At 31.1% G+C, this 72,089-nt stretch overlaps 6 protein-coding genes and 2 long non-coding RNA genes across 12 annotated transcripts; 4 read left to right on the top strand and 4 right to left on the bottom strand.

Annotated features, from left to right (window-relative positions):
• Positions 1 to 13,078: 13,078 nt before the first annotated feature.
• On the top strand, positions 13,079 to 32,667 carry LOC121117116 (uncharacterized). Of its 2 annotated transcripts, XR_005864050.2 has the most exons (4): positions 13,079 to 13,183; positions 31,620 to 31,786; positions 31,854 to 31,989; positions 32,278 to 32,667. It is a non-coding gene; the product is annotated as an uncharacterized lncRNA (long non-coding RNA). The 2 variants fall into 2 exon arrangements; XR_005864046.2 differs by lacking the exon at positions 13,079 to 13,183 and having other exon boundaries at positions 31,517 to 31,786.
• A 9,130-nt stretch (positions 32,668 to 41,797) lies between these two features.
• On the bottom strand, positions 41,798 to 44,630 carry LOC121117093 (SET and MYND domain-containing protein 4). The gene is made up of 3 exons (XM_071889001.1): positions 43,623 to 44,630; positions 43,517 to 43,527; positions 41,798 to 43,471 (listed from the first exon to the last, which is right to left on the bottom strand). Exons 1-3 carry the CDS (start codon positions 44,305 to 44,307, stop codon positions 42,239 to 42,241), a joined length of 1,929 nt encoding a protein of 642 aa, XP_071745102.1. The 5' UTR covers positions 44,308 to 44,630; the 3' UTR covers positions 41,798 to 42,238.
• Positions 44,631 to 44,865: 235 nt separating this feature from the next.
• On the bottom strand, positions 44,866 to 49,088 carry LOC121117110 (uncharacterized). The gene is made up of 2 exons (XM_040711411.2): positions 48,707 to 49,088; positions 44,866 to 46,645 (listed from the first exon to the last, which is right to left on the bottom strand). Exons 1-2 carry the CDS (start codon positions 48,859 to 48,861, stop codon positions 45,043 to 45,045), a joined length of 1,758 nt encoding a protein of 585 aa, XP_040567345.1. The 5' UTR covers positions 48,862 to 49,088; the 3' UTR covers positions 44,866 to 45,042.
• Positions 49,089 to 50,703: 1,615 nt separating this feature from the next.
• LOC121117057 (rab-like protein 6) lies at positions 50,704 to 54,019 on the top strand. 2 transcript variants are annotated; one of them, XM_040711357.2, is made up of 4 exons: positions 50,704 to 51,237; positions 52,599 to 52,792; positions 52,854 to 53,588; positions 53,660 to 54,019. In XM_040711357.2, the coding sequence occupies exons 1-4, from the start codon at positions 50,928 to 50,930 to the stop codon at positions 54,017 to 54,019; spliced, it is 1,599 nt and encodes a 532-aa protein (XP_040567291.1). In that variant the 5' UTR covers positions 50,704 to 50,927. The 2 variants fall into 2 exon arrangements, with proteins under 2 accessions (XP_040567291.1, XP_071744111.1); XM_071888010.1 differs by lacking the exon at positions 50,704 to 51,237 and adding an exon at positions 52,176 to 52,333.
• A 72-nt stretch (positions 54,020 to 54,091) lies between these two features.
• On the bottom strand, positions 54,092 to 56,341 carry PIG-X (Phosphatidylinositol glycan anchor biosynthesis class X). Of its 2 annotated transcripts, none has more exons than XM_040711368.2 (5): positions 55,369 to 56,341; positions 55,064 to 55,309; positions 54,839 to 54,996; positions 54,410 to 54,771; positions 54,092 to 54,349 (listed from the first exon to the last, which is right to left on the bottom strand). In XM_040711368.2, exons 1-5 carry the CDS (start codon positions 55,392 to 55,394, stop codon positions 54,209 to 54,211), a joined length of 933 nt encoding a protein of 310 aa, XP_040567302.1. In that variant the 5' UTR covers positions 55,395 to 56,341; the 3' UTR covers positions 54,092 to 54,208. The 2 variants fall into 2 exon arrangements, with proteins under 2 accessions (XP_040567302.1, XP_040567308.1); XM_040711374.2 differs by having other exon boundaries at positions 55,496 to 55,629.
• A 317-nt stretch (positions 56,342 to 56,658) lies between these two features.
• LOC121117033 (acetyl-coenzyme A transporter 1) lies at positions 56,659 to 62,942 on the top strand. Of its 2 annotated transcripts, XM_040711353.2 has the most exons (3): positions 56,659 to 57,667; positions 61,002 to 62,355; positions 62,436 to 62,942. In XM_040711353.2, the coding sequence occupies exons 1-2, from the start codon at positions 57,377 to 57,379 to the stop codon at positions 62,319 to 62,321; spliced, it is 1,611 nt and encodes a 536-aa protein (XP_040567287.1). In that variant the 5' UTR covers positions 56,659 to 57,376; the 3' UTR covers positions 62,322 to 62,355; positions 62,436 to 62,942. The 2 variants fall into 2 exon arrangements, with proteins under 2 accessions (XP_040567287.1, XP_040567286.1); XM_040711352.2 differs by having other exon boundaries at positions 61,002 to 62,942.
• LOC139905243 (uncharacterized) lies at positions 57,669 to 59,291 on the top strand. The gene is made up of 2 exons (XR_011779889.1): positions 57,669 to 57,799; positions 59,078 to 59,291. It is a non-coding gene; the product is annotated as an uncharacterized lncRNA (long non-coding RNA).
• Positions 62,825 to 64,641, bottom strand: LOC121117082 (uncharacterized). The gene is made up of 2 exons (XM_040711382.2): positions 64,508 to 64,641; positions 62,825 to 63,540 (listed from the first exon to the last, which is right to left on the bottom strand). Exons 1-2 carry the CDS (start codon positions 64,558 to 64,560, stop codon positions 63,066 to 63,068), a joined length of 528 nt encoding a protein of 175 aa, XP_040567316.1. The 5' UTR covers positions 64,561 to 64,641; the 3' UTR covers positions 62,825 to 63,065.
• Positions 64,642 to 72,089: the final 7,448 nt, after the last annotated feature.

The raw sequence follows: 72,089 nt of genomic DNA, 5'->3' as shown, positions 1-72,089 counted from the left end.
CCCACCCCCCTCCCCCAAGTAAAAAAATATTATATTGGGACTATGATAAAAATGTTATACCTATAATAAAAGCGCACGGTATGAAATATTTTTAGATTAAAATAAATTCTACCAGGGCATCATTAAGCATTTTGAAATGAGAATATTATAGTATATGATTATATTACTATGGCAAGCAACGCCAAACATTTATTTTTGTTTTCTTCAAGAATTATGTGTTTAATATTAGTATTGTTAACATGCATTTCCCCGAAAATAATGTTATTTAGTAAGAAATTCATGTTTACTAATCCAGAAATATTGCTATAATGGCTTAAGAGAGCCAAGTGAAAGAAATTTTATCACTTCATTGGGAACCAAATCTTATGTGTAGTATATAACCATGTTCGAAGGGCCGTTTTTAGATAAATGTGAGGGGGGAAATATTGTGCTCCAAATATATATATTTAAGAATAAAATAATAGCAAATTTTGATTCCTGTTTTTTTTTTAGATAAATATTATTTTTTTTTATGTTAAAAGAGGATATCACTGGGGTATGATGAAGAGGACAGTTGGTTACTCTAACATATATGTAAGACATTGCATGATTGGTCATAAAGTTATAAATTATACATATAATTCACTTATGACGTAAATTAGAACATGCAGTTGATTAAGCAACATTGAGAGGAGATTGGTTACATTACTGTTTAGTAAGCTAAAATATTACAGCCACCTAAGCCTTATAGTGGGTTTCCAGATCTACCATGCGTGTACATATATATGGTGTCTGGTAAAATGGACAATTCGTGAAGTGCGAGGAGAAAGGGGATACAGCGTTATGGTACGTCTGAATTAAGAATTATTATTCTCTGTTATATGATTTTGGAGGTAGTAAATTTACTATGTACTATTGGTAGTTATTATTATGCTATTTTCTATCTGTCTCCGTTTTTGAAATAAATATCCACTGTGTTTTTATTAGGGAGGGGGGGCATACACTGGCAAGAAAAAGTTCTGGAAAAATGGAATTTTGTTAATTTTTTTAACTAAATTTAACTTTATCATCAGCAAACATAGTAATTAGGCTATTAAAATTAAGAAAAATTGAAGTTCAATATGGGTATAAACATTTATTTGCCAAAAAAAAAAAATATTTCACAACTCATTCTTACTTGTGGGATACTTACCCTGAACTTTGCTAATTAATCCCACAATATCTTTATTGTGCTCAAATCAGAGATTAAGTTTGTCCATTGCATAATAAATAAGATATGAGAGGATGCTTTCTTCTCCAAGAAGTTATTGCAGAGCTTAGATGTACGTTTTGGGCCATTGTCTTGTTGAAAAACTAGCTATGGAACATTATGAAGAATGCTTGGAATGATATCACACTTGCCTATCTTGAAAAACTAACAACAAGAACGCCAAAAGTCTGAAGGGGAGTTATAACTGCAATTGGAGGATTTTTTGAGGAAGTTAAAATTTAAATGAATTTACTTTGATTTTACGTTAGTTTATTTAAAATTACAGTAATTTTAACATGCATCATTTAATATGAATTTAAGTGAATAAACTATGTTTTAAAAAAAAAAATACCAAACACATACATTCATTTTTAAGAAATTCAAAAAGTAATTAAAGTCCTTTATTTTTTTTATGAAGTCCTTAAATGTATTTTGAGCTAATTTTAGTCATTACATATTATTTCCTCTCAAAATGTCGACACTTATTAAGCTAAAGAAGAACATTGCATAAATCTTGACAAACTATTCCTGTTTTCATTATAATAAGAACACATTATTACTTAATTATATTATTCATTCTATTGAATATAACTTAATAATTAAAAAGAAAAAAAAACTATCACTGCAGTAACGTTTTCATTTTTTATGGACAGACTAGATATGATTGAACTGGACCGTTATCCTAGGTCCTAAATAATATCCGCCACAAAACTAAATATCAGTTTCCCAGTATAACCCATTAATGGCTATTTTTTTCATAATATGAGGAAAAAAATCTATTATATCTCGAATATTTTGATCAAAAAATATACTTATGAAACTGCTATCTACAAGTTCTTATACAGAAAATAAAAATATTTTTTTAAATAAAATTAAATTAAAAAATAATCATATCTTCCCCAGCAACTATGCTTGCTTTCCGTCATGAATGGGCTATGGTGTTTTAGAAATATGATTTATGCAACTCATTAAACTTTATGTGACGGTATTGTACCAATTTTCACAATTTTGAAGAAGTCATCAATAATTTATCTACTGAGTACTTCTGAAGAGGGTCAAATAGAGACAGGCCAGAAGTCAGCCATATTGTTACTGCAAAAGTGTTGGTTCTTTTTGGCTGCATGGGGCTATAATGTACTTCTTGATGTTACAAGCAGTCCAGATAGAGATGTTAACGATATTTGCAGCCTATCCGTCATTAAGACCGGTGCGAAGGAAATCTCACACACGTTGCCTTTTTTATTGTTACTTCAACATTTTTACACTTAGAGACACAGATCAAAACATAAATTGTTTATTTTTGCGTCAGCGGTTGTTTGGTTGCACAATGAATCCTCGTTATAAAAAAAAAGTAATGGGAATACCCCCAATTTTAAATGAAATCGATATAGAGAGGGTTTTTTTAACTGGTCCAGACCGACCTTATTTTAATGAACGAATTAGTTCGGTCCAGTAAAAAGTATAACAACTTCAGTACCGCGTCCAAGATTTTCAGACCGAAACTCAACACTAGTGTCTATCTATTAATAACTCTACTCACAAGTAAATTGCACACACAAATAAATGCATATTTCAATGTATGCACCTATACATATATTATTTGAATAAATACAAAAATGACTAATATTGTCTCTTTATTAGTAGCAATTGTGAGCCATTCCGTTGTTCTCTAGTTGAGTAAATGTTGAAGGATAATGCATAGGACTTTGAAATGTTTGTTCAATATCTCATATGAAATAAAGTGGTGTGCACTGAGAAGACCTCTTATTGAGATTTTAAAAATATGCTTATTGACCCTCGCAGAAAATTTCGGATCTATTTATTCAGTAATAGACAAGTCGCTAAGAAACCTTGATACTCTAAACTTTCTTAAAACATCAAAAATAATACTAGTAAATTAAAGACCAAATTAGTCAAGCAAAAGCCTCCCCCAAAAAAAAAAATATATATATATATATATGAAACCTTAAAAACATTATATAAATGGGGAAAAACTATTAACCCAATTAAAACACAATCAGAAACCAAAAAACAATCCTATTAAAAAAGCTATGCTTGAGATGGTTTCTATTGGCAGGCACTAGTAACAGAGAATTTATATCTATTATTTATTGTATGAATATTACTTTAAACTTAACGTTTTTGTATACAGGGTTAAAAAAATCCCTACCAGGGCCCCATCAGGGGGTTGTTTATACCCACCACTTTTCAAACATTGAAATAATTTAAAAAAAGTTCCCATTTATAAAAAAAGGCACGGCCATTTTTTATAAAAAATAGTTTATCGGCCTTAAATATTTTCCAAAATATTATTTTTGATGATGTCGAAAGACACATTTGTGTATGATGTATTTACGCAGTTCCATGTACGTACAATAAAAAACAAGATCATATTCGCAGTGTCGTCCTGGCCATCGTACTGGAAGATGTCACGCAAACACTCGCTCAAGGACCATTTAGTAATTGATTATTTACAATTGATTTCACCGTTTGTTTCTGAAGACGAAGAATATTCAAGTAACTATGAAAGACCTCATTCCTCAGACCAATGACTCCTCATCGGACAGTGACGTGGAAATTTTACAAAATGAATCAACTGACGAAGTGAACGAATTAGAAACGTTACTGACAACAGGATCATTCCCGCCCAAATAACCAGCTATTGCTGGTACACGGTGTTCTCCTCTTGTTGAACCTTACACAGGGAAATGACAGAATGCAACGACTGACAATTTTTTCACGTCAGTGAAATTTGCCCATAAGCTAAAGGCCAAAATACAAGCCTTGTAGGCACCATTGATAGGATTCGTAGAGAAATACCACAATGTGTCAAACAATCCCGCGAAGATTGCTACACGACATGCATACTAAAAATCAATTAATTCACAGTCTATCAGTGCAAGCCCTCTAAAAACGTCCTGTTGTTGAGCACACTGCAGAGAAATGTGGCTATTGATAATGGCCCAAAGAGACTTCCTGAAACTGTACAGTATAATTCAACAAAGTAGGGGCCGATATCGTATACCAAATGGCTAGCTTATATTCTACAAAAGCTGGATCACGTCGATGGCCTATTCATGTTTTTTACAATGTGTTGGATCTAACTGGCATAAATACAACAAATTACACACCGTGATTTTCTTTTTCAATTAGCAAAGGAGCTTCAGCAGTTACATACATGTAAAACAAGAGATAGCTATGACCCTTCTAGAGATGATGATGAAGCTGAAACAAAATCAAGAAGGAGAAGGCAGTGCCAGATCGGGAAATGTAAAGGTAACGAAACTACAAAAGAATATTGCAAATACAAACTGGCTGTTTGTCGCAAATGCACTAGTAAAATAAATAAGAAAGTGTTATGCAGTAAATTTATGTAATTAATAAAAATGCACTATAACTGAAAATATTATGACTAAACTTTTTGTTAGAAAATTAATTTAACAATTTTTATGAGGAATAATATTCTGATTTTTTCTGATAATTTTATATATTAAACTAAATATATAACAATGGGAATAATCATTCAATAATAATAGTGTCAACTATAAAATATTTTGAAAGATTATCAATAGTTTGTATCAGAGGTCATTTTGACCGCTCGGTCTTTCTAGGAGGGTGGAAGACAGTGGTCGTTCTAGTGTTAAGTTAAAATATGATTATTTTTGGGAAACTACTTTTCTAAGATATACCATTTATATTATGTTATATATTATTCTTTACAACACTAGGGCAATTGTAAATCAACTGATGTTACAGCACTACTAGGTTGTAAATCCTAAGCATTTTTTAACCTGCCCGCTTTTGTTGTTGTTGGCAAACTGTACAGTGTTTATTTATTTTCTAAAGCTGTTATCATTATTATTTCATTCTTGAGGAGAGAATATCTGAGTATTAAAAATAGTTTGGCAAATTTTAGTAAGTTGTTGAACTCACGGTTGAGCTCAGATTCACCATGGCACTAATTCTTGTTTCCTTCCATGGGAAATACGTAATCGTATTTGTGTTTATTTTGTTTGCATCTAATCCAATGACAGCTAAACTGATCTCCTTCAAAAAATTATTTAAATGGTCAACATTACCAAATTGATTTTCAGTTGTTTTTTTACATACTGGAAGGTCATTTTATTTACAACTCTAAGTATATCCATTATACAATATGTATATTCACATACCTATTTTTAAGTATTATGTACATTGTAAATAATAGATGGAGCTCCTCGTATCATTTATTAATAGGACTGATAAATCAACGGAATTATATACATATTCATTTTTATGTTTCCATTTCAAAATGTGTAGAATAAAATTCTTGTCATTTCTAATACGTTAAAAACCATTCAATATGATATATATCATTTGCTTTGAAAGGTAGAAATGACAAATGAAGGAGATGCTTAAATAACTTTTTACAATAAAGGATTATAATATGGTCTCATCATTCTGGAAGTAGGCCATCTTAGGATTAATCATAATTTGTCAGCATAAACTGTGAAAGATGTAAAAATAAACCCCTCGCTCTTTCTTATAGATAAAAAAAATTAGTTTTATCCTTATGAAGCCATTAGTTAAACATTTTTACATATATTTTTAGAAATTTGTTCATTTGTTTTAATAATTACCAAAGATTGGGACTCAAATCACAGTAACTTTGATACGAGTCGCTGTTTATAATCTATAACTTGATTGGAGCTAAATTTGATTTTCTTCAGACTTAAATACTCCTATTTGTCATGAAACTAGAGATGATAATCAAACAAAAAACAATACCTTCTTCTAAAAATAATGAAAGGTCAATAAAATATTATGTTTCCTTAAAAATAATCTTGTAACTTGAAGGTTATAACTTGAGACTTACATATTTGTAAGATAATGGTTATTACTTGTGATTTCCAAGTAATCACTTAGTCTTATAATTAATAGTCATAATTGCACAAACCAACATTAAACAGGTATGTCTTTTTTTATTCTAGTACACTTTTCCTTAAAAGATAATAAATATATTGTATGATCAACCATGTTGCAATACTATTATTTAATTACGATTTCCATTCATATATTACTGTGACAAAAAAAAATATTATATCTAATTATTTGATGCCAATTTCAATCATTAAGTATTTATTACTTAATAAATGATACATTTCATTAAGAAGAAGCATCAATAGCTGGCTCGAACCCCTATTACCACCGTTGTAACAAAAATTATAACAACCCCCCAATACATGTTTACATTAGAAAGAGATTTTAAAAAAAGAGTTTGAAATAAATCAATTATTACTTCATGATTACAATTTAATAGCAAATAATAGAATAATTCATTTTTTTAAATTGGAATTAGATGAAAGAAAATCAGAATTACTTAGTATTTTTTTCCAGGAAAGTGCCCCCCACACTTTAATTCATTTTTTTTTGATAATTATGCTGTGTATAGGGTTTTAAAAAATGGGACATTTTTTAGACCGACAATAGGGACAGACCTGGGACGTAAAGGGTTTTAAATCCCATATTTCTAGTTGATATAACCCTACTTATGAAATTCTAGACTGATATATAATAATCACTCATGCAATTTAGACTTTTTTCACTCTTGAAGGGATGATATAGACTATTTTCTTCTTCTTTTCTTCTCCTTTTATCACTCCTTTAATATTCCCCTCATGTGGGAATAAAAATTATGCGTGATTATTCAAGGTATCTAGAGTTCCATGCCCTAATATAAAGACATACATCCAAGGTATAAAAACAGACTATGACCTTGTACTATTACATCCATTAGAAAAGTCGAAACCTTGAGGAATAATTCCAGAATTTGTTAAAAACTCGAAAACTAATAAAGTACGATTTTGAAAGAAATTGATAAAGTATGTATGGGATCAATGAATAATTCCCATAGAATATGGAGGGGGAAAATGATATACACATGATGTTACAAGGATATTTTAGTCTATGAAGTAGGTAAACATCCCCATGTAAGTAACGGAGAGTTAAATGTTACAGTGAAAAACTTAAGTTTGTTTAGATGTTCCACTCTAAGTGGAATTTCCTGCAGTAGTATATTTAACACATTACTACAACACTAATATATTAATGATATATATATGTATTTGCAACCCATTGCTCTGTTCTCGATATCAATATTTGTTCCTATTTAGAAACATTGTAATGTTGTAGTTTTTTGTATGATTATGCTAAATTATTATTAGCTTCAGGTTTTAGCAAAAATATGTAATGTACTGTACTTACAAAATAAAAAGTGTTAATTTATTCAAATTACCTGAGTATTCCTATTTCTTCCCCCCTTCCTCCTCAAAAAAAATTTACTATTATTATTTTTTTTCCAGTAATGCTAAACATTTTTGCAAATATGTACTCATTTACTTATTATTTTGCAGAATAGTATGTATTAAATATGTTGATACTTTTTTTTTTCTTTTAATTTATGAACCAAAAAGGTCATATTTTTTTTAATTGTTTATTTCTTTGTTCTAAAAACCTAGACTTTGTTACCACCAATTTTAAATGTAACACCGAAAAAAATCCAATTACCCACATACAGTGGAGGAAAAACTGGGTGGTCCATTGAAATTTGAATACTTACTAATTCAATAATTAATTAAGGTTGAGTGATTGAAATTTATATATAAATATATTGAAGCATAAACAATTAGTTATGAAAAAAAAACTGAGCTCTTTAGCTTACGTACAAATCGAGAAAATGCCACTCGAGTCTCCAAGACCACCGTTTACGCCGTTAGCAAGTACGTAACGTTGGAGAGGAATAAGGGCCCTGTCAAGAAAAGCCGAAAACTGGCATGCTACTCCATGACATGAATCTATTTCTTCTTGAGTGACTCCTTTGTTGGTATCACCGTGGGATTTGTGTTATTATCGTGCTGGAAGACACATCCACGACCTATTTTCAGTGTAATACCCTTCTTGGAAGGAGTTTGACATCCAAAATTTTCCGGTACATAACCTCGACCGTCCTCCCTTCGATGTTGTAAAGTCGTCGTTTTCCTTTAGCAGAGAAAACTTCCTAAACATAATGTTTTCATTACATGATTGACGGTAGGAATGGTTTTCTTGGGGTTATGCTCATCATTTTTCTTTCTCCAAACATTTTTTTTGTTCATATAATGTCTCATTTTAAAATATATACCTTCTTTTTTTTCTTTTTTCAGTGGGCAAGCTTTCAAAATCAGAAACGAATCCAATACTTATTTTCTCTACGGTATATACCTATATGAAACACTTTGCTTAGTTCAATCATATTATTTGACTCAGGGTTCTTTTATATAGGAGTAAACTCGATTTTGTGCTTTTTTTTGGTCATAAAATTTGGATTTTGGGATCATTTGTCGATGTTTCTGTATATTTTCCCCTTACAAATGTTCTGGAAGTTGATTTGTTGAATTCGAATGAGCTTTTGTTAAGCTGCTGGGAGTTCCATTGTTGTGAAAAACTTACTTATTTCCAAAGGTGAAAATCAAGTGCAGAATGGGCATTAAAAAAAAAAAAAACCAAAAATCCACATGGTAACCTTAACAATTTGAAGAATGTTTTGGAGGAGAGAAAGAATAAAGGCTCATGACGTTTCATTAGATCACCTACAATCAGTTGTGACAGGAGAGGAAGGAAAAAAGGATATAAAGAAGGACATTTGTTACAAATTACTCCGATGTCGATCCCCAATTCCACTTTGAGTCCAACAAGGACTTACAATTATAACTAAACAACAAATCCTCAGGGTTACATTCCATCTTTTATGAGCCCACACGAACGTTTAAACAGGTTTTGAATGTAATTGAATCTATTTAGGATAGAATGTTTACTACTCAGGAGTTAAATAATAATGGCAATTACTAAGGAAAATATTCTTTATACTACTAATTACAAATTAACGGGCCAGCTAAAAAACACACCGGATTTACAATTATGGTCATTACAAATCTAATTTTGTTTCATTTTTTCCGGGTTTTTTTATGGGAAGGTTGTCAGATCTACTAAATATAACGACGGCCGGTCCTTCAAAAATGTTAAGTTATTATTCATCGACCATCATGGGGGAGGCTATAGCCCCCTCCCCTCCCCAAATGAAGGAATTATTACTAAACAATAACCTTGTTAAGAGCAATTCACTTCCATTTACAAGGGTGTCCTCAAAAATGTTTGCTTGGATGGAAGCTATTTCACAAATTTGAGGACTATTTTATTATTAACAATTTTAATTTTTGTTTATTTTATAAGTACAGTTTTGTATGGCATAAGGTAATAATACATAAATTAGAAAGGTTACGTTATAAACGTCTCATTACTCAGGAACCACTATAGTACCGGTATACAAAAGAACACTAATACTTATTATTTGATTTATGTAATTCAAATATAACTATTTTCTTTGTTATCAAGTTTTTCTATATTTAAAGTAATTTCTTCAAGATTTTTTTTTTCATAAATACATCAACTCTTCCCCCTTTCTCAACGTGGCGTCATTTCGTTTACGATGGAATCTGTGCTATGAGTGAAAACCTTCTAATTAAAGTAGAACTCTCGACTATTCCTTCGATCTATGTTTACATATTAGCAACATATGTAAATATTGACTACGGAAATATGAAATAATGGACTCTAGCTTGTTTTATACCTAAATTAAAAGGATTATGTTACAATGTACATAATTAAAAATGCTGTTCATTACTGCTCTTTTGTAGTTAGTTTATTTATTCAATTTTTATTAATCACATGAATACATTCTTGTTGATGTAATTTCATATCTATTGTTGGATTTCAGTCTGAAAATCCTAGACCGGTCTGAGATTGATTTTAACAATGAAATGTTGATGACGCCATATATGTTCTCAACTTTTGAACATGGATATAATGACGTCATTTATAGTGTACATAAAATTCGTATTTATGTCGCGCTTTTTTATCCATTCTGAACCTCGATTGTCAAGAGGGAAAGGAAAAATTTGAAAAAAAACTATGGTAAATCCGATATAATACCCATTTTGAATCTATAAGACATAGAGTTAATTTTTTTAAATCTTACAAGAGTCAACTAAAGGAAAACAGCTCCACTTTTTCTTTTTTTTTTCAAAATTTGATCATGATAACTAGCATGAAGAAAAAATTGATCCATATATTGAGAATGTAAAAAAGTCAGTCCACCAAAACGATTACATTTGGATTTACGGTATTTTCGTCTAGAAAAAGTCATTTAAGACCAAATAGAAAAAAATGTTCTCGGACAGAGGTCCAACTCTAGTATAAGTACCTAGCCAGTTTAAAATATGAACTGTAGATAGTTATGATTACTGGGAGAAAGGTTAATTAAACAATGAATCGTCTAATTCCATATTTGAACATCAAAAACATAGAATCACCACCTCCACAATATTAATTAAATTTCTTAATAATGTATTGAGTGTATAAAGCTGGCAACTCGTACTCGGATTTCAGGCTGATGTTGCAATTAAGTGAAATTAAATTGCGACTTCAGACTCGATTTAAATCAAAGTTAAAAGTTTCAATTATATTTTATTATTCTAATAGGATATTAAAATTTGTTATCATGACTGGATCGGAGCTGAAGACTCGTATTCACAATTTGGACTCGATTCACATTTAAGTATTGAAATGTGTTGATTTGTGGAAATAAACAAATTCCATTTTAGCCCAAATTTTCTAATGCGCACATATCTTAATGAAAAAAAAGTAAAATTCGCTGTAAAACCTTACGCCAAACATTACTTTTTTCTACCCTGAATGTGTGTTCATTAGCTTATTTTCACATTAATAAGAAAAATTGGTGTTCTGATGATAAACGCTATTTTATACATAAAGCAATAGGTTTATAAAAATAAAAATATATTGATTACAATGATGATTACGGATATATTGATTTGGCTACTCTTATAAATAATTAGACATGGAAAGTGATGTGAGATGCATTTTTAAGAAGGAAGTTTGAATTAGTTTTTGATTAAGAACACTAAATTGAGATAGATTATTCTCTTAATCCAATGTAATATTATAGTATTTAAATACCTTGGAATAGAACGTTTCACTTTACATTGCAAATGAACGAATTGCGCCACCAAACTGGAAGGACTTACTAAATGCTTTAACTAAGATTATTCAAGCTGTTAGCTCACTACCACAAAAAATGTACTCCGTACTTTGTTTTCATTTGTCAATTTGCCTCATTCTTTTACGCTTATCTGTATTTTGAACGTAGATTGGCTGAATTTAAATTAGCTTTTTTTTTGATAAGCTGTGAATAATTTTCAACAATTATTGAACAATAATTACCTATATATTTGAAAGAATTGGATAATTTTTACTGATGTCGAGTCTTTTTTTAAAGAAAGGTTGCGAGGTACATTATAGGTAACTACGCGAATGTGGCTTTCTCAAGTCTTGTGGCATTGTTTGTTCATTGTTACGTCATTTGTAATTGTTTTATACGAATTAGAACATTTTAAATTGGGCATCAGCAAATTAAAAATATAACATCTGCAAGATGATGCAGTTGTACTAAGTTGTCTTAATAAACAAATAAGAATATAAACAAGGAGTTATAATAGAGCATGAAATAAAAAAATATATTAATATCTGCAAGATATGCTCCAAGTTTTTGTAATATACAAATAATTATAAAAACTACAAATATTAAATTATAAATGCAATATGACACCACTACCGGGTGGTACATTTAAATCTAAACACTTACTAGTTCAAAAACTAATGAAAGTTGTGTGATTTAAATTGATTCATATTTCGATATATTAAAGCATAAACAATTAGGTACAAAACAAAACAAACTTAAGCTGTCTATCTTATGTACAAGTCGTGAAAATGACACTTGAACGTGATTGAGGAATTTCCATGTACACACTCCAAGTAGTTGGGTGTATCCAGTACCACAGCTTATGTCGTCAACAAGTTCGAAACGTCGGAAAGGAAGAAGGGTTCTGTCAAAAAGGAAAAACTGAATCCAGAAGAGTTAAAGGAAACAGCTGGATCCTCCCTTCAAGTCCTTAAGGGTCCATGCAAGAGATATTGGGGTTTCCCATGAGGCTGTCCAGAGAGCTATCGAAAAAGTGGGTGGAACGAGTTTGTGAGGCTGGAGAGACTACTTTTGACACCAGCAATGAAATAAACATATCCCTTCCGTTGTAAGACTCTTTTGAATTAGTAGTTTGAATTCTTTTGAACTCTTTTTTGACACTTCCGCCCCCCCATCCCTTATGCCAAACCCCCTCGACTACACTGTTTGGGTGTATGTAAAGGGGAATCCATGCAGTTTACGTCATCCAAGTACCGAGGCCCTCAAAGCCACGGTCAGCTAGCACTGGGGCGCAATGACAGAGGGCCAAATCTGCAGTGGGTGCCATGCCTTCCACCGCCGCCTAGAAGCCATCATTGCTCTAAGGGCGGGTACTAATGATTAAGAGAGCTCAAATACACAACTATTTATAGTATTAATTTTCTTGAAATTCCATTGTTAATGAATAAATTATATCTTCTTGAAGTTTAAAATTCAAAGTGTTCAGAATTTAATGAACCTCATGGTATCATTTGGTATAAAAACTAACTAATAATAATTAAACAGCGTTCCTGCTTAATTAAAAGTCAGTAATACAAACCTGTAATAAACTATAGTAAACGCAAAGTGGCGCCTCTATCCTCGAGTATGTAAGCCAATGACTAATATTTTGTGTTAGTCCCTATTTAGTCCAGTTCATTCCTCCGAATCAGTCCTAAAAGTTTTAATGTTCGCTCCTTGATGACTTCACTGAACATTATTTCTTCTTTTTTAAATCAGTTCTTGGTCTGCAAATCTGAAAGATCAACGCATTTAAAGACCAATCCCAAAGTCTGATAGGACTGCTTCTAAGCCTGGAATGGACTGTACCAAATAAATAAGGGCTGGCATAGCACTGCAAATATGTAAGTAAAAAACACTCATGCTTTATTCTTCATGTACATCATTTTTATGAAAATTACGGATAAAAAAATCTACTCTTTATAAGTTTTAGTTTGTATGAATAACCTTCTCAAAATATTTCAAATGAAAAATTTTCAAACAATGCTGAACAATTTCCTTTACATTGTTATTTGTGTATTAGAAAAGTCATTATTGTCTGTTTTTCAAAGGCATTATGAATTGTTTATATAACTCAATTTTATAAGTTTGTACAATGTACATATCCACCCACATGCTCAAAAGGAAATGAGATTTCCAAGTCATGGGCAAGTCCAGCATTAAAACACTGTGTACATAAATAAGAAAGTATTATGATTTATAAACATATTTCTAATACTTAATAGGATCTGATATATAATAAAGATAAAGAAGTAGATTTTTGATAGACGGCAATAGTTTATATGTGTTTTATTCAAATACTCCGCAATAGTTCACCATTTTTCTAAGTATTAACGAAATAAGTGTTTTTATTCTTATAAAACTTGATTGTTTGGACATTCAAAAATTGCATTTCTTCGGTTTATGATGCAGTCTGTGACGGCAGTAATTGTGATGTGGACCATTGTAGGGCCTTTGTCATTTTGACAGTTTGTGTGTTTTAGAAAAGCCGAGTTTTACAAATAAAATTTAAAAAAAGGGATTTTCTTAAATTATAAATTTGACAAAAACTTTTATATTAAAGCAAAATTGCAAAATTTGATCATATCTATCTCCTGACGCTTTGTTAAAACTATATATCATATTCTAATATGGATTCAAAATATGTTATAATATCGTTGTACAATCTTATTTCTATAGTGTTGACAATAACATTATTTATATATTTGCAAAGGACATATATTTTTCTCCAATCATTCCACATTTCAAATTCCTTATCAATCCAAAAGAAAATTATTCGTACAAGTCCAGCCATTTCATGGAGATTTAATTCAAATATGAGTGTTTTTCATTGGCATAAAGTATTATTTAATACAGGTGTTAAGTTTATTTTTATTTTAAAACCATTTGATCTTGTTTTATTTGTAATTATTGGAAATTTGTTCATTTTATTTAGTAAAAGTATTAATAATAAACCCTCAAAATGGCATCACCTTCAATTATTGTAATTATGTAATGTTTGTTACAACTGAAACCGACCTTGTGGCTAAAATTGAATACTATTTTATGCCAATGAAAAACACTTATATTTGAATTAAATCAAAGTAATTTGAACTGAAAATCCCATGAAATATATACATTTCTACAATTCCATATATTAGTAGGATATTTAGAAAAAAATAATATCCTATTATTTTTCATAGTTTATTTTTATCTAAAATATGGAAATAAAATTGTATAAGGATGTAATAACATATTTTCAATACATTTTAGGGTATTTTATATATATTATAAAATTTGGTAATTTTTGATAGAATGTAAAGTCTAAGTCATTTTAATGATTGACGCTATTTTGACATCCAATAGTTAATTTTTTTCCTTAAAATTATTAAATAAATAAGGTTTTTATTCATTTAGAACTTAATTGTGTAGTCTACCAAAATGGTGCAACATCAACAATGTTGACGTCACGTGAAAACGCTCTATTGAAATATATATTTTGCACAAATATTGACTAAACTATTGTCTACATAATGTAAATACTTGGATTGGTTGTGACTTTAACACCTATGAATGGGTGTCTTCCATGTCATTTTTTCATAAGATTTCATAAGGTACAAAATATCAGGTAGCTATGGATATTATGAGTACTTCTTCTCCCACACGGATATTCTAATATAATCCAAAATACGAGTATACACGCATGTTTACAACATTTTTCGTGAAGAGGGGGAAGGGAATTTTGAATAGTTTACATTATAAACCGTATGCATATTTTTTATGAGTATATGTATATATATTTTTTTTTTTGCGTTAAATGGGTATTCTCTATAGACTGACTTGCATTAATATATTTTACATAATGGTATAATTACTAATTGCATTTTTAAATTACTCTATTTTACAGAAATAACTGTATCAGGAGTCTTCAAGGTCAATGAGTAATAGGATCTTATTATAGTTCACTATTTATAGAAGGTGTATGTATATATACAGGGTTCGTAAGCAAAACGTGGACTAAATGACAGATTTTATAAAAATGTCAATTATTTTATTTTTGAGAAGTAATTTTGAAATTTTTTATAACAGAACTTTGAGACACAACCTTTTTGAACATGTTCACTCAATATGGCCACACTCAGCAGCAATCACAGCCTCCACAAGGCGGCATAAAGCCTTGCAAGAGTTGATGATGAGCGTTCCGCACAAGTTGTTCCACTCCTTCACAATGGCGGTCTTCAGGGAGTCCACGTTCAGGTGAGATGTCCGGTTAGTCTACCTTTCCAAAATTTGTAGTTGGTGCAAATTTGAAGTTGGCGTAAACTGCAGGAGTCTTGTTAGATGGAGGCTTCTCATTGTAATCACCACAGATTATATGTCCAACTTTTTGATATTTGGTGAAAAAATATTTATCCTTTTTTGTAAGATACAAGGATTATTCGACAGGCAATTATAGGCCAAATTTATTTTTCCTCTAATTGGTTGTTTTCGGAATCTAGCTCAGTGACATATCCGATCACGTAATCATAACTCTTATTGCATCGTATACAAATGTTTACCTCCAAAAAGAGGGCTTAATGAAGGAGGATTTTTGCAGGTGGATTTTCTGACAAAAAATATCATCAAAAGCTGTTGTGCAGTCTAACTAAAAACTCAAATTTTTTCCATAAATTTCATACTAGCTTAGAAAAAATGTCCAATTTCCACACAAAAAAAAGGTAAAATAAGCAAATTGAACACTGGTTCTCAAGTCCTAACTCAAGGGATGATGCTAGTTAACTTCATTATGGGGGCTTAGCCACAAAAATTATCAACACTGTTTATAAATAGGTTTATTTTAAATATATTAGGAGGGGTTGCCTGCGTTACAGGCATGAATAAAGGGGAATAGAAACAAAGAATGGAGGTAGAATAAAAGATACAAAGAGTAGGATGTAAAAAGATAGAGTGAGAGAAGAGAAGAGGAAAGAGAAATAGAGAAGGAAACTCAGATTTTATTTCGGTCAGAAGAGGCTCTTAATGACCTCAAAGGCACAAAAAAAATCTTTGGAATATGTTTTGTAGTTTATACGTCTAGTTATAGAATTATAAAAAAAGCCAATGAATAAAAATATTTTTAAGATGACAACTTGACAGGGGTGTAGAAAATGTTTTCTTATGAGAGGGAATATTATTTTTGTAGGTTGGTGGGGAGGCCAAACTATACGAGAACGACTGTTCTTTTAATATTGGGTGGAGGGGACAGACCCCTGCTGCTCCTACTCTACTGTATCATCGATAAAAATGGATCTGTGGAGAGAAAAAACGAAGTTTAACAATTAGAAATGGAAAAACGGTTAATCTGTGTGCTCTTTCTTCTTTTTTGTTCATTATTTAATCTTTAATCGGTCGTCGTGGAGTTAACTTACCCGTCTGAAGTGAGCATTCTCCCCTATCTTTGATATCAATTGATTTAAAAATGCAAAAATAAAATATAGGAATATAAATAAAGTATAATTATAATATTTTATATTCACTAATGCGTTTTGAAACGTAGATTCATTTTCTCCCTCCAAAATCATATAACAGCTCCCTTACTCTTACAAAAATCTAATCTCTAATGATCGACTAAATAGATAATAAATATTTGGAGATATATTTTATATTTTGTATCTAGTGTTATACATACTTGATCAGATCTTGTTTCCAATACAGTTTTTAATACTTACAAATATTTCAATGTTAATCGGTTTCATTTACTTATTATCCTTCATTAATAGCAATGTTAGGGTTGACTCTCCTGTAACTAAGAATCAATCCATATAAAAATCATCCTTATCTGCGGGATTGTTACTACGAGATTCAAACTAATACGTAACATATAAAACTAAAATGAATTGAGCTTTTTCCTTCTTTTTCTTTTTTCCATCTCTTCTATTCTGAACATTGCTTACTTTAGATGGTAAATAAATTTTCTACCCAGCGATGCTCTGTCCCATGGAGATGAAACCGAATTTTTCTCAATATTTCCACCAGGATGGACGACATTTAACTCAAAAAGTTTCTTCTAATCACCATGGTCAAAACACATATTTTTGAAAGTATGCATCCCCTAACTAAGGGCTTTGTCTGCTTCATGTTTCATCCGGAGAATTAATGCAGCCTTTCCATGATTGCTAACTCAATCATCTGAATAACTTCACTCCTGCATTTTTCATGGAACTAAAAATTCATTTCCAAATTTCATTGATATTCAACTTGGTTATGTGTTGTCCACATGCACACCACAAAATAGCATGTACCTCAATGATCCATTATGCCTTATCTTGACTAATATTTTGTGAGACAACTACAACATGGTTGCTTTTACTGTTTGTTTGTTTTTACAATAGTTATTATTCCATCAAAATTGAGATAGAATTGCTCTGAAACAACAAACTCCAGGGTCCATTATACCATCAAAATATGAATTAAAATATCATAAGAAACTATCTTTAACATTTTTTTTGTAACTCCTTTATTAATAAATATAGTAGTACCATAAACGCAACATTAAGTTGCATGCAGAAATAAGCGTATAACTTAATTTCCGAAAAAAAAAAAAATTTTTTCTCGGCAAAATAAAAACTTGACTAAATGTGACAAAAACCGAACAAAATATAATGAAACAAACAAAAAGTGACAGTGACAAGACAAGACTAATGGGACACAAGTAAATTTAAAAAAAAACACCAATATCGGCAAGATGGTGCAGATGTACTAAGTTATTGTAATATACTAATATTTATACAACTACAAATACACAATAATACACGCAAGGTGGAACCACTATCCTCGAGTGTGTTTACAAACAATTGTTATTAAGTAAATAACACTCATACCCCTATTGAAAATTGCTGTAGAAATTAACACTTAAGACAATACCAAATTATATTTTTTTTAAAGTGTCTTTTATTTGAAAGAAACGTTAAGATAATAGAAATTGTCTTTCATTACAAAAAAAGTCATGAAAATTTTCATCTCCTCCAAATAAACAAGCCGAAAAAATTATTATATAATTTTATTTTAATTTATTATTTTTGGATAATTATAATTTCCTTTGCTTCTCACCCATAGCTTTGTTGGTACTATGTTTGTTTGTTTTTTAAAAGAAAGTGCCTAAAAATAGGACAAATAATATAATAATATGTAAGTCAAAATTCCAAGGTGAAGAGTTTTATTTGTTTATATTTCTAAAAATGATTTTTTGTTCCTCGTAAAAATATTATCACTTCCTTCTCCCAATTCTACATTGTTGTTCATTATTACATATGAATATATTGATTAAGCATGCATCAATAAGGGTATTTACTAAAAGAGCTTGTATATATGTAGCTATATTTAACAGTTATATTTTTCTTTAGTACTAAAAATCACAAGTTTTGGCTGAAAATAAATATAACTCTAAAGATAATTATGAGACATTTTAGATTAATGAATAATTAATTAATTTTTGTCCTTAAATATATCTTAAGTAATTCAACCGTCCTAAAAAAACAAATACACTTTAACCCTTTGTTATTTCCTTGAGACGCCAGAGAATGAAATATCCTAGAGTTACTCCACCTTCTAAATGACACTATTTTTTAACCTTTATTTAGACAGCAAATAATTTATAAAAATTAGAATTATCCAAAACTCTCTGGTGAAGATACATTTACAAAAATATACTTAAACATTATAGTTTAAAATTTCTTCACCAGATTAAGCCTTACAATCATAAAATACTCATATATCTAATTTAATAACATTAGCATCTAAAATCAATAAAATAAAGACATAACAACATTAAGAGTAAATTTGCTTTTAAACTAACAACTGGCTCGTTTTTTGTTGTTTATTTTGCTCTTTCTAATAAGTTTTAGTACATAATTGTGGACATTCCAAAAAAAATGTGTCTAATAGTGTTGAATGATTTACCACAATCTTTACATGGAGAGGCAGAAAAAAAATCATGTGGCGATTTGAAATTGAGCAGTGAATTTTCTCCATCAGCTATTCGGAAAGTAGAAGACATAATCCTATGCATCCAATTACTAGATGAATTTAATTCCCTAATCCATTCATCACACCTAGACAACGCAGAGTCCTCTTTTGAATTAGAAAAATCATTTTTATATTCCAAGGAATGGGTATATTGTGTAGCTTGGTATGTCTAATGAGAGGAAAATTAAACTTCCCGTTAAAAAAAAAGTGAACACCAATATCATGTATTGTAAGCTGATTTTTTGTGAGTGCCTTACATTCCAAAGACACAAGGCCCCGTAAATTTTTGATAAAAATTTTCTTTCCATGATTCTTATCAATAATATCCACTGTCGTTCCACAATGGAAAGTGGGAGTCGCTTTCCAAAGAACCCTTTGTATTGCAGCAAGCAAAGGGGAAAAGTCGTCGATATATCAATTTTTAAAGTCATTTCCAAGTATAATATATTCATAGTATGGACTTGATATTATCACATATCCCCACTCCATGTTAGGATTCTTCGTTATTAAATTTATCTGTTATATTAAAAATTATTATTCTTTACATTAATGTTATCTCCTTGGCAATCAAAACAGTTCTTACAAAACAGTAATCCTCGACGCTTTCCATTATTTTATCGACATTTTCGACATTTGGCCTTCCATAGCGTGTTACATCTTTACCAAAACAGAATAGTTGCAACCAAAATTTTGCGTGATTATCTCATACAGTATCAAGACCATAAACACTATTAACATTTTCCGCCGCCATGAATGCGTTTTTGCCTTGTACGAAGAAAAACTGTAAAATATGGAGTATTTTCTCTTTGCTGATGTACATCTTTGACACGCGCTGAAACCATTCCGAGTCAAACAATCACAAAACCGTCCAAGAAGTTTTTTATTTCAAGATCTTATCTTTCTAACACCATCTAGCGTAAACCGATCGCACTTATACATCGTATGACACACATTACTAAATTCATTTAATGTCTACCTAATATCTTGTTGAGAATTTAAATTTTCCATCTCGAAAATGAATTTATATATTCGTAAGCAAGGAACAATAATAGCTGAACAATAAATATTTTCCAGAACTTTTGGATTGGGATTCATTTAGATCATTAAAAATCATTTAAAAAAGTTTGTATACGTATGTATTTATGTTTTTTAATAATTTATATCTAAAAAAGAGAGATTACATCAGAAACTTACTATTTGCTCGACATATTCTTCAATGTGCATAGATATTTTAAGTTCTACAAACTTTTGCTTTTAATACAATATTTGAAAATATAACATTTTTATAGATTTTAAGCCATTAATACCTCTATTTTATTTTCTGAAAAAATAAGATACGAAATTAAATTCAAAAAGGAAGGGAAGAAAATGGTATTGTACATTTATATTTGCCGCAGGTTTCTCATAGGCCAAAAAAAAAAAAAAAAACAGAAAAAGAAATCAGTTTCTAGCCAGCCAATTCTTCCCAATTATGGTGTTAATATTCAATAGTCATTTACAGTAATTGTGCACAGCTAATCAAGAGATAATTCGAATTAAATACATCAACAATCAGAACAATGATATGTAAAAAAGGAGCTGAAAAGTTGACGTCTTTCAACAAAATATATGGTATTTTTTAGTTAGTGCAGTAACTGTGAGTTCGAGTCCGAGACACATAATTTCAAATGTTGTCGAAGTCTCAAAAATATTTTTCTGAATCCATAACACTGGATGAGTCATCCATAAATTTTTTGCTGGTACCATTAAAAAGAATATAAAAACTCTACCTAAAATTTTATAACTAAAAGACTTAAATTGAAATATCTAGCTAAGAGCAATTATATTATACATATTTATGCAAATTACAAAAAATACAACGCTTCTTTGTTTGATAGTCATGATGATAGATCCAAATATACTTACATTTGTATTTTATTTCATCACGCATGCCTTGTTCGTTTTTTGATTTTTTATATTGCCATGATTCATATTTTATAATTTTTATAATTATGTTTTTTTGCATTAAAAGTGGTATCTATAAGTGTTCTTTAAAGTTGCATAGTACTTATTACTGTTTTCAGCATGCCAATATTTTTGTATTGGTTTTATTTCTAATATAGATATAAGTATTTTGATAACTATTGATACTTTTTGTACTGAAAAAATAAGACAAATATGTCGTTAAGATCAATTTACATTAATTAATAAGATCGTCAATAGGAGTTTTGTTTGGACATAGACCTAGCTTGATGTTAAAACCAGGGGGACATGCCCCTCTTTGACTCTCAAAATATGTATTATGATCATAAATACTGTATGTATATACTTAGTATGAAAATATATTCAATTTGGACAATTTAGAAAAAAAAACTACAGACTCTAGCCCCATCTCTTTCGCATAAATTTACAAGTCTGCCTGTTTTTGGTGTAGGGAGGAAGTGTAGGGATGTGAATATTGGCTAAATTGTGGTAAGCGTAAAAGACACGACCTAAAGAATACCATAAAAAGTATAGTAACTGTGAGAGACAATAAAGGTGTGCGCGTCTAAAACTGAACACTCCTTTAAATTTTACGCCATGCACATATTCGGGATTTTATTGAGTTGAAACCGTTTTATACTTTGAGGCAAGGGTCTTGACTTGTTATAAACAAAACTCCATCAAAATTTAAAAAGCAACAGCCGATAATATGGAGAGACATCGAGTCGCAATTTTGGAACTTTCCGCGCGGGGAAAAACTCCCCCTGAAATTGCCAAGGTTCTGAACTGCAGCCGCACCACCGTTTACAGCGTGGTAGCCAAAGGGACTCCTGAGGCGACCACAAGATCTAAGTCAAGGCCTCGAAGATCGGACGAAATGGTTGATGCCGTGAAAAAGTCTGTCAAGGACAAGAGAGGCAAAGTCACCGTCAGCAGCCTCTCCAGGGAGTTCAAAATCAGCAGAAGGACCATGGACCGGCTAGTTAAGAAACTTAAGGTCTACAAGATAATCCCTCGTCATGCCTTCAAGCCTGTAGACAAGGAAAAACGCCTCGCAAGGTCGAACATTCTTCTCAACAAGCTTAAGAAAAAGCCAGCCAATGTCGTCGTTTTCGCCAACCTCCAGATCCTAGCTGTTGTTGCGTCCGACGGTCAGAAATGTGATCTCATCTTCTTGGAGGACCACAAGAGGCTTAACTCCGAGACGAGATTTTTTGAATAAACGTCTCATTTTTTTCTAATCTGATATGAGATGATTTAAAAAAAAAATGGGCATTTGAAAATTAAAAAATTAAATAAAGGCCTTTTTGGTTCTCTTTAATTATCCTGTGCCGATATTTAGTTTAATGAATGTTTTTTAGAAAGTTTTATTTCTGTCTATTTCTGAAAAGCCATTTTTCTTGAAAAAAGTATATTTATTTTTTCAAAACGCATGTATTTTAATAATTTTAAAGTAACTATCTAAATAATCTAAAACTTCGAGTTGTGTCCTATTTTTTTTTTATTACTTTGTACTCCGTTGCAACCTTTGTCTTCTGATATGTTAAAACTTCAAAATAGTGAGGAAAAATTAACAAAAGCATTAATACCAACATATACTTTTTTTTACAAATTTACGTTCACCGCAATTTAGAAAATATTTTCATCCCTAAGGAGTACACACATTCAGAAACTTGTTAAAAAAATGTCAATATAATTCTCGTATTGTTTTATAAGATACAATTTTCAAGCTCATAATCTTTGGTGGGTTACGTCATCAACAAGACAATTTGTTTAGTAAGTATTGGCACTGCAAGAACTGGAGCTAGTATCAATTTTGTATAGTACTGTTTTAAATGCATCACTACTTCGATACCACTACAGTACGGGTATAAAAAAATAACACAATAAAAATTGTAACTGTAATAACTTGGTATTGAACCTTTGAATTCAATCCATAAATCAATGGTATAATAATATATTTGGTATTGATTAATGGTATCCGTAATCCTATTACATATCTGTTCGATGTTTCTAACCTATGTAACACATATTATCAAAAAATTATTACATTAGACGTGTATTTATGAAGCAATTTATTGTTTGCAATAATATAACAAAGATATGACTCCTTCAATGTGTTTTATATCTTCGTTCCCAAAATTGACATTTATTTCTTTTCCTCCCAAATTTATTATTTACAAAAAGCTCTAAATAAAGCGTCACAAATTGCGCAATAAATAAATGCAACGTCGTATAGTTGACTCATAGTAAGATTTATTAAGAATATACCTGCCTGTATGATTAAAAAAAAGAATCCAAAAATGGTTTGGTAACCCTGACATTTTAAAGAATGTTTTGAAGGAGAGAAAGAATAATGCTCATGACCTTTCATTATATCAGCTACAATCAGCTGAGAAAAGAGAAGAAGGAGAAAATAATATAAACATGGACATTTGCTAGAGTCTCTCCGATGTCGATTCCCAATTCTGCTCTGAGTCCAACAAGGACTTATTATTATGACTCTGCAACAAATCTACAGGGTTACGCTCCGTCTTTTATGAGTACACATGAATGTTCAATCAGGTTTTGAATATAATTGAATCCATTTAGGAAACTAAGTTCACTACTAAGGAATTAAGTAATAATGACAACTGCTGAGGAAAAGAAAATTCCTTCTGTATGTTACCAATTACAAAATAACAGGCCAGTTAAAAAACACATCGGATTTACATTATTGCTTATAAGGATAAAGACAGAAATTACTCTGATCTCGATCGTCAAATCAACCATACGTACGGGGGTGGGGATGTTAAGTTATGAAAATGAGTAAATTATATTTTAGCCCAGCTTTTCCAGTGGCTACATATCTTGGTAGTATTTTGGTTTAAAAAAAAAAGTCATCCGCCCCCCATTCTATCCCAAAAAGTACTTTGTCACCAAGGAATGCGTATTTTTTATCTATTTTCAAAGTAATAAGAAGAAACTTGCAAATGTTGGGGTCATTAAAGCCTTTTTATACAATTATAGATATATACCATTTTAAATTAATAAATTACAGTTTTTAATGTCATATAAAAAGTTAAAGGTCACAAAAAGGTCAATTTCTTCTAAATTTTTATTTAGTGTATGTACTAGGATGTTCAATGTTAGATTAACTTCTTAATTCGAACTTCTATTTTATTTTGATGAAAAAGTTGTTTTTGTAAAGTTTCAGTCTTTAAAGGGCGTTTTTTGACCTCTGGGTCATTCCACGTCAAGTATATACACTTTTTTGCAGTTTATGGCATGATCATCACTGATTTTCATGATTTTTGGTGAGCTTGCTTTTCTATGTGAAAGAATAGAGTTTATGAAATATTAGGGTTCTGTGACTCACCTGGGTTATTCTAGGCCCGCTCTAATTTAGGCCTAATGTGTTGGATCTGTGTTGTTCGGAAGGCAATAATTGCTCTCATAGTTACTCGATTTTAACAAAAAATTACGCCAAAAGATGCACAAGAACACAGACTATAATTTATATTGAATTATAATCTTATTTAAATCAAAAATACAAGTTTGGGGATCTAGTACGACCTTCAAAATGACACCCCTGCCAAGCAGCAAAACTGATTTTGTTAAAAATTTGGTAGAATATGTCTCAATATATGTTGTCAAATATATCCAAAATTCAGAGTGGGATGTTAATGGATCATTTGCAATGAGGGCATTAACTAGAGTATATAGAGCCGCTCTTACATTATATTAGTATTATTCTTCTATATTTAGACTCGAGTTTTGGATAATATACATATTTTCTGGGGATTAATAAAATAAATTAAGATTCTTATTTAGGTAAGTACCATATAATAGAATTGAAAACTTAGATATTTGATTAAATAATAATTAAAATAACTTTATGATAGAGTCTATAATTTTCATTTTAAACTTAAATTATTTAACAGATTCAACTTTTGACTCCTTTGATTCACTATACATGCAAACTCTAAGTGATTCGTCTAATTCATTATTAAGTTAATTAAGTTTTTGTGTACCACATATTGTTTTTACATAATTGTATCTTTTTTTTTTTAAATAGTCTTTTCTTTTTGATAATCTTCATATTTTTCATATTGTCGCATGAATATTTTAATAAAGCATTCGGCTTTGTAATTTGATTTTTATAAGGGCGTTGTAAGCTGCCTTTCGTAGTTTCTCTTTTAATAGTATAACCTATACCCTTTGAAGGTTCCTTGACGTGACTTGTGGCAAAAAAATGCAACTCAGCAGACAATTGAAAGGCCTCTTGATAAAAAATTAGATTCAAAAAGGCTTGAAGTTTCTCTATTGACTCACATACCCATTAGAAAAATAATATATTTTTTAATATTGCTCATTTTATCATTTAAATGATTTACAAGTCGTTTCTGCTATAAATACACGGCTGCAAAATCGTCATTGTTGTTATCAGATATCATAGTGGAAGATTGGTATAGCCTACCATTATTTTTATAATAGTCGACCCAAGTGTCTATTGTTGCCTGTGCTTTATTCCAATGAAATGCTTGAGCCGCATCCTGGAAAATAAAACTGTAATTTTCTAAAAATTTATCAATTACCACAACTTCTTCGTTCGTAATTTCTTCTTTATTTTTTATTAAGAGATTGGTTTGACCCTTTGCAATAAAGTCGTGTTTGGCTAGCTGTACTGTTTTTTCAAAGAAACGCTCAACGAAGTATTTTATTGGTAGTACTGTATAAATTAATTCACATCTATCAGTAGATATCCACTGTTGAAATTGTACATTATCAATGGTGTTGTATTCAAATTTGTTGAGTAATGTATTTTCATGATTATCACTAAGTTTAAAGGCATCATTTGTACCAAATTAGCAAGAAGTGTAAGAAGTGTTGAATAAAATAGAAGCAATAACATGACGGTACGTTTGACCAGTTGTTATTTCGGCCATTCTCGATCCCATGATCAAAAGTTATATATAATGCTATTTTTATTGTTATTTAATAAAATATCTTAATTTTCAGTTATATTATCATGATCTAAATAAGAACCCTAATTTATTTTATTAATAACAGAAAATATGTTGTATATTATAAATACGAGTTTAAATATAGAAGAATAATATTAATATATTTTAGTTAAAGCTCTATTTGCAAGCTATAGCCATTTGAAAATGACTTTTTTTAAACAACATTCTCTATTTGTAATAGGATTCAGAAGTTTGAATTTAAAAGTTATATTGCTAAATTTCAAAAGTTTCACTAAAGTTCCTTTTCTCGTGTGATACATAAAAATATAATCCTTATTTTTATTTTGGAGAAAAATAAATTGTAGCACAACGAAATACTTTGGAAACTCAAGCGATTAGAACTGGACATTAAAAAATATTTTTTCTAGAGTGCTTTAAAGATGCTGTAGCATCCGAAAAGTAGAACTAAAAATGAATTTGATTTAATCACTGCCCCACCCCTTCTCCTTAATATTAGTACAACAAAAAAACTCATAACTCTCCAATAAATTGTCCGTGTTACTCACCGTCTTCCTTGAGCACACACATTAGGGTGGATCAAACCCCCACATGTAAACAATATTGCAATGGCGGGAGGATAAAAATGTTCTCCCTATAATAAAAACACACTGTATGAAATATTATTAAATTCAAATAAACTTTACAGGTGCTACATTAAGCATTTTGAAAAGAGAATATTATAGTATATGGTTATTACTATGGGAAGCAACGCTAAGTATTCATTTTTTTAAGAGTTATGTGTTTATTATTATTATTGTTAACTTGCACTTCCATAAAAATATGTTGTTTTAATTTTATATAGTATGAAATACAGGGTTACTAATCTAGAAATATTGCTTTAATGGCTTAAGAGAGCCAAGTGAATGGAATTGCATCCCTTCAGTGGGATTAAAAACTTATGGGTACTATGATGCATCAACCCCCCTATGATTTTAAAAATATTTTTAGCTCGTTATGGCGGTATTGCAAAGATGTTTTACCGCATAAAAAATAAGTTTTGTCTAACATTGACCAGGCCCACATCAATGTTAAAACATTAAAATATTACAATTTTTATGACCATAAACTAAATAAATGAGACAAAAGTAATTTAATGCATACGAAAAATATTTCCCGTTAATACTTTCTTCCACAATACAAAAGACATCAAATAGTATTATTTGTTTTCTAGAATTTCGTTTTAAGAAGGCCAAGGTCCGAAATAAACAAATCAAATGTAAATACGTAATCTTCACACCTACTCATGTTTACTCACTATTACATTTGCTTTTGCTTGCGTAATCCTATCTGTTTCTACTCCTTGTAAAACATTTTGAAACTGTTCTTCTAATTTAGCAATGCCAGTAAAGTCCGAGGTTAATTATATGCCTTTTTCTACACAGTCATTAATGACGTTAATGGTATTGATCTTTGGAAGACATATAAGACGACAAATGTATCCATTCTCTGACCTTTTGGGTGAGGAAATTCGTATCTAAGTCCAGTAGTTTAAAGACAAGCCAGGAGTCACATAAAACTAAATCTGCAAGTGTCGTAGACTGCGTAATGACAGTTGGAAAACGTGGTTTTCCAAAACCTATACCAAATCGATATGTATGTATACCCTGTCTATCACCCTGCACATATTTCATTACTATGTGCCTATTAGAGATATTGTGTCGCTCACTTGATGGAGTTAAATCACTGACGAGGACAAGTGGTACCATTTCTGTGGGTAAATAACACAAATCATAAAATAGAGCAGATATGGGACTCTTAGACAGGATTAAATACATACATTGCTGGGATTTCTTGTACATATACAAATCATTCCAAGGAGTATCCACGTCTGTGGTACATATGTTCCACTATGAACTGTAGATAAACATACAAAATTGACAAAGACGAATAACTTCTTACTCTGATATTTGAAATAAATGGTTCCTATTGTGTTGTAAAAGAACAATTTTGATTGAAAACAGTTATTTCAAACATCCATAGGGCCTTGTGCAATACACCAGGACGTTTGAGGCAAAAATCTTTGTTGCTGAGGGCATTTAAATACAACACTCACAGTTAAGAGAATTCCTTGTAATCATCACGCTGATGTTGTTTAGAGACTTTTGATAAACTGAATTGCTTTATTTCTCCATTCTTGTATCATAGTCTTAATTTCTCAATGAAATTAGATCAAAGAGTGTAAGCTTTACTTTGCTGAAGCAGCTCACACTTTCAAAAAATCTTTAAAAATATTAGAAGACGATTTGTCTGGTGATTTCGGCGTTTCTATTTTCAGGTTTTTGAATATCTGTGTAAACATCACCTCACCAATATGATGACGACATACTGCCCAGAGTAACAGCCGTCCTAAGACCTTAAGAAAAAAAATAACAGCAACAGTATCACGGCTTGTGTAATAAGAATTTGTGTCAAACACCCTGGATACAACTGATTTTTCACATTTCCATAGCTTCAGTATTTCCATGCTTTTCTCAGTTATAATTTTTCATGAGCGTCGGTCAGTGCCTGTTTTGTAAGATGAAACCCCAAGGGACTCAATTCACCAATCGATACACACAGCCGATCTTTATTAACAATCTTATTTGTGAAAGTACCCATAAGTTCGGAATCCCACTGAAGTGGTGCAATTTCTTTCACTCGGCTCTCTTAAACCATTAAAGATATATTTCTAGATTAGTAACCATATGTTTCTTACTAACTAAAATTTAAAAAAACATTTTCAAGGAAGTGCAATTTAAAACAATAATAATATTAAACGCATAATTCTTAAAAAATATATATATATGAATACTTATAGTAATATGACCATATACTATAATATTCTCATTTCAAAATATTTATTGTGGCACCAGTGAAATTTATTTAAACTTAAAAATATTTGATACAGTGTGTTATTATTATAGGTAGAAACCTTTTATCATACCACAAAGGCAATATTTTTTATTTGGGGTGTCTGATGCACCTTAAAAATCAATTACACTTGATGGGTCATTCCACGTCACGTCATTGACACCCTCACGGCATGACCATCACCGATTTTGATGATTTTTGGTGAGCTGGCTTTTCTGTATGAAATGAGAGAGTGTGTAAAATATTAGGGGGCTGTGACTCACCTGGGCCTTTCTAGACCCGCTCAAAGTTGGGCCTGATGCGTTGGACCTGTGTTGTTTAGAACAACATTCCGCTTGCAGTTGCTCGGTTTAAAAAAAAAATACGTCAAAAGATGCACAATAGCACAAACTTTAACTTATATTCAATCATAATCTTATTTTAATAAAAAATAAAAGTTTGGGGCTCTGGTGCAGCCTCCAAAATAGCGCCCCTAATAAGTAGCAAAACTAATTTTCTTTTAATTTTAGTAGAACATGTATCAGTATATGTTTTCAAACATATCCAAAATTCAGAATGGGATCTTAATGGGATCACTTCCAATAAGAGCATTATTTAGAGTATATAGAGCCGCTTTTATAGCATATATGTAATCTGCGCTTGTTTTCTATAGGCAATACATGTGGGAAATTGTCGGAGTTAGGAAAGGATTCTTTTATCAAATATCCATATTTAAAGGGTTTTTATGGTAGAGTAGCTAAAGAGGGTGGAGTAATTGTTGAACTCATCGGTCAAGATTTTAAATATCTTCTGGAAGAATTGGGCCGAATAAAACGCAAATGAAATGAACCCTGTGCAATCAAGTATCCTCTAGTATGGGCTGTTGTTGGTAGAGTTAAGGAAGTGTCAACTAATTCTCTATTTTGTGTTAGAAGGAAAGTCAACGTTTTTAGAATATATGGTGAAATTGATGAAAACGTAGACAATTTTAGGAAAATAATGTTAAATAATCAATCAGGAGTAAAACCTACTAGATTGTACTTGTGTAGTGAGAAGGAATTTGACGAGTCTCGTTTCATCAAGAAGGTGGAGGAAGATATTAAATTGGTAAATGCTCACTTGAAAGTGAAACTACCATAGAAAAAGCTATTCAATGATCAGATAGATGAATTAGAGGAAAATGAATTTATACAAGAAGTTAAACCGACAGAAGATGATACCCTTAAGACTTTGGGAGTAAAGTTAGAAGATACATTTGTGTGGAAATATATTCTTAATAAAGTAAATAAAGATGATAATATGGGAGCAAAATTGAAGGTTGTTAGAGCCTTTTAAGGGAATGTCGATTTTAAGAGTAAAGAATTTAGAAGGTTAAGTCCGGTCTACGATGCAATAGACGAAGTTAATAGAGTGGGTTCGCGTCTGGAGAAGATAGATTGGATGACAAAGGAACAAAAATCCCCTATGATTATTCCTGGAGATATAGTTGCAAAATGTATCGTACAACATCACTATGAGAAGGTTTATCACTGGGTATCAAGACGAACCCTTGCATCTATTTTACATGATGGGTTGTGGATAATTAGAGTATCACGTATGGTATGAAAAGTCATAAGTACTTGTATGGATTGTAGAATTTCAAATCGGCCCGCTATTGGTCAACAGATGGGCAATTACCTGGTATTTGTATGGCGAAAGAACAAAGCCCGTTTGAATGTATATCTGTGGATTTTTTTGGACCTTTGTCAGTGAAAGTCTCTAGAAATAAAAGTGTAAAAGAACAGGTCATTTTCTCCTGTTAAACTTCTAGGGATAGTCATTTAGAATTGACTTATGATTTATGTGGTGGATGAAAAGGATTGTCATCAGAAAAGTTCTTTTCAGCGTTCCGAAGCTTTTTGACTTTGAGGGGAGTACGAGCAGGAGTAATGTATTTCAATCAGGCAAATAATTTAGTTGGAGCTCGCAAAGAAGTTAAGACAATATGTGATCATTGGAGTGAGTTGGTGAAAAATGAAACAGAACGAACTAAGGATTTGGAGTAGAAGTGGAACTGCCCTCTCACTAGTCACATAAATGGAATTAGAAACGTGAGGATCAGGACATCAACGGGAGAATATGATCCCCTTATTTCAAAATTAAAATATTTCAAAAGTGTTCTTAAGAAAAAACTTCAATAAAGACTCTCTGTGTAATTGCTATTTATTTGGTTGAATTTGTTTTATTGGTATCAGTTTGGTTTTCAGTAATAATTTATATCAGGTGTATGACGTTATCTTGTACTGATAAATCAAATGCAGATGATTTATCTGAGGAGGACTGGATTGACGTCACTCGTTGTTTATTAACCTATTGATACTTTTTTTTCCTTTTCTTACTTTTCAAATATATAAAATCATCAGTGTACTTAGTAAAGGAGGAGATGTGACTCAGCTAAAAGTTTTCAACGAATTTAATAAAATATATATATATAGAGTAAATGTTTGTTTTATTATAACAGTTAACTAAGGAGTCAAATGGGACGAGTCCTAAGGATCACGGACCGTTCATTCTAACATCAATAATGCCAACGTCAAATAAGAACGCTCTCTAACGGGATGTGATCTTTAGTGTGTTTCTCAATCTATCTTTCTGCAAAAAGAACAAGAAAATACAACTATAAAAAAGGTTCTAAATCATTTTACATTGATCTAATTTTACCAAATTGTTGGCCTATTCCTTATACTTATAATAGATACAACATATTGCATGATTAATCAAAAGCGATGCCATGTCGGAGGCATAGTTGTTAGTGTATGACTTTGGAAAAAAATTGTTCAATAGGAGCAAGGGCTTTTGGTTTCAAGATGACCGACATCCAAAATGATGACGTAATGTAAAAAATATATCTTGATTGCAAATAATAAAAAATGTATATAACCACTAAAAAATCGAGTAAAATGAAGTAACTTGCTTTATATCCTAGGTGAAGTTATAGAATAGACCTTACGTTTAAATTTTTTTTTAAATTGCATTAAAAAAAGGTTCATTTTGATTGATTTTTGGTCTATTTTATTTTAATATTTATTAAGAATTTTTTATAAAATAAGTTATTTAGGTTTCGTGACAATATATTACAATATTTATATGTCTTAACTATAATAAGATTTTTTTTTTAGTTTGACCTTCTTTTGAAGTACTTCTGGAATGCTGGAACTTTGACCGGATGGAGGGTAACGGTTTTTGATGGCACAGAAAAAATAATTAGGAGGTCATTACCAACACCTAAACACATCTCATGTTCCATGACAATTTTGAATTTGGTCAACTTTAAAGAATAGCGAACACTGTAATAAACACCATACTATCGAATTCATCCATTCCTCATCATAAAAACCAAAAAAAAAAAAAAAAAAAAATCAAGTCATTCCTATTTTTAGCCTCAAATCTGTTAAATGTTCATTTGTATCTCAATATACTTATACGTATATAAAAAAGCTTGTCCATCCACTCAATTCTTTACGTAATCAATAAAAATGAGTGGGCGCTGCTCAAGAGACATAAGATAACTTTCTTCACTTAGTAAAATTATAACTACATACTTTGATGCAAAATACTTTTACGTTAAAGCATCTTGAAGTTATGTACATACACTAGACTGTTCCGTTCTTGGTTTAATATGTTTTTACCTATGCACAAATACTTTTTCTGCTAGAGACAATCAAATAACTAAATTTGGAAAAGTTTAAGATCCCTCAGACTATTCTTGACTACAGCCTCTTTCCCCCTCTAACCTCTGTTAAAGTGATCAGGGTATCCGCAGGAATATATTTTGGAGGGGCTAGGGGAAAAAAATTTAAAAAAAACCCATAGCTATCCTCAAAAAATTAAATTTTTTGTAAAATAATTTCAAAAATCCACAGCTGTTCACAAAAAACTTCAAAAATCCAAAGCTATGCAGAGAAAATAAAATTTTGGAAAAAAAAATTGAAGAATTAATTTTTTGGGATATTTGGGAGGGGGCTACAGCCCCTCCCCCCGCCGCAGACGTCCCTGGTGATAGATGATGGAAAAAAAGGTGGAATATTATCTTCTATAATGTTTGATAAAACAGAGATACAACAAATCATTGAACAACCTATATCACGCTAAAATGCCTTGAGAGACCTCAAACCTTGCTTAAGTCCGTTTTTATTATCCCCAACAGAAAACAGTTTTTTGTAAGGAGAGAAAAATATTGACCTTTAAAATTAGAAAACATGCGTCAAATTTATGGTAAACAAATCTTCATACTTTCGCATGTACGTTCATACGTCCCCTTGCAACTTGAAATATGCAATGTATTTGAACTCAAAATCTTACTTCATCCACTTTTCTAAGACTTTTTCTCATTAATGTACTATAGAGTTACTCTTTTTACCTATGTTTGGAAGTAGGGGAGACCAAAGAAGAAACATGGCTATGATTGTCAACTGTAAAACACTATCAAACACGTTTTTGGTGATATTTTTTTTACTATTACTCGATGTAGTTAAAACATTTTGAAGGAATTCATGTAACACACTAAGACCAAAATCCTTACTTTCCAAATGTACTACAATCTGTTGATGACTTTATATGACTGTAGAATTAAATTTCCCTTTTTAATCAATATATCATATAAACAAAAAAACCAAAAAAAAAATGCTTAAACAGTATTTTATAAATGTAAAAAACCGTGGAAAATTGGAACAGTTTATGTTTTTGGCTCGATTACACCGAGTTTGTTTGACTTAGACTCACCAAATTTTAACAGAACAAATCTACATATGTTGGCTATTGTTTTAATATATTTTTAGGTTATACCAGTCAATAGTTTTTCCAGAACTTGCATTTGAATTAAATTCGTCAAATGTTGCAACAGTTGCCGGAGCCAGGGACGGTTGAAACAGTTAAAAAATATCACATTTGGTTTATAAACTTAAAAACATTAGATACATTAACATTCTATTATTAATAAATTAATAGACGTTTCATTAGGTAGAATTAATAAATTTCCATCAGTTGGAAAAGATTAGGATATAATTAGATTTACATTAAGGAACAGATATATTTACTCTCAAAAAAATCTTCAGGGTATTTTTCTGGCTAATATATGTTTAATTTCCCGTGTTGTAACTTCCCCGATCTTCCCTATTGCCAAGGTTAATAGAAATACAAGGTTAGACCATCATGTTATCGGGCATTGTAGAATTTTCAATTTGATGTATTGTACCGACTCCTATGCAAGACAGGCAGATTTTGACAAAACACACAACCTGACATAGTCTATGACGTCAATATTGCTAGAATTTTCAATTTAATAAATAATACCGACTGCTAGGTAAGAAAAATAGATTCTTACAAAACACGCAACCAGTCATCTACTATGATGTCAATATTAAAGGCGTGGTGGAAGTCAAACATCAGTCGTACACGCGTTATGGTATAACCTTGTATTTCTATTAACATTGCCTACTACTATGTTGCAATATTGTTTTACAAATAGATAAAAGCTTTTAATATAAATGTCCATTAACTTGGTGTAATCCCATTACTACCATAAAAATTATATTGTCCCTTATTAGTATTCTGAACGTTTTTTGGTTGAACTCGAATGATCTCTAATTAAATTGTGAACAATTCTCACTTACACAAAAAATATAATTCTCTTAAATCAAATAAAGATTCTAAATTGTAAATAAAATTTTTATAAATCTTTATTCAATTCATTCTAAAAGTTCGAATGCATGGCCTTTAATCAGGGCTGTCTGGCTGTTTCTAATTTTTTTAAGAGCCTGATATGCCCGAATGATTTTTTTCTTTAGAAAATATTACTTTGAACATAAAGTTTTTAAATTTAAAAAAAAAAACCAATAATTTTACTTGGCGTTGATGCAGAAAAAAAAATATTTGATGGGGTCTACAGGCCCTTCAGCCCACCCACTGTAGACGCTCTGAGAATTGCCTAAAGTATGTCTCTGAAATATTGAGTTGTATATATATATGTAGTAAAGAAATAAATTTGAACTAACCCCTTTTTTATTTTTGTACAAGATTGTTGTTATGCTGACGCAAAACATATGGTTCTAGTTTGTAAAAGTTTGGACAAACTTTGTGAGGAATAAGTTTTTGTGTAAAAGAAAACCTAACGTATAGTAGTATATCATTCAAATAAATTTATTAAATTTGAAGCATTTCGTTATTTCTATTGCAATCTTAAGGATTTTTAAGGTTGTTATTTTTTATAGGAGGGATATTTTTAGGTATATTTATTTGAACAATGAAAATAACCTATTATTTACATACATTTGTAAAAGATATAAAGCAACATTCATATAGGTATACAAATATCAGCAAAAAGATAACGAATTGTTATCGAGTTGCATAATATTTGGTGTATTTTAAGTAGGGAAGACAAGTTGTTAGGAGTTTTGTGTTTTTAATGACTAGCATAAAATTAAAATTTACACCAGACATGTTTCAAACCGTAGTTTTAAATTATAATACATCTTCATATGTGAAAAAATATTATTTATAAATTAAAATGCCACAGCTAGCATATATATATATTCAAGTTGATTGTTGCACCAAGTGGTCATTAAAATCTGAAAACTTTGAATTTTAAAACTTCAACAAGATGTAATTCATTAATTAAGAATTTCAAAAAAATTAATATTATAGATAGATGTGTGTTTGAGCTCTCTTAGTCATTAATATAGCCGTCATTAGCGGCAATAATGGCTTCCAGGTGGCGGCAGAAGGTCATGGTTCAAGTTATGTCTGAGCCCACATAAACCCAGCACTGGTCTAAAGTCTTATTTTAATAATACTCAAGTGAAACTCAAGTTTGAGCCGCCAGCTTCATCCTTGACTAAGGTTGTTACAATATTATTTTAAGAGTGGTAATTAATTATAATATTGCTAATCTTAGAAATAATTTATGGCTAAAAAATGATTGTATGCGAGTATAATATTAACTTAACAAATAATAAATTGATTGCATATGTCAAATCGATTCTTTAAGCCTTTTAGAAAGTCTTGAATGTTTAAACAAATAGCAGTTATCAGTTACTATGATTGATTATTTTTGATTAAAAGAATAATCTGTAAGTAACCTGATATTATCCCTATTTACCTATACTCCGTAAAGAAGAAATTCTAATAAATGTCATAACCTGGCAGGTTGAACCTGCTTCTTCAAATATCTACTATTAACAACTTCTAATCATGATTTGCAAAATATTTCGATTGATGTTGATTAAGCATAATTTTTTTTTTTGCAGAATTTAAGATTAAAAACGAAACTATGCATAAACAAGATATGAAAATAATTAATTAATAATATAAGTCGTCATAAATTCGCTAATTACTCAAATAAATATTACTTAAAATTCCATATTATGAAACATCAAAAGTATATTTTATAGCATGTATAAGGTCTAAAATAATTATAAATCCAGGCTACAGACACCCTTTTGGAAAGTGGATGGACAAATAACTGTGATTTTAATATAAAATATTTTTTTGTTGGGTATATGTTATGGCTAGAGATGGGATTTTTGTAGGAGTACGAAGAGAAGGCGGGAGTGAGACATATGGTATTACTGAATTGAAACCTTTGTTAACATCAGCTGCCTGTTATTGATTTTTGGGGGGAGAAAATGAATTACTGCTAAAAAGAGGAAAACCTTCTACACTTAAAATAGCATTAGTACAGGGAAAATATTGTAATTATATATTTATTTTATGTATGTAAAAAACAGATTACACGAAGGATATGCGAGGATTTTTTTACTTCAGATGGAGAAATTAACCCACGACAACCTATTAAATAATGAAAAAAAAAGAAAAAAGAGCACACGGAACAACCGTTTCTCCTTTCGCTAAACTTATTTTTTTCTTTACATATAGCCCTTCTTTTAGAAACTCATGAAAAAGGCCGTTTTTATGGGTTAACCCGATTTTTAGAAAATAAATGTGTTCTTATAAAAAAGACAGATTTTTTCCCTAATTTAATAAATAATGAGGATTTTCTGTAACAATAAAAAATATACAATGAAAGTTAATTTATATAAAAAGAAAGACCTACATCAAATTTTGTTTATTTAAAAAAAATCTACAAAAATAAATAAGAATCAAGATTTAACACTAAATTTTACTCATTTCTAAATATTTATGTTCAACCCCTAAAACGGACACTAATTGGGTCATATTTACTTTTTTGGAAATTAAAATATAGACAACCTGTCTATATTTTAATTCTCAAAAGTAAGGTGGCCAAGGGCCCCCTATTGCGCGGTTCTTCAAGTTAATTCATCAACACAAAGTTAACTCACTAAAACAATAATATACACAGTGTTTTGTTGTCAACTGTCATCGTTTCTGTTTTCCATCCTAATTCCTGGTCTAATCAATGGTCAATGATAGAATACTCATTCCATAGTTGCAAAGAGTTGCCTTTTCTTCTGTTTTTTTTTTTTGAAAAAAAGATAAAATACAGTAGCAAAAATCCATCGATACACTGAAGTAATTTATTATATATTTAATAATTTTGAAAGGCAATATTAAATCCAAATACAGACTCATATGAGTCATACATCATACAAAGATTCTAAATATTAGTTTTTATTATTTCGGTATCTCAAACTATCATGGAACTTTGAATACAATGTCTATAGTTGGGGAAAATATGTTTATAATATATTAGCGTGTATGTAGGATAATATAACGTAAAAAAAATGGACATATTTTCTCCTTTTCTTGATTTTTGTTAAATATTATATTTGTGCAAACTAACCGCATTTACATTTACAATCAGTCAAAATATGACAGCTTATCCCTGTCTCCCCTACTTATACGAATGTTCTGACAAATTTTGCTTTGAGATAAGGAATTGAGTTAATACTCAAACATATATATTTTTTAATTGATTACTTGTACGTAGGTATACACACACAGTCTGTTTATACTCGTAAATGTTGTGTGCGATAAAGTTTCTGTAAATGATAACAACGTTGCCTTGAATCAATTTATAAAGACAAACTTTTTAATACTGTACTATACCATTTTTCCAGACTAAAATGCCCTGTACCATACCAAAAATGGCCAAAGATGTATGCAACTTTGCCAAAATGAATTTTTTGTTTGCCCCTTGCAGAAAAGTTATTTGTGCGGGAGGGAGAAAAATATTGACCTGAAAACGGAACAGTATAGTATATATGTACAAGCAAAATGTGTAACCCATCCCATTATCTCACTGACATATAATTGTCAGCTGTCTATTTATGTATTTTTATACCTCTTATTTGTGTACTGAACGTTGATTGGAGGAACTCAAATTAGCTCTTGTTAAGCTGTGAATATTTCCCTAGAATAACATAATAATAATTTCACAGTTAAGAAGAATTGGCTAACTATCAAGTAGTTTTGGGACTTTTTGCTGTTTCTTAAAAGAAGAAAGATTGTGAGTTGCAATAAAGGTACCAATGCAGCATTTATTAAAAATCGTGTCCATTCATTTCATGTATAATTTCAGTCGGGCTCATTTCAGTGAAGTTTTTATATAATTAGAACAGTAAGATTTTATCAATTAAATATATTACCAAACCCTACGTTAACATTAGTTAAAAATCCGCAATTTATTCAATAGTTATAATGGGAGCATTCAAATTTTGCCTGAACATTTCTGACTACGATTTTTTCCCCCCTTGATGCATTTTTTTATGATTTTTTTGTTTTTTCGAATCTACAATGATCCTTGCCCGAATATATAATTAATATTTATCAATGTATACGTTACCTCATTAAGATCAAACTTGTATAAAGCGGCCAGGCAAGGGAAACTGAAGAAGCGACTGCTTTGTGCAAGTGACTCTCTTAAACAAGGATTCTTATTTTGTAACAATTTTAAATTTGAAAAATGGATATGGCTGCTTAATAAGGTGACACACTTTATGCAGGTGGCTGTAACACTAGATTTGACTGATTTTTTGTTGTCAGATGTATATTTTTCTGCTTTTTTTCCGCTAATCAGTGTTCTCAACATTGATTTGTTGAATTCAAATTAACTCTTGTTATGCTGTCAAAAATACTTCCTTATAATTTTATAGTTGTGAAAAACAGGACTAACAGGCTCGTTACTATTTAATTATTGTTTTTGAGAAGGAAATCTCTATGTATAAAGTAATAACTTTTGTGGGTGTACATAGAGGAACGTCCACAGAAATGAAAGAATGATTGTGTTGACCAAGGAAAAATTAGGATTTGCATATAATTGAGCATCGATATCGGAGTAATTTTAGCCTACATGTCCTTCTAAGATAAGGAGTTGTATTTATGTTCATTTCTTTTCTCTCACAGCTGTGTCCTCTTCTCCCGAACATTCTTCAAAAAAACCTCGTTAATTTTGGATTTCTTTTATTTTATGAAGTCATATTTTATACAACTCTAGGGGTAGTGTTAATTGATATTTAAGGTGTTATTATTAGTACATTATAAATTTATATACTTGGTATTACATATATATTTCACTTTCATAGAAATAATATACAGTATACACCCAAAGTATAGATATAAAGCATGTGAGGAATAGACCTATCAATTAATTAATTTTATCAATGCCGATATTCGGCATTATCAGACGCATATTGACTTTCTTTTCAATCCGACTGTCGATAAAAAATTATTTAAAAACTGGATTGCTTTGAAGTCTTGCAGCCCTTTTCTGTCTCGTTATCTATGCAGTGACTACTCTGGTAGCTATATTTATATTTTTATAAGGAGAATGTATTGGACATTCCAATTCAAATATGAGCAAAATTCGTTCAAGATCAAAGTTTTTACTCTATAAAAAACTTGGCATAAACACTACGTTTTATATTGTCCAAAACATTTATTCTAAATGTATTCACTTGGGAGGGGGGATACGATTTTTTCCCCCAATTTTGACCATACTGTCTGGTGGGATTGATGTACCTCTCAATTTGTCAAAGAGGTAGACTGCTTCTCCCCCACTGGCTACAACTTTGATTTTTTATCAAAGGATGTAAAAAGATAACATGTACGGATAAATGAAGACGTTTGGCCAACCAAAATATAAGAGCAAAAATGTTTTTTTTTTAAACTATTACAGTTATTGGCTTCTACACTTTCAAAAACGGTGCACAGAGACTGGCTACACCCTTTATTTTTTTCTTTAAAAAATCCTCAAATTCATAGATATGAATATATCTAACAATAATTTTTACAGCATTTTATTACCATGCTTCAACCCATTCATTGTACTGCGAGCGAAGCTGCAATAAAGCTCTACTTTCATAAGAAGGGATATGTATTAAAATTACCCCCCCCCCCTCTCCCTTTAGGGTCCCTACAAATGAACAACATTTGCTTTGTTCTTACTATTTTCATATTTTAAAAACTAACAAACAAATATTTATCTTTCCTTAATTTTTTCATATTAAAAAAGATATCAATTTGCTTATCCCTAAAATATGTCAACCCCTAAAATGTTATGTGCAGAAAGGTGTAGGCAGCCCCTTTCAGGCCGTCCCTGTTGTGTATTGTAACTATTTAGCTCATCGAAGAACATAGATTTCATAATTCTACTATTATTCTGATTGAAAAAAAAAAAAATTATGAAACTTTATTAGAAAAGGTAAAGAAAATATGTATTTGACTAGTATGATCCGGCCCGTTCCATGGACGTATGGGGAATGATCATGAAAGTGTAATTTGATGACAATAAACTAACCTACTCCTAAATCGCCTAAACTGAAAATCGCTTAATATATGCACCAACTACAAAACAACTTTAAAATTACTTTACCTCCAAATAAATTAGTATCCTGCGTAATATCCAATCCTTCAATAGAATGCTTATCACCTATAGGTACTTCAAAATATTAATTATACAATGTCACTATTTGGGTTTATTGAACTGATTAAATTCCCATCAGTGTTCATTTGAATTGCAGTAATCCAAGACAAATTAACTGGTTAATGCAATATCCCTTCATCTCCAATTTTCTTAGAACTGTTCATGTAACAACCTGCACAAACAGATTGCAAGCTAAAATTACATAAAGTACTTCAAACTAAGAATGTAAAATTCTTGTAATGAGGATAATTCAATAATTAGCACTTTTCAAATATTTGATATGTTAATATAATTTTTATTTAAGTTTCGGCAGGCAGCAGTGGCGGAGTAGCATACATTTTATTGTGTAAATTTTATCACGACTAGGGGACAGATTTAATTAAGTATGGGTTTCTTTTAATTAATCTATTTATTACAGTAATTTCTCATATAAATTTCCAAATAAACTTTAGATCCTCTTTCGATTTGGCGCCTCCTTTAGAATTTGTTTTGACGCTCCTAGGTCAAGGCTAGTATTAGTGTGAACAGGGTCAAAGATAAATGTGCTGCCCCTTTTCTATATTTCCTTTTTTAAATCACCTTTTTAGAAAATATCAATTACATTTGCTGAAATGGTTTTTTTTAATAAATGGTTTGCATATTTCATGGAAATATGGGGTTTTCTTAGAAAATAATATTTATATACTTTTTTATCCTGGGGCATGAATACTGTGACCCCCCTCCCCACTCTGATATTTTGGAGATTCCAGGACTAGATCTAATTTAATGTAGTAAAATAAATAAACTTTGTAATCAAAAAATCAATTTATATCTTATACTAATTCCTAAATGTATGTGTATATTTATATAAAAAATATTTATCTTCTTTACAAAATAATAAGTATATAGGCGAAACGAAGACGAGACGAATTGAAAAATTGCTGACAAAATTAACACTGTAGTGAAGCATTTACTCAGATGGATCGTATATATGGAATCAGTATTATTATTCATATATAAATACAAAATTAAACATTAAGATACTTGTCTATGATAATAATATGTAACCATCTAACGATTTCACTTTATGTAGAACTCCACCAGAAACACAATTATAAGCACCATACTGTTATATGTGAATGCACTTACTACTGAATTTATATGTGCATTTATGATACTTTGAAATGAAACATTGATATATGTAAAAAAAAAAAAAAATTGTATTTAGATACTTAATTTTCTGATATGTCTTAAAAACTCTTTTATTTCGAGGAAGCCTTAAACATAACTGAAAAAACTTTATCTACTCCTAGTTTCTCGACGGATGCAATAATTGCATTATAAACATCTGCTTCAGAACGAATGAGAAATTGATGTGGAGCTCCATGCAAGAGACCATACATTTCATTATACATTTTAAAGATGATCTCAAGATTACGAGCCATGTTCTCATCCTTTGTATACAACCGAGATAAGGATGTGATCAACTTATTTGCTAATTTCTTAACAGGGCCTTTATTAATGTCCTTTGGTAAAAATTCAAGAGTCGGAAGGTCTTTGTTACAAGGCTCGCATTCACATGTGAAATTATATTTTTCCAATGATTTGAGTCTCGTTTCCTTATCCGCCGAGGCAAAAGTTTGTGTATAAGTGTCGAATATTTCAGCACCTTTTAGAATAGGTTTGCTGGCAAATCCATAGGTCCATCTTCCTGAGGAAACCCTTCTATAATTAGGATCGCAAGAATGATTAAATAACGCAAGTGTGGGATTAGTAGCACGTCCGATCCGTTGAATTGTGTACTTTCCATATTCGTTTTCATTATTTGTCGTAATCTCGTGAGTATTGTAATAGACACAGCGCATGTAATGATGGATAAGTTTCATAAAGAACATAGATGTTGAGTCGTTCAAATCCTCCTTAAAATAACCTGATTTCTCTAGCAAACGAAAGAGATATACAGCTGTAAGAGCTTGCATCATTAGCTCTGGTGCCTTTTTAAATTTTGAAGCGTCGTGAGTCACTAAATTATGAAATGTAGAAATATCTTTGGAGTCGTAAGAACTAGTAGCAGATGCATTTAGTCCCATTTTTTCGTCATGAGTTTGAAACTCGTCTCTTTTCGATAAATAAAATTCGCATGGATTTCGAATTATTGCTTTGTAAGCAAGTGTCCATCCTCCAACCTGAGCAGAATAAAGTAAATCGATAATATCACATTCATTGGAATGATATTCTTTCAAAGCCTCATTAAGACACTTTTCCGAGCAGAATAAAACGTTCACACATTTAGGACATGGCAAAGGTGCAACATTCTTGCTCAAACAGTTCCAACAGTAGATTCGTGCCTCGTCCCTATCGAGAATCCACACATAAGGCTCATCAGCGGCTATAAGCTCCCCTGGAGCAATATCCCGATTAGCAACGATATATCGTCCCTTCGTTGGAGAATATTTTACTTGCAAGCCATTCATAAGATTCGGGTATCCAGAATTCTACATTGATAAATAAATTCGATATCATTAATTACCATGAAAAACACACTTCATTGCTAGCAACGTGTTTTAGAGGAATATAATATTTAAATATAAGAAGAATTCGTAAAATGAAATAATGATTGAATGATAAAAAATGATATCGAATTACTTTCTTGATGCGTTTTTGGAATTTTAAAATACTGTTGAGACTTGTTGGCCTTGTGGTATATCGTTTTAGGAGTATTTCGATTATTATTTAAAAATTTGATTTTATTGTTGATTCGATATTCCAAGGAATTTCGTTTCCCAGTTCCTGGTTTCATAGCTTTATCCAAAGTTTTAAGAGCGTTGTTATATGCATCTTTAGCTTTGTCAAAGTGTCCAATTTCTTCGTGTGATTCTCCAAGTCTCTCAAAGAGTTTATAACATAAATTTTCGGGATAAGAGGATGCTAAAGCCTTGTTTATGTCCTTAATACCCAATTCATACTCTCCTTTTTCAATTAAAATGGAAGCTCTATCCGCAAGTATAATAGCAGTCATTTCATCTTCAGGCGAATACATGAGACTTTGATTATATAAACTTAGAGCCATTTCTAAGTTCCCTTGCGCATTTGCCAAACTAGCCTTTTCGCAAAGAGCTTTGCAAAGTTTGTCATTTTTTTTGAAAATGTCTCTGGATTTGGAATTGAATTGTTTTTCAAATGAGGTTTGAGGGAAGAGACAAAGTAGATTGAGGCGCTCAACTAAGCGAGAATCATCATCTGACATCCATAAGGATTGATTCTTCTCAAAGCTGATCTCACCGAAAATTTGTTGAATAAATCCACTACCCATTGTCTGTCTTGTATACATATATGAATATGTAAGTATCACAATATATAACCAACTTCACGTGTAGGGAAAAGTTATTTTTGACTCACTAGAAAGCATTAATTTTGTTAATATAAAGAACAACACAAAGTTCTCAATCTGCACAAGGGGGGAAAAAAAACAACTCAAAAACACCGTTCTGCTCCTTTCTTTTCTTGTTTTCAGGAGGGATGAACTTCTACAGTAAAAAGCTTTTTATATCAGAGATTGTCAATAAGGACAAAAAAATATTAGGCATTTTAACATTTGAAAAAATCCGGACTTACCTTCCCCTTCGAATCAAAGACTAATGAACAAAATGCATACCTCTTATTTCTTTGTAATATATAAAAAAGTTATAAAAAATCACTTTCATTTTATTTCTTAGAGCCTATTGGAAGGTTGGCAAACTTTTTAGCGTGCGTCCCTTTTCTGCACAATTGATATTCAAAGGTGAAGAACAAGAAAAAAGAGAGGTCAATAACTCAACTTCAAAAGAAATAACGTAACACATTGCAAATTACCTTGTACTAATAATGAAAGACGTATGGGAGATAAACGTTGATTCTATGTAAATATTTTATTTATGAAAAAACTATTCATGGTGGTCTCTCCTTCAGAAAAAAATAATAAACAATAATTATCATTGCATATCAGGAGAACATTATATTTTTGTTTGTTTGTTAAAGGTATATCGAAAATGTTCGGAAACGAAATGCTCCTTTTAAGTGGTGAGGATCAATGATGAGGATGATGCTGATGAGAGTTTTGTTGTTGAGGCTTTCTCATGAGTTCTTTAGGCTTTAGATCCTTGAACAAAACCTCTTCAAAATTTTCATAGCCTTCAAAACAGACAAGTGCAGTAGTTGATGTCACTTCTCTGATTTTAACAGGATAATATAGACCATCTTCCCAATATTTAGCTAAAGCTAAATCATTGGCCTTCCACTGATGATGATGATGTTGTTGTTGCTGTTTCTTTTTGGAAGTACCCTTATAATTGCTATTACTGAAACCCCGATTCTCTTCATAGGGCTTTCGTTGACTCTGAGTCTCAGTATAGGTACTGTTATTCCATTCTCCAAAATCTCGATCAGAATTCTCATTTCTTCGTGAGCGAGGATTGGGGCCTCGTTGTTGTTGTTTTTTGTTAGGATCCGGCAGTTTTTGCTGTTGTTGTTGTGGTTCCTTCTGTTGTTGCGGTTCCCTCTGCTGTTTATGTTGTTGTTGCTGTTGAATCTGCTGTTGATGCGGCTTATCTCTCCTATTATCCTTCTTATCTGCATAATCATTTCGCCGGTTATTGTTACGATTTTTGGAATCGCTGGTAGTATTGTTGCCTGGGTAATTATCATTCGTTTGGACATGGGATGATTGCTGATTATGATGAGAATGACTGATATTAGTTTTATGATTACTGTTATAACCACTATTTGAATTATTGTAGGATCTGCCACCGGCTTGTTTCTCTCTCTTATTGATGTTTTTATTAGAAGAAGATGCTCCAGAATGCTGCTTCACTTCATTCAATTCGGGTTGAGATGCTTTCACAAAAGTGATGGGGACGTCATGATGTAGCATTACACCCGCATCATTTTCCTTAGACGGAATCTTTTTCTCCATGAAATCAAAGAGACATACACGTGAGGAAGGTGGAGGTTTTGCAGAGAGGGCATCTGCTTCATTTTCTTTGTTTCCTCGTTTGTTCCTTTTCCTTTGAGCAATTTCTTCATGCCGAGTCATTCCCTTTTTACCATCCTTAATTTCCTGTGACCCACCTCCAAATACTTTCTGATAGCCGGATTTAGCGGCCTCTTCTATGGCATCCTTTCTCTGAGAGTCGAACTCAGATGGCTCTTCACTTTTCCTCTCTTCTTTCCCATTTTGCTTGATATTAACGGGGTTTGCTTCTTTTTCATTCAATGTAGGATGTATAGCAATACTCTTGCCAAAAGAGACCCAGGGAGGAGGGCCGGAACTACTACTTGAATCTCGTTTGAATGAGGCAAATTTGCGAGAAATTTCCCATGACTCTGCAAGTCGATCTACTCGTCCACCCAGTACTTTAATAGATCCGGATCTTAGAAGTATAAATCCACTCACGATATCTAAATTAACGTCCATGAGTTGAACTTTAGTTCCAGGAGGTGTCTCTGTTGAAATATTATCTAAGGGATTAATCTCTACGGCGAACATTGAAGTAAAACCATCCGTTAGCGCAATTTTTAATAAACGAGGGATTCCACTTCGAGACTCTTCAATTTTTGGTATTGATACATTTTTAATGGATTTCACTTGAAGGATAACACGATCTTTATTCTCCAACGAGTCTATTTTACGACTAAAATATAAAAATAAATTAGAATTAAACTAAGTTCGAAATTTAAACATCTTCGTAAAAGAAAAAGATTAGTAAATTTATACAAATATAGTAAGGCCCTATTGATACGAATTTTTTGAGCTGATATTTAGGGGCTAAAAGTTGATAATTCATGGATTTTCCTTCACTTCAAGTTAACCTTTGAAATCCAAGTAAGAATAAATCAAACAAATGTCAAAGTAGGGCCATTTCAGCAAGTATATAATTTAGCTTAACAGATTTGCGATAAAATTAAAAGCCATGATCAACCTTTAGGAACTTATTTCTAAGTGTAAATAAGTATTAATTACCAATCATCTTTTTTAATTAAATATAATTAAAAAAGTACTCTTAAAAATATATGTATGTTTAATAGTGTCAAAAACGATAACTTAGGCAATGGATTCATTGAAAAAAAAGTCACTGGACCTCTATGGAAGTACTACATTAAATTTAAGACTTTTTACAACAAAATTCTACAAAATTGGAACATATAAGCATTAAAAATCGTATCAGTTAGAAAAATAATATTTAAAAATTTAATTCTTTAAAAAAAGGAAAAACCAAAAATAGAAATATTATAGTCTTAATAATCAGATATTGTTAAATTAAGTTTCTTTTTCAGTTAACTTATTGAATATAATATAATTTGGAGAAAAGATAACATTAATTGTACAATGCAGTGACACACTTAAAACAGGTGGTCATTAGACCCGAATTTACTGTATATTCTATATATTAATGTGTATCAGTTCTATATTAATCGACACGTCAACATATTGGCCGGTTCCTACTATAGGGACTTAATACCTTTAATTTACTAATTATACTTAAGTATTCTTGAAACATGTGTACTTATACTTGGTTTAAAAAGTATTACTTATTTATTACTTATACACTCTTTCTTTTAACAATGTTATAAAAACAAACAAAAAAATTCTATAAATTGTACTATCTACTTGCAAGTAATACATTTTGATATACTTTGACGTATTATTAAATTCCGTTGCTTAAGAAATCTACTATTGCAACTGATTTGTTAAAAGACGAAAAACGGTTTTGTTCCGACAATATAACAAGATTTCATTTTCAGCTTATGATGATTAAATCTGTTCTCCACATTTTGGGCGATACATTTTCTAAGCAAACTTCGAGTAATTTACTTTCTATAAAAGTAGACTAACTCATAAAATAACATTGAGACAAAACAATAAGTAAATATATTCTTAGCAGATACACGTAAATAAGAAAAAAAACCCTAAAACTAGAACTAAAATTCAATGTTCTCCATTAATTAATTACCCCCATAATATAGTCGTCAACGCTTAATACGGATATTCGTTTATAGCATACATTTATGAAAGTACCAAACTACATAATTAGAATAGATTATATAATTGATTCGATCTTTTTATCTCAGATATATTTTGCCAGTCCTTTAAAATTCGGCTTCAGTGGGTTCTACAGTATGTATAGTGTAAGAGAATAATAAATCAAAACTCAATTAAATAAACCACTATGACTAACATGTATGGCCCGTCATCACAAAAGCAAGCTAGAACATAACACATTTTTTTTCAAAATTGAGTGTGAATTACATTTGTATTATTTGACGGATTATCATCAATACCTATCAACAAATAATACTTATTAACCCTTGAGGTGTGTTGCTAAATGCAGTTAAAGTAGAAAAAGTTGATAATTACAATAAGAGAATCAAAATTGATCGATTTTATGTATTTAAAAGGCCATGTCGGGTCTAACATAGTTATCTTTAATCATAAAAATCCCCTATAATAGACCCAAATACGTATATGGAATATTGGGCTGTAGCTATAAATGAAGTAAAAAAGTATATCGAGATTTTCTCCTTTTCTGGACTTGTGTTCAAGATTGCTTTCATATTGATGCACCAACTATTTAATCGGTCCCTTATACTCGGCTTAAGTTATATATCAAATATGCCAGCTATGAGTGGCATGTGTACACTAAAAGAAGGTCAAAGGTCGTGAGTCAATATCCGGCCTTTATTGCGCTTTATACCTTCGTCTGTCAATTTCCGAAGGGAAAAAGGGTTGTGCAATCTCCCTCAGATCAAAATCTAGAGCCTTTTCATAGTTGCCCTCCGTTAAATTCAGTCCTTCCTCCGTAAGACGAAATCCTTTTATGAGTAGATGTTTTCCTTTAGAACCCGACATCCCGTCTCTTGACCTAAGTTATTACATGGGCGATGAACACAATAGAAATGGCGATTTGGAATGGATGGATGATGTGATAGTCGATCGATACAGAGTCACTCACGGCTCACTCAGATCCTTTTCACGCTTCTTTTTAAGTAATAAATAATAACTAATAAGTAAGAAATGAATGATGTACAACTTCCTCAACTACACAGCTAAAATGTAAAAAGAGTAGAGGAAAAGAGGGGCCGGGTCATCAAAATGATATTATGACGTCATGCTCATTCACGGCAATTCAAATCGAAGCTATTGAAATTAAGCTTTACTTATTTTGTTGTAGGGAAGGCAGGAGTAGATTATTATATATTAATTATCACATAGATTGACTTTGATATTATAGAGCATTTTCACTGACGTCAATAATTCTATCATAACTCATAGTTGAAGGAGACACCATCTTGGGGCTCAAAGTTTTTATTCATACTACATATAATGGACAGAATTCCCAATAAATCTTGATTAAATTTCATCAAATGAATACATAAAGCCGCAACACCTGCATTGAATACTTCTCGATGCCAATGATAAACACTGATATTTTAATTATATCAAAGTAATATGAACTGAAAATTCCTCAGAAATATATATATTTTTTTGTATCATTTAGAGCATGAATGACTTTTATCCAAGTTTGTGCCCTCACCGGATCTTGCGGATAAGCAATATATTGCTCATCAGTCTCGGTTCTTGTACTTTTGTTCCAATATAGAATACATAAAGAAAATAAACTATAATATTATTAAAAATTAATTAGCTGTAATCAATAAGTCAATTTTGTGACGCTTTTTTTTTTTTTGTGCAATTGCACAAAGCCGTTTTTCAATGGTTTTATTACATTGCCAGAGTGATACAGTTGTATCTGAGTTCCAAATAGCTAAGGGCTTCTTATGGATCTGGAAAAGGGGCACTCGACAGTGTAAATACAAGAGGAAAGGGGTGGGGTAGATTATGGATCTAGGTCCCCTACTAAGCTTGTCAGGGCCCTATTATATGATAACTATAATATTCCTTAACCCAGGGTTTCCAAACTTCACTATACAAAGCTCCCCCCTACACTAATACATTTTAAAATGAGACCCCCTTTATATGACTTTTCAGGTCCCCTGTTGGAACTTGGTGTACAACACACTCTGCGTATAAGGTAGCTGCGGCCCTATTTGCATTGAATATCATTTCGGGGGTCTGAATTTTCTAGTGACATCTCTTTTTTTATGTGCCTGTTACCAAACTGATTATGTATTAAAAAGAAACGAGACCGATAAAGCTGAACCGAGATCAAAAATGTTGAAATGAAAGAACCGAGACGGGGACCGATAGAACCACTGAACCTGAACCGGGCACAACCTGGTTTATATCTAGTAATTCAGTATTAGAGACAGGAAAAGTTGAATTATTAGAGAAAATGATCTTATTCTTTCGATTGTAATAGTTAATTTTTATCTACAATAGGGAAATAAGATTGTATAATGAGGTAATAACCTATTTTTAAATCGTTTTAGGATAAGATATATAGTACAACTAGGCACCAGAGAATATATTTTTTATAAAGTGTATGTTTTAAGTCCTTTCATTTCTTGGTTCTATTTTGAGATCCAAAACTTGGTATTCAGGAGCCTAAAATGACCAACATCAACGATAATCTGAAAGCTCTATGATTGGCTTTTTAATTGATTTATCAATATCATTAAAAACAACGTACAAAAATTAGACAATCTGATTCGGTCTTCCCTAAATAATTATTAAAATAGTATGTGGAGAGAATATGAGAGATTGAGTGGCTTTTATTAGAACTCGGTTTTTAGTTTTTACATTTGATTACTCAAAACACGTCATTTTCTGTTTATTTATTTGGGAATTTCTAAAGTGGTGACATCATCAGCAAGAACTCTTGATTTTTAAGGTGGTAGGTAGTGGAGCTACAACTACCATCAAGTAGGTGGTACTTACTAGTCTACTAGACTGGTACTGTCTACTTTACTCTCCATCTGGGAACTGAGGAAACCTATTGGCGTTTCTCCTTCACTATGTTTTCCGCCATGAAGAAGCTGCGCTCGGGGGGTGGAAGCAACCCCCCTCCTCCTCTTCCCAATCACTCCATCAATAAATCTGAAGAACCGCATCCCATGTCTATCTCTCTCCAGAAAAAGTTTGCCAAAGGGATCGACTATAACATGAAACTCCTTCTACGAGGAGATCGAATGACGGGAAAGTCTTCTCTCTTCTTAAGGCTCCAGGGATGTTCATTTCCAAAGGACCCTTCTTATACAGCAACGGAGGAAATATCCGTTGCTTCCATCCAATGGAACTACAAAGCAACAGACGATATAGTCAAAGGTGTCATCTTTGATTCCAATTCAGTGCCACTTAATAATTAATATAATAATATCTTTGTCCTCAAATATTATTAATACAGAATATATGGTATTTTTGGATGTAAATTAGCCATTTTTAGGCCATTTGTACCATCTCAACTAATATGAGGTTATGAGTCAAAAATTATACACTTTGTATTTAATAGTATTGACTAATCAGTAAAAAATATTGTATACCTTGTTATTCATAAATTAAGGTGTCTTAAGATGTTCAAAATAATGATTTACGGTTTCCCTATTTTATCAATAATAACATAGCAAAATTTAACTCTAGTTGAAGTGATAGTTGTCGAATAAAAAGGAAGAACTTTATTTTTGATAAAACAGGGAACCCGCCAATCATTGAGCACGATAAATCCCTTTTATCATCAAAAACAGCGTGTACAATAGGTTTTACTGATAAAACTAAAACTAATTTTTTTTTAAAGTTCAATTTTGAACTCTGGAACAGTACAAAAGGCTCTTAAAAAATCTCATATCTTAACCCAAAAATACCATTTTCCCTATTAAAATGTCCTGTACTACGCCAAAAATGTCTTAAGAGGCCTCAAATTTTGCCAAAGTTTTTTTTATTATCTCTTGGAGAAAATGTAATTCTTGTATGAGTGGGGGGTAGGGAAAACGAAAACGGAAAAGTATATATTTATTCATTTAAAATCGAGCTTTGGATGCACTTCGTATAAGAGTGACTTTTTTTTTAACCCGAGATGCTGCTTTTATCCAAATTTGACTATAAATCAAAATACTTATGCAAACACTATTGACAATGTATCCACACTCTTAACTTAACAATACATGATTTTTTTTATTCACAGAAGTTGAGAGCGTCATGCCTGACAGTACTCAACGTTAACAAAGGGATATTCTAATAGTATTTTTGGCCAATACAATAATCAGAATAAACTCGATTTAGTATTTAGATAACTTAAGTAATCATAATTTAATTTATTTAAGGATAAATTATCTCGAACTTTAAGTAGATAAATAGTCCAGCTCATTAGAAAATGGAAAAGATCACTTATTAACTACAAAGGAAATGTTTAATAGTTATAAGCTAAGTAGGCATTCTAATCTATGATATTTAAATTATTTCCCTTACATATTAAATAAGAATACATTATTATGAAAGGTGTCCCATATAAATATTTTATTTCAAATTTGTAAAGGGCTATAATTTTAGTAATTTATCAATTATGACTCAATTTTCAATGTTATTACTGCTCCTTATCCTTGTTTTTTAATTAACTTTCGTTTTAATTCGTACATTGACAATATATAAATATTTATTTTACCAAAGTCTTCACCGTTATAATTCATTTTCAGTGGAAGTTTGGGATGTTGTGGATCGAGGTAAAAAGCGACCTGTACTTCAAGGACTTAAGCTAACTTCAAGTGATATTCCAAATCCACAGCCTGCTCTTGATGCAGAGTTTGTCGACGTCTACAAGGGTGCTCATGGCGTGGTCATCTTATATGATATGACTAAAAGTTGGACATTTGATTACGTCAAAAGAGAAGTAATTTCCTTAAATTTCTACCCTGACTTTTTAAAATACATTCTGGTATTATATATTTCAGCTTCCAAAAATTCCGATCAATTTGCCCATTTTGATTTTGGGTAATTTCGCAGATCAGTGCCACCATCGAACGATAACAAAGGGACAAGCACTAGGAGTTATAGACGATCTTTTGATTGAGGTACCTTCAAGATTAAAAAATACGATACGATATGCTGAGTCATCCATGAGAAATGGTTTTGGATTAAAGTTTCTCCATAAATTTTTAAACCTGCCTTTCTTACATCTTCAAAGAGATTCCTTGCTTACACAAATGAAAACAAATGATAGAGATATGATAGCAACCCATCAGGAGCTTGACTTATTGACGGAGTCAGAAGAGTCGTCATACGAATCGTTTTCTGAAAATGTCACGAAAATAAGGAGACAAGTTGCAGAGAGCCATGCTCCTTCTCCTACAGTGGATGTAGTGCTCGGGGCCCAACAGTCTGTGAACGATGAAATGCCTATTTTATCCCAAAATTCAGCTCCTACTCCTAGTTTACCAATTACTCCATCCCCTAAGAAAATCAAATCCAATGTATCCTCATCGTCAATTGCTCCTAAATCATCTTCACCTAAAATGAGCATTGACGTTCCTACAACTGCCAAGCAGTCTCCCCAGAACTTCAAAAATGTTGAAGACTTTGTTCCAGAATCGTCTGGTATTGATAATTTTCTCATGGATGAGGATAGTTCTGAAAAAACTAATTCAAACAGAGTTCAAGGTGACGGCGAATCTTCTGACGAAGAAGGGGTAAATAATAAATTAATTTTTAATTTAAAAAAAACAAAAAAAACTTAACAGAACTTTTTGATGTTCTTTAGATAAATCATTTGGTTACCGGTTTTGATGAAGACGTTGTGATTGATGACTATGACACTACCGTAAATGATGAGGTGATAATTAAGTCTTATTCTTCAAGCTCAGAAGATGAATTAGTAGTAAAGAATAAAGCAATTCCAGAGAAAAGTAGTAGCGAGATTCAGACAGTGGATTCATCAAAAATTCACATTGATAGTGAAGATGAGGCCTTTCACTCCAATCTTTCAGAAGATAAGCGCAAAAAGAAATCAAAAAGTTCTCGAAAAAAGAGTGAAGAAGAAGAACGAAATGCACTTGAAGAATTTCTTAATGGTATTCCTGATGAAACACCACGGGCTTCAACCGCCTATGAGGAGTTTTAAATTTTATTAATTGTCCCATGTTTATTTTTGAATCTGTTATTGACGTTATTTATTCATTATTATTATTGATCGTTTATTTTCCGAGAAGGGCTTTATTAATTATTATTTAAGTATTTTACAGAAAGAATATAATAAATTATTGATAAAATGCATAAATAATGACTAGAAAAAATTAGTATATATATTACTTTATTGTTGCTCACATTTTCTAAACATGGATACCATTAAGTAAACAGTTCCGCCACTCACTATAAAAGTCGTAATTCCAACAACATGAGGAATATGCTCAGTATTTCCCACTGGCACCGATATTTCGACATTTTTGGTATTCTATAACAAATGAAAGACATTTTCTACGAACCCCGGTATTGTAATAATATTAAAACTTACTACTTTATACGGTAAAATTAAATAATCACATTTGTTTGTACCAGTAGAGTCGCAATGTGCAGATGTAACTCTTTCTGGACAGTACACATCAAAGTCTGTAGAAACACCTTCGTCATATCCTTGTTTGCATCGGAGAAGCAAACGAGGATTGTGGATTTTTACAATAGCAGACGGAGACGTTGCTGAGGCCTCAAATGAGGGATCCATTTTATCTAGAGAAGGACTTGCTGGTTTATGGTATCGAATATGAATTGGAAATGCGGCTGAGGCTATGCGAAGATTTTCCTGTATTTTCAAATCCTTGAAGAGGAATAAACGAAAGGCCTCAGACTCAAATTCCGGCTTCTCAACATCAACTTTAACTATTGTTATGTATAAAGAAAAAGTAAACATTAAAGGAGTTCTTTTGATTTTTAAATATTGTTATACCCCCAATATAGAAATTGTTGTCATTGACATGTGCAAGCGTTCTCATTTGATCTGGATCTACGTACATTCCTCGTGGAATGATTTCCTCAATAAGAAGTGTACATTTGTCCGGAAGGACAGAGGTTGTGAGCATCAATTCAATTTCTGTAGAAAGTTCCCTTAAAATTGAACGTTATAATTAAGAACTACTATTACTACTACATGCTCCTATTAGTTAAACGCTACTTATGAAATCCTTGATTATAAATCCGTCTCATAACGGATATATATACCCCTTCTAAAAGGGGACATTTGGATCCATTCCCCTTCACACCATCCACGCTCGATTCTCGCAATTTTATACAATTTGAATTTGTTATAGTTAATATAACTAAGAGACCCAATTTCGGGAAATTACATAAATTCGTGATTGACATCGTCTTATCGTATAAAAGTACGTTATTGTAATGATAACCAAACTCCACCAAAATACTATAAATTAAAATTACACTATCATTGCCTCTTATAAATTAAAACAAAAATCACGAAACCTGTTTGTATGGAAATAAGTAAACATTATTTCTCAGAGCGTAGGTGGAGATTTCGTGGAGGGAATAGATGAGACATGAATCATTCGAGGCTAAATTAATTATACTATACATATATTGCCCTCCTCACCCCAAATATGAAATGGGATTTTCACCCTTGTTGAATTGGAGCGAAATTTGGAAAGGCCAAGTAATACAAAAATCATGAAATGAATATAATTTGGAGGAATCATCACAAGGGGAACTCAAACTTTGGGAGAGAGGGAGAAGGGGCTAGAATAAAGAAAACTTTTATAATGGCATATTACTCCTATTAACTTTCTATTTTATTATGTGTATAATAGGTTGGGGAAAAATAAATTTCGTATTTTTCGCTTTATTTCAATGCTTTATAAGAAGTGTTAATATCATTCGATTTTAGCCAATTTTTCCCCGTTCTGTTTGATAACTTGTTACTATCGAGAATCCAAGTTCATAATGCCCTTCTCTTAGAAGCTCTTGTCCTTATTGGCCAAAAAACTCAGACAACCAATTTTCACAGTCCTTTAAGTCTATTGAGGTCAAATTTGTACCCCCAAGTACGTTGGCAAGACCAGAACAGTTGATAGTCACTTGATGCCAGGTTAGGGATGCATGATGGATGCACAAGAATTTACCATCCAAGCTCCCAGAGTTTCTGGTATGTTATCATAGATGTGTGATGCCTGGAGTTGTCTTGAAGAGATGTCTTGTTGTCGCCTATTCACCAATGCTGGTGCTTCTGTTCGATCACCAGCTCCTAACGGTTAAGTTTTAAAATTTTTTTAAAAAAATGCTCGAAGTACTGTTATACAACACAAACTGAAAGAGTATCGTATACATCGCAAATTTTCTTGATCACTTTCCACGCATTTTTCCCTTTCAGGTAGTAAAAATGTAAAATATGCGAATTTCTTCCTTTGAGATCTACATACTTGACGCACAATAATTCACGACTGAACTGGCCAAGCGTAATACTGTCTGAAGAGCGTTTGTAGGATTCACTCAAACCTTTACAACGCTTTATCGTATTATCCGATGTCACCAATAATAAACATGATATTACACTTAGTTAAAAAAGGATGAGAAATACGAAATTACTTTTCCCCCAAAGTAATATATAATTATACTATCCTAAATTAAAAAACAGAAGTATATTCAAATATTTTCGATGATCCTGATCGAAACATTTTTTTTTGTCACTTTGAATTGAAGTTTGTCTTCTGATCTGCATCATTCATAAATAATAGGCATCTAATCCGTATTTTTCAGGGTTGCGAGATTCCACAAAGGGACGCTTACTACTTAAAAAGACCTACAACGTTTAAGGAAAAAGCACGTCATCACTTTTAGGCTCATGACGTATATTTTATAGTTATTGTAAAAGCTTAGATATTATTGTTCTGTCATATTTGTACAAGTTACGATTCGCTTTTTGAAATCAACAAAAGAAAATACATCGCAACTACGTGTATTTTCTTTTATTTTGCTTTTAACTGTTTTTATTAATTTTCTAATGATGACTCTTGTATGATTCAAAGCAGCTAAACCTACGTAATACTGAACTTAAAAAATGTATTTCGATTATTATATTAATTTATAACAATGAAGTGACTTGGTTAAGAATTCCTCTCCTTTCCGACTCGGTTATGGATAAAATTATTAATTTAAAGTGTATAATTAATAATAAACAACTATTGTTCGAGGAATAATACTTGACACTTGCCAACAAGAGAAATACGGAAGACTATCTACAAAATGTTATTGCAATGTTTCCTTTCCCTTTTGACAGTCGAGGTTCAGAGCATTTTCAAAAGGTAGTCATGCTCATCTATTTATTCAAGTGATAAAGCAATTCATACCTATTCGGCTAAGTCTTGTTATTAACCTATTCATAATATTTTAATTTATTCACCATATAAAATCATAACAAATATTCTTCTTTACTGTTAGTACACGTATTTTATAAGTGCATCGTTCATGACTCCAAGAAATGGAAACCAACTCTGTGTATAGTCGTCATTCCAGACAGGAAAGTACATCTATTGAGTCGTCTCCTATGATCCCATCTCCGTCACCGTCCCCTCCATCAAGAAGACTACCGTCCAATCCCAAGAAAGATGCTTTCCATATCGCATTACTCTTGTTCCTCTATATTCTTCAGGGGATTCCCATCGGTATGGTGGGAGTCATTCCCTTCTTACTCACTCAAAAAGGCGTGGGCTACAAGGAGCAGGCAGAGTTTAGCTTTGCATTTTGGCCCTTCTCTATCAAATTACTTTGGGTAATACTCAAATGAATTAGAATTCATTTATAACTCTTTTCCTATATCAAATCCTGAACCATTAATTTTTACCCATGATGCATATGAAGTCTCATCCATTGATATTTTATGTATTCATTTATGAGATCAAATGTACGAGGAAAATTTGCGGGGAAACATACTTAATGAATTGAATTATGATTCAATCAACATTAGTCTTTTAATCAAACTCAATCATCTAATAAAACATGAGGATCATTAGCGTTCATCGTAATATCATAAATAAGTGATGGGAAAGTCTGACTGTTCTTTAACATTAGAAGGACAGTGCTATCATTTTTGACACCCCGTTGACTTTGCTGTAAAATATATTACAATGCTCAAACCTTTGCCAAACACAAATTATTTTATTGTATTAAAAATGTGAATACTACGTCTACACAAAGTTTTGGAGCCATAATCTTTTTAATTATACGAAAACGTTTTATGCTACCTTAGTGGACGATGTAATCATTTTTGTACACAATGATTTTTACTTGTTTAAATATTATACTAAGACATATCATATCTCAATTCATCCTTTTGAATTTTTGCAGCAAGTTAATACTTTTATTATAACTTTATTCATCGGTACTGATTCGAACATTATTATTTTGTGAGTGAACATGGTACTGAAACTTTAGTTGGATCACTGTTGTTATCGACAGACCACGATGGGAGTTGCTATAGATATAAACATACATACATTTTTTGTAATTTATAATTTATGTTAGACTAGTTGACATTGATAAACAACAACCCCAAGGGCTGAGTCATTCCGTTTATCATTGATAACTTGCCCAGTTTGAATTGAACAAATCGTTCATTTTAGGGACTCTAGTTAGTCTTACTCTTTTAAAAGAGTCGTTTATTTTGAACGTATAATTCATGAACAACATATCACTACTAAAGATGTTCTTCTAATAAAGAATATTCGAATACTGGCTGTTCAAAATGTATTATATTCGATCTGTGGATAGGAAGTTGAATTTTTCGAATAATCAATTTGAAAAAAACTCATTTAAAATCTACAATATTTGATTTTATCCCGGAAAATATAACATATATAATCATAAACTATTGAAGTCAAATATTTAATTAGCTAAATCCTCAATGAATCAGGTATCATACCATACAAATGATAGAGATTGCAGAATAAAAATAAATGAATTATTCGCTAAAGAGAGTTCCAACATCATAAACCATTATATATTAAATTTTCGTTATTCTTTATATCTAAGCATTTTCATTTCGTAAACGAATCAATGACTAACTTCCAATAGGTTCTATTTGTAGCAAATAACTAAGTATTTTATCTTTCAAAATTGGAAAAACAAATACTTAATAAATCTCCATGAGTTAAAATCTAATTCATTTAGTATTTTTCCCCAGAAATGTCTTTTATTTAAATGCTAATTGGAAACATTATTTTCGGCATATCATCCATGAACCAGGTTAAATACTTGAATAGCTGAAAAATGAGCCTTAATCTTTAATAGTTAATTATAAAAAATAAATAAATCTACAAACCACAAAAATAAAATGTTAAGTTAAAAATGTCCTTTTTAGTGCAAATATAAAATAGTTAATTATCATTGAAACCTAAGTACCTAATGTTTTATATTGGTGTTTATATTGCTATTAGTCACAATAATCTGAATGCTTATTTCTGATTCTATATATCTCAAAAATTTTAATATATTCAAATATATAAGAACAGATGTATTTTGATATTTCAATACGGTCTTCCGCATTTTGCAACTAATATTTGAAATAGAGAAATAAATATCGCTAATAAATTACTGTCAATTCTTACTAAAAATATTTGTATAAATTGCTTCAAAATTTGTGTGATATTAAGCTGTTAATAATATTGTGGGCTCAGAACAAGTGTTAAAAGTAACTTTTTGTCAAATATGATATTTTTAGCTCACATTAATCTATATTATTATAACTACGTAATTGTCCATATGTGGTGTGTTAATACAAAAACAATCTTGAACAAAAATCAAGAAAAGGAAAATTTACCAATTTTTATTTTTTTTAGATCATACATATAATCCACTATTTTATAGCCATATTTCCATCAATTACAGACTTAGTATTCACATTTATGGGATGAGTTGGTAATTGGAAAATCCAAGAATGATACCTAAAGGTTAAAATCTTCTTTTTATTTATGGGACTTACTTTGACTCCGATATGGCTTTTAAAATAGAAACGATCAATTTCTAATTTTTTCATTGTGATGATGAATTTTTTATACTTAAAGTGCAATTTTCAACGCTTACAAAGAATTAATCAGAATAATTTTTTGATAGAAACTGATGAAAATTTGTGAGTTTAATACATTCAATACATAATTCTAGCCGGCTTTTGTATTGATTGATTATTTAATATTGTTCAAAGGAATATTAAATAGTTTTTGTCATATCTACGTAACAAAAATATAACATAGTATGTAAATATTCACTTATAATTCTTATACTATTCTACCGAACCCTCGATATATCTAACTAATAAAAGTTTAAAAAAAAAATCAATAAATATTTCTGTTGTATTAAACATACATAATCAATATTATAAAGAAAAATATTATATACTGTTTTTAAAGTCTTTCAATCGATAGAATAATTAAAACTATATTTCATCAAAGTCCAAGTAATAAAAGATAGGTGATTATTAAAAAGGATCTAGTTTGACTTTTCACAGGGGGCTATCTTAAAATAATACTTCCCTTAATTTACAAGAATGAAAAAATATGCAACTTCTTGGTATTTTTTTTTTTTTTTCAAACAAAGATCTAAGAGACTCCAAAACATCGAAGAGAGCAATGGGGTTAACTACATAAGTTAGAATTATATAATATTTTTGGAGGATATAGATAATACTTAAATATGCATTTTCTGAAAATTTGAGATCATTTTGCTTATCAAATTTAGAAATATGTACGTTTAAAGTTTGCACAATTAAATATGGATATTTTCCTAAAAAAAGATCATGAATATATACGAACTCTTTCATTTAATTATCAATAATTCGCTCAATTTTCATTTTTTCATCCTCAAAATTAGTATATAACCATTTTTCTATGAAAAAATTTATTAATTTTGCTGTGAAGCGGACCTTTTTTTTATTTCGCTGTGCGGAGCTCCTATTTTTGAAATCAAGTGAGGCATCGGAGCAACTGCCTCTCTAAAACCGGTCTTGTAGAGGAAAGAGACACGACCTCCTCATCAGATCCCCCCTTATTAATGCAATATGTAGCACCATTTCATATCGGAAAAGAGTTACATAAATTTTATTGAAATTAAAGGCTCCTATAGTGGATTCTCTATATTTCACCAAACTTGGAGGAAGGCGAAAAACATGGCTAATTCCTGTTCAATATGCCATTGGAGTGACTATGTATTATCTTAGCTCAAGAGTGGAATCAATGATTGAGGCCGAGGACGTAGCCACCTTAACTTTTGCATTTTTCTTCCTAAATTTCTTAGCAGCTACTCAGGATATCGCCGTTGATGGATGGGCTCTAACCATGCTTGCACCCGAAAATGTAGTTTATGCTTCTACCTGTAATTCTGTTGGTCAAACAGCTGGATACTTTATTGGATATGTTGGGTATTTGGGCCTTGAAAGCTACGGAGTCATTGATTTGCCCACTTTTTTGGTATTCTTTGCCTATGTATTCGTTATTTCGACAACAATAGTCGCTATTTTTATAACAGAAAAGCCTGAAGTTCCGAGTCATATTGGAAGTGAAAGCTCTCAAAAGTTGTTGGAGTCCGATTCCGTGTCCAAGGATGTGGATGAACATAATTTGGGAGTAATTAAAACATATAAATTGCTTTATAAGATTATAAGACTCGAAGTTATGATGCCAACAATGGTGGTTTTCTTACTCACCGCAAAGATTTGCTTTAGTGCAACAGATTCAATAACGAGTTTAAAGCTTGTAGAAGCGGGTGTTCCTAAAGAATCTTTGGGCATGTTGGCTCTTCCCCTTACACCCTTGCAAATCCTCTTACCCCTTTTTATAAGCCGATATACAACTGGACCTAAGCCCTTGAATGTTTTTCTAAAGGCATATCCCTTCAGACTCATTATGTGCTTAGTCATTGCCGGATTCGTTTACATAACACCTTATTTCATGCTCGAGGATGGTGTGTATCCTTATTCGTATTATGTATTCCTTGTCATCATATTTGCTCTACATCAAGTGACTAGTTATTCAATGTTTGTTTCATCCATGGCGTTTTATAGTCTCATCTCTGACCCAGTCGTGGGTGGAACTTATATGACTTTGTTAAACACTCTCACTAATCTCGGTGGGAATTGGCCTGCCACTCTTTCTCTCTGGCTTGTGGATTACTTGACTGTTAAACATTGTAATATGCCAGAGAATACACCTTCTAACGTTACAATTGATGAGTGGAGAGATTGCTTTGGTAAGGATCATAAATGTGCCAAGCATGGAGGTACCTGTGAGACAGTTACTGAGGGCTACTACATCGAGTGCTTCATATGCGTTGTTTTTGGAATTTTATGGCTCAAAATATGGGGAGAGAAAGCTATTACAAAGCTCCAATCGGTTAATATCTCGGATTGGAGAGTAATGAGGAAGCAGAAGTATTAAATCTTATGTTTCTTATATATTGGTAAAAATAAAAGTAATTGTAAACTAATTAATTATTAAGTGTTAAATTTTCTATGCGATAATTAGTATAAATATTATTTGAATTCTTGATAGAATTGTTTCGAATGTTCGACCCTGAGAATCTTCTTCTTAACCTACATTATAATGATCCATAATTAATCGGCATAAGCATTTATGAATTATGGATAGTCCTGAATCCTTTTGATAAACTCAACAGATGTTCCGATTGATGATAAACTTAGACTATACGAAATTAAATCTGTGATTAAAGACTTTCAGTATTCTTGGTCGAATATTATTGATAATTGTCATCTTTTATTTGTCCCCAATTGTTAATTATATTTATATACCTTGTCCTTTGTGTTTTATTACCCATGTATTCAGTTGTGTTTTGCATCTTTCTGTTTCAAAAAGGACACATCAGTTGTTAACGTTTTTTTTTTGTCATTCATGTTTTTATGTTTTATTTTAATCTGTTGATATTTTAGCTTAAATTGAATTTTAATTCAAAGTATTAATTTCTTTGTATCTACATTTTTTTTAAACTGTAAAAAACCAAAGTTAATGTCGAAAAATATATTGGATGTACAAATGGAGAAAGTGTATTATATATATTCAAAATCTTCATTTCGTTTAATATATTTGTATTTAAATCATTGTAAAAGTAGTAACCATTGCTAATAATGATGTGTGAGGTGGAGGGGAGCTTTTTAAGCCTTCTGTTTAGTATTCTGACCCTCCACTGCTGATGCTATCACAAACTGACATATTCCGCCTAGCTCCATAGTAGTAGGAAGAAGCCGAAGTTTCAGATACTCTCCTTGGAGGAGAATCCGGTTTCAATATCCTTCTATATTGAGGTGCATTGTCATCTTCCTTAACGACTTCACTTGAGATTCTGCGTGTTCGAGTCTTCATCCATGGCTTAGTTGATGGATCTGCAGCGAGAAGATCCCTACTTGATGAAAGACGTTCCTTTAGTTTTGCTAATTCTTCGCGTCGATTGAGTGCCTTGACTACTTCTTCTCTATAGGATGGTTGTTCTCTTAGACTAGGTCTTCTACAGTTCTTAAGAACCATGGCGTCCTCAATATTCTCTTCTCGGGAGAGGGATGATCTGTGAGAAGTGATGGACTGTTTGCGATAAGAAGAGTATCCTTCAGTTTCAAAGGACATATTTAAGGATGCTATAATTGCACTGTAACAAAAAAAAAGAAAAAGAAGATAATTCTATTACTTATTAATTGACTTATTTAAATAATATTTCAAGGTTCATGTTCACAAATATCTCCCTTGTTTTTAATATTATATACATTATAGTAAACACAAAAGCAAGGGATTTTCTCTATATTGAATTTGGATTACATTTGTATATTTTTCGACAAATTATTCTTATTAATCCTTTGGAATCGTTCCATAGAAAGTATCCAAAATTGATCGTCACAATAAAAGAATGAGAAATTGATATATATTTTATTTGAAAGACCATATCGGGGTAAATATAGGTTTTTTAAACCAAACAGAAGTATAACTAAAATTATTGAATAACATAAGTCATTCCACAAATTTGAATAATAAGCCTATAATTAACTCAAATATGTCTATAAAATATTGGGGTGTAGGCACAAACAATGTTAAATAAAAAAATTAATTGGGATTTTCTTCATTTTTTTATTTTTGTTCAAGATTAATTTTATGTTGACGCTCGACAAACATAGGACCTTTAAACCATGTAAATGAGTTAAAACTATTCTTTATAGATCCCAGTATTTTTTTATAAGAGCTTTAAACTATAATGAGTTAGATACATAATTTTTGAATAATTTTTATTGAGGGGCGTTCATTAATTAAATCAGTACCTAAAAACCAAAGGCTACATACAATACATTATTATTTTTGTAACAACTTTTTAATTGGTAATATAATATTTTAAAATATTTCGTTGATTATAATTTATTAAATATTGTAAATTATTTTTTGTGAAAATATACGAAATAAAACATTTTATTTATAAAGCTACACCGAACATGCTATAAATACTTATTTAACAGGTTACGTAATGGTAATTACGAAATGAAACAATTGAATATGGGTATAAAGAAAAATATATCTTTTGATTTGAAATATACGATAATCACTTTGAACACTTTTTTTTTAATAATCACCTAATATAGGAATAGGAAAATTGGAGAATTCTAACCACTAGTTGCTTACACATCAAACTGATTTAAAATTTCTTGAACATTTCGATAGTTTTTTTTTGTTTTTTTGCGTGCAGTAATAATGAAAATATAATAACATGCTCCAATAAAAATAATCAAATTTAAAGGCTTGTAATGTTGCCGCACATAAGACCTGCGTGCGAGTACGCAAGGACTATTCCAAGTACGACTTGATACTTTGAATCTTAAACAATTTTTTTGAAAACTAAGGATTTGTTTTTTTATATTATAAATAATAAAGTTAATTTTAATCCTCTGTAATATTTTAAGTTATTATTTGTATTGAGTTTCGGTCTGACAATTCTAGACCGGTTTGAGACCGTTATGATTATTAATGGACCGTACTAATTCGGTTTATTTAAAAAAAAAAAAGGGAGGTTCTTGGAACTGGTCTTAGGATTACCATTATTAGAACTAAAAAAGTAGAAATAAAGTTGAGTGGCGTCCTAAAGGACCGAAACTTGACAAATTTTTAGGACTAAACCGGACCAATATTGAGCTGGATATGACTGCATAGTTCGAATACACCCTTAAAACAGGCTGGCGTTAAACAAGATTGTACCATATGTAATGTCAATGTTGATTACAGAAGAAAATAATCAGAAACTTTTGGAGGAGACTTGATGAATTTCGAAAGGGTTATATTTAGCCTTTACTCTTTTTATGTGGGAACTTTTCTTCGATAGATTCATAAAATGTTTTTTTATGACAAATAATTGCAAAATAGTCTTATTTGATCAAAATTCTATATTCTTAGGATTAAAAAAGTAAAACAAGATATTTTAATTCCTAAATTTATTAATTTCAAAATCAATACATCCCCAATCTTCATTAAATGAACAAACCAAATTTATTTTGAAAATCCAAATATAGTCACTCTAATTAGTGGCACGAGTTTCAAATTTAGCAGCCCTACGCCACAGATTTACAAAAGTATATGTCATATGGGAATCATAGATTTTGTATTTAAAAGCTTACATTATGGCTACCCCTTCCAGACTAAATTTTGACACCCATAGGAGACTGATTTTAATTTTTGTTAAAGTAGAATTTAATTATATTTTTTTACAATAAATGTTTAGTAGGAAAATATATTTTAATTCCTATTTTTTTATAAATGACATTTCCTAATTTAATAATTATAATGGTGTCTCCTCTCATTCTAAGGCCTCCATAATATATTCATCGGAGGAGAGGAGAATATGCACCTTGCACCTTTCCTCTGACACTCCGGTACTGAGCCTAAGTTAACACTCATATCAATATACTATATTGAAATATATGTGCACATTTTTAGACTTAAAAAAGGAATATATAAATATCATAGCTACAGTTTATTCTATTCAGTTGGATCTTAAGAAAGGGATTACTATATTATAAAGCAGGAGTTTGTATTGGTCTAGCATAGAGAAGTCACATTTTCTCATGGTCATTAAGTCACGACCATTTTTATTCTTTCAATCCAAGCAAACAACTTACAAAAAACTTTACATCTTGTTTTTTTACGTTTATAAACATAGGTATTTATTTTTCTATGATTACAATTTTTAAATTGCTTTATCATCCAACACCAGATGATTAGTTTGATTTTAAATAGAAAATACTCTTAGTTTTTCTACGGTGTATTTAATTGTAAGATTATTAACATTTTTAATTTCCTCTTTGCAACCCTTCTTTAAGAGTTATCAGTCCTTTTTTTTTTTTTTTTGGGGGGCACGACCCATTAATTAAGAAAAGAAAAGTAGTGTTTTTTAACTTTTTTGAAGGATGACACTTTTTTTTTCATTGAAGTACTTCCGTTGAACACATAAAAATAAGTTTTAAGTCTTTTTTTCCCCCCTTTTTAAAATATAATTTTCCTTTCTTACATTTTTCCGCAGTACAGTGCACAGTCTCTTATGGCACAGTGGCGTTCTGCTGAACATTGATTGAAAAACACCTAGGCCAAATTCAACACGTGGAGGCTAGGGGGACCTGGCCCCAAATAACTACATTTTCCGTGAGTCATCCATAGTCATTCCAGTTAGACCCCTAATAACAACACTATGATTACGGCACTGAATGCTGTTATAAAGTACAGGAAAGTTGCAAGGTCCAAAACTTTGAAAGGATAATCCGGGTCATGTACAAGTCGGACATTTTAAATCTGGAAAATTTAAGCATAAAATTTATTTGCCAAAATTAATTCAGCAATTCAGAAATCTTTGCTCTTTCATGATGAGGTCTATAGTGAAGTCAATCACTCAAACCAACCACCTTCAGCTTCAATCACAGACTCTAATCTGGCTCTGAAACTGTCACTGGGCTTTATGAGGAACTTCTTCTCCATATTGGACACTGCTTCGAGAATGAAAGCCCATAAATAGTCAACATTGTTTTATGCACGTACACAGTTTTGTCTAGTGAATCTGATGGGAACACTAAGGGTTGCCAAGATATTGAGTTCTAAACTTGTTCCGGATTTTAAATCCTTACCTTGTAAAAGTATATTATGTAACATAAAAAATCTACTTTTAGATTTAAAAAGGCCATATACATAGCGTTCTTAGAGGGACAAATACCCCTTCTACTACTTTATTTCAACGTTCTTGTGTTACAGGTTTTTAAGGTAACAGTATCACAAAAGTTCATTGATAAAAAATTTCAAAGAAATATTGATTTTCTCTTTTTCCAAATGATTGAATTGATCATACATATGTATTCTTTCAAAACCGAATCAAATAATGCATAAATTGTCAATAATTAATTGCTGTGAACTCATTTCTACCCTGACCTCTATTTTTCTACATTTTGGCTAGTTATAACTGTATTTTATATCTCCTCCACGAGAAAGTGAAGACTGTGTTATCCTACTCAAAAACATCCCATTATATTTATTTGTCAACTGTCGATTTTTCTACTTCTTTTTCTATTACTAATGTTCTAAAAGTTGATTGGTTGAATTCGAATTAGCTCTTGTTAAGCTGTATATAATTTCCAAAAAATATTAATGCGACATTAGGTTTATTGTATCTAGGAAATTTTCTTCAAAAAAACAAAAAAAAACCCAAAATTATTTGTTAGTCTGTCAGTTCTTCCTAACTCTGGAATTATTATTCCTTCGATAGTTCACAGGTTAACAAGAGGTAATTCGAATTAAAAAAAAACAACTTTAAGAAAACTAATGAGTAGAAGAGGAGCAGAAAAATCGACAGCTGACAATAAAATACTTTGTGAAGTTTATATGTTAGTGAGGTAACGTTGTTGAATAATAACTCCGTTGTTGTGAAGAATTGTCCAACTATCAACTGATTTTGGCCTTTTTTCTGTTTCTTTTTGGAGGAGGGATCTAAATTTATCTAAATATATAAAAAATTCGTTGGGATTCAGGGTTCATTAGAAACAACTCATTAGATATTTTACTATGATTATTTGATAAGTAAGATTTGAATTGTAGAGAATATAGTCTACAATTCAATCCAATTTCCTGAATCCTTGTGTCAAAAAGAGACTTCCCTTTGAGCATTATTTGTTGAATTAAGTGATTGAAATTAGGACACGTACTCTCAAATAAACCGATAAATTGGTATTATAAAGTTACTTGGATGCTTAAAACACAACTTTTTTGGATTTATCTTCAGCCAAATAAAATGCATTTTTAAATTAAATCTTGAAGTTCTAAAGAAACTTTAAAGTCATTAAATATCTGATAGTATTACTCGAACTCGTAAAATATTCCACTGCACTAAAGTCGACAATTTTCTAAAAATAACTCAAAATCGTTTTAAATACTACGTGAAAATTTTTGACTAAACTCGAATTTGAATTATCCATAATTTTCTAGTATAAATCAATCTCATCAAAAATCAAAATCATATCAAAAATGGATAGTGATGCAGCTGAGATGTTAAGTCTTTTTATACTACAAGTTATTTGGTTGATTATAAGGCAAGTGAACCTGATAATTGGGCTGCTTAGTGAGGGGACCTCTTTAAACAGGTTTCCTCTTTTGTAACCATTCTAAATTTGAAAACTGGTTGATTGACACGCTTAAAACAAGTGGCTGTTATACCAAGTTTGACCTTAATTTCTTATTTTACAAAAAAAAAAAAAAACTTTTATTATTTGATTTATAATTGACTGCCTTCTTATTGAGGTAGTCAAACTAACGAACTATTGAAGTTAGATGTTATTAATTTAATAATAAATATTTTTCTTTTCATGATGCCTTTACTCGAACTTAAACTTGACTAGACTCAATGCTCAAAAATGCGAACTCGACTCAATATTCTATTACTTGAACTACATATTTATAACTATAATCTAATACTACTTTTGTCTGATATATGGATTGAGGGGTAAGACGAACTGAAAGGCATGGATGACTATTATGACGCATACCTACATAGATCTATAATACGGTTGAATATAAATTTATATAGTTTTTTATCTATGGAATAATCGTTTTTGTAGAAAGAAATTTCTACTCATAAAACCATGCACTCTTCTCCTACCGCCCACGCTACCTATACAGTATACATATTTGTGCCTATGTGTGTCTATAAATGTTCAAGGTGTGTCGAATGGTCATTTTTTTGGATGTACTCTAAATATATTTCTAACTCATTTTTAACGGACCATCACGAAATCATCCGTCTTCTAAGTAAGATCTAATTATACTATGTAATCGAATTTTTACCAGCCTGCTAAAATTCCCATTTAATATTGTCATTTAATCTGTAGAACATAAAAATGACCTTTAAAGCCTTTAAACACAATACATTTGACCTTAAGAACCTCTTTAAAATACGATTCATTGTTATATTTTGAAATGAAATAACTATATAGATGAAAATTAAAGGTAATAATAATTGATAAGAAAAATTTCAGTATCCGAAAGATTAATTACTCATTAATTTGTTTTGAACACAGTTCCTACAATATGTGTCCTATTATATAAAAATTATGTAAAATGAAGGATCATATATGGAAGCTAATATTTTTTTCAATTGCTTTATAATACAGCTAAAAATAAAGAAATATATTTTAGTATTACTACTTAAAAAGATTTTGAAAGTCAATTTTGATTGCCTTTTTTAGTTTATCTCTTAATTTTCGGATAGAATATTTAATAAATAAGCAATAAAAAAGTACCTTAAAATTTTGTAAAAGTCCATTATTTAAATAACTGTAATTGTAAATAATTATTTATTGGCTATGGATAAACGTTATGGTAAGTAGATGTTAGTGTTGATACGATACCAATACTTTTGTACCGGTTCCAGTACCAAAATTAGTATCGGTTTAGCAATACATTACTGATACTTTTTTTAACTACAGAAATACACCAAAAATTTCGTTAAGGACGCCCAATATTATGTAAATTTTTGAACTAGCAACCTCATCCCGTATCAAACAAAAAAAAAAAAAAATTGTGGGTGCCCCTATAAATAGGTATGAATTGTCCTTAACGACATTTTTGGTATATTTCTTTAGTCGTAAAAGTATCAAAAAGTATAAGTTATACCGATACCAATTATGGTACATTTACAAAATATTGGTATTGTGGAACGCTAACATCATCAGGTTTTTAAAATAATTTAAGTAGGCTTTGGTACAAAATAAAAATTGAGGTACATGTATATTCACTTAAGGATCGCTTGAAAATTCCATGCAAAGTCTGAAATATGGCACTATTGGCGCGTGTCGAGACTATCTTAAGTTAGTAGCATCTCTAAGAAGAGCACAAATTAACTTTGAGACAGATCAGTATATTTCTTTCTGCTTGGCATTAGTTTTAATTGAAGAATGGGCCGGAAAGGTTATGGCAACTGTCTTTTGGATTTGTGAGGAATAATCTTTTCTACAAAAGGGTAAAAATATTACAAGTGAATGTTTTTCATCGTTATTGGACTGTTTAAAAACCGAGCTGCAAGAAAAACGCCCACAATTGTGCCACAAAAAAAGTCATTTTCCCTCACGACAATACACCAGCTCACTCCTCAGCAGTTGTGGTCGCAAAATTAATGGAAATAGGGTTCCAACTCGAGATTCCCACATCACTAGTACACACTTTCAGTCTTCTGTAATCTATCACCATATAATGGATTTTTTCTATGATTTCTGTACTAGTAACCTCACCGGCGTCCAGAACGTTCAACGTCACTTGTACCTATATGGCCACTCCGAAAATTTTAAAACCACTTATGAACTGTTCTAATCGAAGGCACAGAGTCTCCATAATGTTTATCAAGCTTCTTTTTAGTCTCCTGGGGCGTTTTACCTTTCATAAAGTAAAGTTTAATCAGCACACGAAATTCTTTTTCGTACATTTTTTGAAATTCTCTCCACTTCCTCAATTCAAACGAACCCCCAACAGAATAAATAGACCTATCTGGCTGAAAATTGGTGCCTGTTCTTCCAAGAGATGCTACTAACTGAACGTAACTTCGATTTGATACGTAAAATCCTTAGCCGAAAAAATAATACATACAGCTAGCATATTGTCACCTCAATACCTTTATTGTATTTCACAACCTTTCATCTAAAAATAAACGAGTAATTTTTCCCAACCATGCAATTTTTCTTTATACACTGTTTGGAATTTCTCATCAACATAATTCGAATTCAACATGTCAACTTTCAGAGCACTGATAATTTAAATTTAACACCGTGTAAATAGTTGAAAATTTTACACAAGTACTATTCTATTCGATTTTAACCAAACCACGTAATAGGACTAAGAGTAATAAGAGGCAAAAGTAGTTGAACAATCTACAGCTTACAAAATAATACGTACATAATATATATTCATGTTGCTGGAGTCCGTAATTATTTTTTTATAAACTTGAACATATATTGGCAGAATTAACAATATTTTAATATTATTAAACTGAGATTTCAGACTCTAAGTGAAAAGTCATGCAACTTGACTCGGACTTGTAGTTAAAAGTTTCAGGCTTTAATGACACTCTTGGCTTAAGACTGAGGCTGTGAAAAAAATCCTTATTTGTATTGACATGTCATATTTTTAAATCAAGTAAAGTCTTGCATCTTTTTTCATAAATTCATTCAATATCTTATTTTTTATGGATGTAAAAAATGTCAGTTCAAAAATAAGCAAGACCAATACCAGGATAACCATAATTTATTAATATTTAATTATTATTTAAAAAACAACAACAACTTACAGACCACATGTCCTCTTTTTCGGTAATAAAAAATATAGTTAACCTCCATAAACTTCATTTATTTTAAATTCATAGTTTTATTTCAACACCATTTATCTACAGTAGAACCCTAAAATTCTGTGTTAATTTGTTCTGGAAGAAGCGTCGAAAATAGGAGCGATTTAGTTGAGTTCCGAATCAAACTTTCCCTAATAAATAGATCAAAACGGATTAATCTAGTTTCAACATCAAGTTTTTACTCTAAAGTTACCTTTTTATACATAACTTTAAGCTTTTCGATCACCACTTACTGCCTCTTAATGCCCCGTGTTTATAAATCTCTCAAACTATTCTCCGTACTACTAATAGATCCCGGT

This window comes from Lepeophtheirus salmonis, chromosome 1 (assembly GCF_016086655.4).
Source record: "Lepeophtheirus salmonis chromosome 1, UVic_Lsal_1.4, whole genome shotgun sequence".
Lineage (NCBI taxonomy): Eukaryota > Metazoa > Arthropoda > Copepoda > Siphonostomatoida > Caligidae > Lepeophtheirus > Lepeophtheirus salmonis.
Note: the sequence above shows the minus strand (reverse complement) of the source record. Positions and strands in the feature narration are given on the sequence as shown.

Bases quoted from the DNA above. Each gene is read 5' to 3' on its own strand.
- LOC121117093 (XM_071889001.1), bottom strand. From the start codon at position 44,307: ATGTATACAAGACAGACAATGGGTAGTGGATTTATTCAACAAATTTTC.
- LOC121117110 (XM_040711411.2), bottom strand. From the start codon at position 48,861: ATGTCGGGTTCTAAAGGAAAACATCTACTCATAAAAGGATTTCGTCTT. The intron at 46,646-48,706 runs GTATAAAGCGCA...TTTATATTTTAG, and splicing joins TCGGAAATTGACAGACGAAG to TCGTAAAATAGACTCGTTGG.
- LOC121117057 (XM_040711357.2), top strand. From the start codon at position 50,928: ATGTTTTCCGCCATGAAGAAGCTGCGCTCGGGGGGTGGAAGCAACCCC. The intron at 52,793-52,853 runs GTAATTTCCTTA...TATATATTTCAG, and splicing joins TTGATTACGTCAAAAGAGAA to CTTCCAAAAATTCCGATCAA. The intron at 53,589-53,659 runs GTAAATAATAAA...GATGTTCTTTAG, and splicing joins AATCTTCTGACGAAGAAGGG to ATAAATCATTTGGTTACCGG.
- PIG-X (XM_040711368.2), bottom strand. From the start codon at position 55,394: ATGTTTACTTATTTCCATACAAACAG. The intron at 54,997-55,063 runs GTAGCGTTTAAC...TTCAATTTTAAG, and splicing joins TATAATCAAGGATTTCATAA to GGAACTTTCTACAGAAATTG. The intron at 54,772-54,838 runs GTATAACAATAT...ACATAACAATAG, and splicing joins CAACAATTTCTATATTGGGG to TTAAAGTTGATGTTGAGAAG.
- LOC121117033 (XM_040711353.2), top strand. From the start codon at position 57,377: ATGGAAACCAACTCTGTGTATAGTCGTCATTCCAGACAGGAAAGTACA. The intron at 57,668-61,001 runs GTAATACTCAAA...TTGAAATTAAAG, and splicing joins TCTCTATCAAATTACTTTGG to GCTCCTATAGTGGATTCTCT.
- LOC121117082 (XM_040711382.2), bottom strand. From the start codon at position 64,560: ATGTGTAAGCAACTAGTGGTTAGAATTCTCCAATTTTCCTATTCCTAT. The intron at 63,541-64,507 runs GTGATTATTAAA...TTTTTGTTACAG, and splicing joins TTTTCCTATTCCTATATTAG to TGCAATTATAGCATCCTTAA.